The sequence below is a fragment of the Solanum verrucosum genome, unplaced genomic scaffold (genome assembly GCF_900185275.1).
Source record: "Solanum verrucosum unplaced genomic scaffold, falcon-dt-bn FXZP01000197.1, whole genome shotgun sequence".
NCBI classification, from domain to species: Eukaryota; Viridiplantae; Streptophyta; class Magnoliopsida; order Solanales; family Solanaceae; genus Solanum; species Solanum verrucosum.
Window position 1 is genome coordinate 1,594,941 of NW_026020363.1, and position 72,089 is coordinate 1,667,029.

General features: G+C 37.6%; 2 protein-coding genes and 1 pseudogene across 2 annotated transcripts; all 3 read right to left on the reverse strand.

Annotated features, from left to right (window-relative positions):
- Positions 1 to 43,183: 43,183 nt before the first annotated feature.
- Positions 43,184 to 44,575, reverse strand: LOC125837805 (UDP-glycosyltransferase 75C1-like; annotated as a pseudogene).
- Positions 44,576 to 53,781: 9,206 nt separating this feature from the next.
- On the reverse strand, positions 53,782 to 56,943 carry LOC125837806 (NADH-ubiquinone oxidoreductase chain 1-like). Its single transcript, XM_049516876.1, is given in 2 exon segments — positions 53,782 to 54,059; positions 54,062 to 56,943. Coding segments are annotated over 2 exon segments (369 nt in total). The 5' UTR covers positions 54,153 to 56,943.
- Positions 56,944 to 66,833: 9,890 nt separating this feature from the next.
- LOC125837807 (zinc finger protein 8-like) lies at positions 66,834 to 67,274 on the reverse strand. Its single transcript, XM_049516878.1, has one exon. It carries the CDS (start codon positions 67,272 to 67,274, stop codon positions 66,834 to 66,836), a length of 441 nt encoding a protein of 146 aa, XP_049372835.1.
- Between the last annotated feature and the right edge of the window lie 4,815 nt (positions 67,275 to 72,089).

A 72,089-nucleotide genomic window follows, 5' to 3' on the forward strand; every position in this document is an offset into this window, starting at 1 on the left:
CAGGTGTCATCTTTCGACACACAAATTGGAATTCGGTGTCATATTCCGACACATACATTGGATCGGTTGTCACGTTCCGACACACTAACAGTTTGAGTATGGGTTCCATGAGAGGACTATTGTGTTGTCATATCTAATTGTTATTGAGAATGTGGAATTGTACATTGCTCCTGAAATGATAACTGTATATATATATATATATTATGTATATGCTTGTTTACTATGTTGTGACTGATTAGATATATTGTGCTTACTGGAATAGACATGTGATCCTACCAGTTCATTGTGGTTGTGTGCTGATGCTACACTTGCTCGTTCTTGGTTTAGTACATGGCATCTTCAGGTGCCAATTGATAGACCTCAGCTAGGAGATCAGTGATCGAGATCGGATTTCAAGGGTGAGCTAGTTCTTTTAGGTTGCCATAGAGTTCTTCATTTGGCTTAGTTTATTCTTTTTGTACTTTGACATGTTTTAGTAGTTTGCTTATGTTTTTTTGGGGTTGTACTCCTTTTACTTAGACTTGTTGAACTATAGATGTTTTGGTAGAATGACTTTCAGGCTCTAGGGGTTGTTTTCCGCAATATTGCATTAGTTGTTTGTCATGACTTTCAGAGTTGATGGGAACTCCGTATTAATTACGTAGTTATTTAAACATGCTTCCCTAGGATTAAATGTTTAGTTTTGGTTAAGTTGATCAGTTGGGTTATATTTATGGTTCTCCCACCGGAGGGTTAGTGTGGGTGCCACTCACGATAGTCTGGGTCGTGAGAAAGTTGGTATCGAAGCCCTAGGTTCGTTGATCTCATTATACCAAAACAAGTTTAGTAGGGTCTTGCAGAATGGTAGGGAAACGTCTGTACTTTTCACTGAGAGGCTATAGGACTTTAAGAAATCTTTTTGTCTTCTTCTTCTTTCGTGTTATGACTTGATTTCAATTGGTGTCAGGTGATCCCAAATTGTATCTTTCCTCCTTCATTCTTCATGGGTACTGAATCTGAAGATTCTTATGATTTTTTTTGTTGATTGTCATGAGCTGCTTCATAAGATGGATAAGGTAGAGTGATTTGGTGTTGAGTTTATGGTATATCAGTTCAAGGGAGACATCAAAATGTGGTGGTGGTCTCATGTTGAGTGCCGACTAGTAAATGCACTACTCATGACTTGAGAAATATTTTAAAGCTTTCTTTATGGAGAAATATATACCCTGAACTTCGAAAAATAGGAGGAGAGATCCCTAAATAGATTTGTTGCACCATATAAGGCCAAATTTGATGTTTTATTCCAAATATGGTACTCCACCTTGCTTCAGTCTAAAAGAGCAAATTTGTTGCTTTGTGAAGGGATTAAGGCCAGATTTGCAGATTCAACCTTATAGGTGACAACATTCAAGAAGCTTTGTAAGGGATGACTATTTAATGAAAACCATAACTTTGGAAAATGCATGAAGTGTTGTTTTCATAGCTTGTCTAGGTCGCTTAGTAAATGATGGAATTATGTTGCGACGATTGAGGATAAAATCTCTACTATGATTTCCTAAATTGAGTGTATATAAAACAGGGTCATGATACGACTGCTCCAATAGCAGTGATTCTTACTTGGTTAAGTTATTAAGTGTGTTACAGTGATGGAGAACCTGGACATATGAGGAGAGATTGCCTATAGCCGCGCATGTTGGACCACGTGTAGCAGCAAACTAGAGTAGTGGTACCTACGAGCAATGATAATAATGGTAGAGGACATCCACAAGGTGGGCTAGGAGAGAATCAATGAGGTCGTGGAGGTAGGGGAATTGGTAATGCAGGTATGGGGGTAGTGCAACGAGGAAAGGAGAATGTCCGTTAAGATGACAAGGCTCAGTTTTATGCCTTCCAAGCAAGACCAAGGTGGAGACATTTGATGCAGTGATCACATGTACTATTCTTGTTTGTGACCGGATGGCTAATATGTTTTTTGATCCGGGTTCTACTCTTTCATATGTGTCAGTTCAGTTTGCCTTGAGATTTGATGCGGTTTGTGATGTACTTGATGCCCCCATCTATGTTTCTACCCCAGTTGGAGAGTCAGTCATAGTCACCCATGTATAACGTGCTTGTCCTATTATGTTTATTGGTTTTCAAACTTGGGCTGATTTGGTTATTGTGGATATGACTGACTTTGATATAATCTTAGGGATGACATCGTTGTCCTCCTATTATGTTGTGCTTAATTATGATGCTAAGTCAGTAACTCTTGAGATCTCGGGTAGGGAAAGGTAGAGTGGAAAGGGGTGCACAAGCCTAAGCTAGCTAAGGTCATATATTTCGTGCGGGCTAGGAAAATTGTGGGGCAGGGGTGTTTAGCATATTTGGCTCATATTTGGTATTTTGAGGTGGAGTCTTCCTCTATTGAGTCTATTCATGTAATGTCTGAATTCAAGGAAGAATCTACTACTGATATTCCCGGTATGCTTCCGGATAGAGATATAAATTTCTGCATTGACTTGGAACCTGGCACTCGCCCTATCTCCATTCCTCCTTATCGCATGGCTCTAGCACAATTGAGAGAGCTTAAAGCTCAAATCCACAGGTTTCTTGATAAAAGTTTCATCTGTCCTAGTGCTTCCCTGTGGGGGTGCTCCTGTCTTGTTTGTGAAGAAGAAGGAAGGATGGTAGTATGAAGACTGGTGATTTTATCTTAAGCCATAAATGAGTGGATTGATATTAGAATGACAAGCTTATGGGTAAAGAAAGTCCCATTAAGTAGACTTGGTTGAAGGGAATTGAAGTTTTTAGTAAGAACGTGCTTATAAAATTAGGTTAGTCCTTTGAATTTGATGGGTATACCTGAGTTTGAGGTGCCATGTCAATGAAAAGGATGACTTCGTAGTGATAGCCAAGGGTAACTGAGCATAATTGTAATAAGAGTTCGTGATGGGTTGTGATGGGATGAAACTATATATTAAGATTGTTGGTTAAGCAAATTTTGTATAGTAATTACGGCTTGCGAGTATCTAAGGTTGTGGTTTTCTAATATTTGGTAAGTAATGTGGTTGTATGCACAATTTTAAGATATGGTGGGACGCCAATCGAATAGAATTTAAAAGACCTAGAGTCATAATGAAGAAAGAAATAGTGGGATGTATTAAAGCCTTTAGTGAGAGGCGAGAGAAAGAATAATTGATTTGATTGCAAAGGCTAAGGAGCTACCTTTCGAAGGGATTGAAAAATGCGAGGAAAGCTTTCAATAGCTCAAGACTCTTTTAACCACAATACCTATTTTGGCACTATCGGTGGAAGGAAAAGGTTTCATTGTTTTTTGTGATGCTTCCCATCCGGGTTTGGGTGCTCTATTGATGCAGAATAAGAATGTCATAACTAATGCATCGCGGCAGTTGAAGGTGCTTGAGCAAAATTATCCGATACATGATTTGGAGTTGGATGCAGAAGTGTTTGCTCTTAAGATCTGGCGGCATTACCTTTATGGGGTTTTTATTTGTTTTTTAGTTTGGAAATGAGTATGATTGAATTTTTAGCGAAAGATATTGTAAGATCGATGGAGATGCGATCAACGATAAGGGAAGATCCATGAATTCATAAAAATCTTCAAAGTACAAGCTAATGTTGATAGATAAAGGGATTGTGTTATACAATTGAATTTACAATTCAAATTTTTTATTGTAAGTCTACATTTTTGGTGATATATTTTGCCATGATATAAATTTGCAAGGTGAGAAATGGTCAATTGTATTAGGTATTGAGCATGTGAAAGGACTTTTACCTGGTTTGAGTCGTAAAGTTTATTACTTTTGATTGTTAAATTACATAAGAAAGGTTTTAATTTAAAAGTGTTGGTTTAGAGTAAGGTAAATGGTAGGAATGTTTATGATGGCTGTTAGTATTGAGAATGCGGGCTTCAGTGGAGTCATGTGAAGAGTATGTGGAGTCAACTAAATGAAAATGGCTAGTATCAACTCTTCGGAGGAAAACCTTTAGTGTTATTCGATAAATTCTTATGTGACCATCTATTTCATTTTGTACATGGTTGTGAGTATGATGCATCAGGTATGCTCACGCGTGTTTTTACTTTTGTGGGTGGATCCCTAGTGGTGGAGCAGGTGTATCAATCCTGCATTGTTCTCTTGGTTGAGTGGGATGATTGAGAAGACTTGGTTAATTCAGATGACATATTTGGGTTTGTCGTTGAAGTTGTTAAAGTATTCCCGTGGTTTTACATGTACCACCTTGCTTATAAGAATTTATAGAAGAGCTACGATGCATAATTATGGTTGTCTGACAATCTTAATATTCATCTATTCGTCGAGGTCATGTATCGATTATGTATGGTTTAATGTGGGGATCATTGTGTCTAATTATACTGTTATTAAGGGTAATCTACCATCACAATTACTTATCTAGCATTTCGATAGTGCTGTTAGAGGGTTTGTATGCTTGGACATATCCCTCGATGAGTATCTGATGTCTAAAGATCAAAATTATATAACTTAAGCTCATGGAAATTTATGTTGTGAGATGGAGATGTTGATAAGAACTATGATTTTCTGGGTATTATGAATTTTGTTGGTTGGTTCAGGTTCACTTATAATTGTAGCTAGTATTGATTTAGGATTTTTATCATGGTTATGTGAGAAAGGATTCATCCTGATGATTGTGTGAAAGTCCTTGATAACATGTTGCAGACGTGTGTACAATCAACTTTGGTAGTTATCAGGAATATCTTTTCTTGTTAGTTAAGTTTACATACAACAATATTTGTCACTCGAGAATTAAGATGACATAATTTGAGGCATTATATGAGAGGATGTGTAGGTATTAAATTTGTTGGTTTGAGGCTGAAGGTGTGAAACATTTGGGTGTTGAGTTGGTGAAAGATGCTTAGAATAAGGTGAGAAACATCTATGCTAAGATTCTAGCAGTCCAGAGTCGATGAAAAAAATGTGCAGACCCTAGGGTAAAGGACATGCCAGAAAAGTATCCCCAGTTATTCGACGATTCAGGTTCTACTCTACCTTTACTTTGGCCAGTTTTACCTAGTTTTATCACTCATGGACGAGTGATGGGTAAATTAGTATCTATTGTAATGACATGTTCCTGTCTTTATGAAAAAGACAATGGGGAAAGAAATTCGGCCAGAAAACTTTTTAGTAGTGACTTCAGAATTCCTAGCATAGTCTAGATTTGGACAAAATCTGAGTCAGAGGAGGTCTAGGGAAATCTGGTAATGAATGTTATATCTAATAATGAATTTGATTACATGAGTGGATAGCCCAGATGTTAGGGAGCCCGTACAGCTTTACGGAATCGAATTAAGGCGAGTAGAACTCCCGAAACTAATCTTAGCGTGAACAAGTAGTTTTTGAATGTCAATGGTTGAGGGTGTGTTGTAAAATGGGTGTTTGGAACACAAATTCCGACGTTCTGTCTCCATTCAAGCTGCAAGGGAAGGATTAATCCCGCCAGGGCAGGGCCGCTGTGATGGGATGAGGTCCACCGTAGCAGCCCAGTCGCGAATTAAGTCTGGATTAAAACCCTAAAACATTATTTTTCTACGAGTTTCATTCTTCAGAGATAAGAGATGGCCCATGATTATTTCTTGAAGGTTTTCCACCTCTTCTAGCACTAAAGATAAGGTTTTTAGTCCCCTAATCCATTTTTCGATCCGTAGAACGTAGATTCTTGAGTAATTATATTTGAGGGAAGGTTTTGAGCTGTAATTAATGGTTGAAATTGCCCTAAGTTAGGTGATGGGATCATGGGTTTGGCCTAGGGTTGATAATGTTGATTGTAATCCGGGTAATTAGCACTCGTTTATTGATCCTTGCATTAAATTGTTGTTTCTAGACCACGAACAAGAAGAAAAAATCCAAAAAGGCAAGATTCAAGTGCCTTAGGGGGATTCAAGCTTGGTTTTGAGGTAGGTGATGGTTTGATTTCATGTTTGTGTGATGTATATTAGTAATTTCTTCATTGTAATGCATGTATGTATGTGAATGAAGAACTATTAATCAAACCTAATGTAAATGGGTATGAATGAACCATTGTATTACATGAATCAACAATTGATTGTATGATTATAAGAATGTACATTATGAGTGTGATTGTGATTGTGATTCTGGTTATGTTGATTGGATCGGGTGTCACGTTCCGACACACTAATTGGGATCGGGTGTCTCGTTTCGACACATATATTGGATCGGGTGTCATGTTCCGACACACTAATGTGGATCGGGTGTCCCGTTTCGGCACACTAACAGTTTGGGTATGGGTTCTATGAGAAGACCACTATGTTGTCATATCTAATTGTTATGGAGAATGTGGAATTGTACATTGCTCTTGAAATGATAACTATATATATATTATGTATATGCGTGTTTACTATGTTGTGACTGATTATCTATATTGTGCTTACTAGAATTACTGTGTGATCCTACCAGTACACTATTTTTGTGTACTGATACTGCACTTACTCGTTCTTGGTTGACTACAGGGCATATTTAGGCAGCTATTGATAGACTTCTGCTAGGAGATCAGTGATCGAGACATGATTTCAAGGGTAAGCCAGTTCTTTCAGGTTGACATGGAGTCCTTCATTTTGCTTAGTCCATTCTTTTCGGACTTAGACATGTTTTAGTAGTTTGCTTATGTTTGGCTTGGGTTGTGTCCATTTTCCTTAGACTTGTTGAACTTTAGATGTTTTGGTACAATGACTTTCAGGTTCTACGGGTTGTTTTCTACAATAGTTCATTAGTAGTTTGTTAAAACTTTTGAAATTTATGGGAACTCCGTATTTATTATTTAGTTATTTAAACCTGCTTCCGTAGCTTTAAATGTTTAGTTTTGGTTAAGTTGCTCAATTGGGTTATAGTTATGGTTCTCCCACCAGAGGGTTAGTGTGGGTGTCAGTCATGATGGTGTGGGTCGTGACATATAATTTTACCTCTTCACGCTCATTACAAATTTTTAATCCTTGAAACTCATTCTTAAACATATGCATACTTATGAAATGCAATGTAGTGTAGTTAAAAGGTACTTTCTTAATGGTTTTTGACAAATTATTAGGCACAATACTAATGTTCTTCATGCCTCCAACTACCGCATCTCTCCACATAAAATCTTACAACTTAACCTTATAACTTTTTGTCCTGGACTATTATTTTCTTTTCTTCTTTACTATTCTATTTTACATACATACACTCTCTCATGTTCTTCCACTCTCTAATTGTTTGAGTTTGCTATTTCAAATTGCAAGTTAGCTATACCATTAACATTTCTTGATTATTGAAGCCTGAATTATTTTTGAGTTGATGGTCACGATTTATTCATATTGGGTTTTGTTTCAGGTATGAGGTGAAAAAGAATAAAACTCTACAATGTATTAATGCTAGTGTTATGACCCGAGTCTACACCTTGGAGGTTGCCGACACTTGAGAACTATTTATTCTCCCCAAGAAAACCCGCATCCTGGCTTAGTAAAGTGGAAGACTAACTCAGGCATACAATGCTTGAAACTGAATAAAATCCATTGAACTCAATTACAAAATCTTTGACTCAAAAGATTAACTCTGAATAAAATAATATATTCAACTTGCCAGAAATAGGCAACTCAATTGTTTAAAACATTTAACAAAATAAATGAAACAGACTTCTCAATCTCTACTGTCTATCTATGAAGCCTCTAAATGAAAAGAATGGAAGTCGGGACAAGACCCACTACATCCTGAGGAAACTGAAAAGTAAATGAAATACTCTGGAAGCAAGGAGGCTCACCATAGCTAAGTAGAACTGCAAGTAGTATCAATGAAACGTCTATTGTTGATCCTGAATACATGTATCTGCATCATGAAATGAAGCAGGCCAAATGGCTCAGTACGTGGAATGTACGAGCATGTAAGGGGAATTCTAAAACATAAAAAAAAGCTTGAAATTGATAAAAAGGAAACATACTTAGCTCTTCTCAACTCGCTCAACTAAACTCAACTCAATGAAACATAGTTCAACTCGATAACAAGATAGGAATCAACTCAACAACAAGATACTCAACTCAAGATACATCAACAATAAATTATGCAATATATGGAAAACTTTTAAAACAGTAGATAGCAACTCAATGTATTGAAGAATACAATAACAACTCAATTTGTATATAAAAATATAATATAACTCAGTGAGAGATTCTCTAAGCGACAACCATCACTATGAGCTATGTGATGATACAACGTCTCGCCCACGCTGCCAGACCTGTCCTATACTTTGCCGGTGTATAGAACCTCTCAACTAAGTGGATCCACTAGTCTATGCTAAATAACATTAAAGAATCATCTAAAAAGTACGACCCTTTCTACACACGTTGGCTACATGGTTTATGGGGGCTGTGAGTTGTGTGAACTCTCCCCCATATTGGTGCTCAATACTACTCCCAAAATATAACTAGCTCATATGTTTAAAAATATAACTCTTTCTGTGTTTTGAGATTACTACTCAAAATTCTTTCTCCCAAGTTGAACTTATTTCTTACTTCTTATTTTTTCTTCTTACATCAATGGTTTAAAGACACAAGAAAAATTATTTTTAAAATTTCTATTGAACTCAATTTTTCAAGAGGAATGTAACTACTTATGTCAAGATTTCGGGGTAGTATTGCTTCCAAATTTTTTAGAGAAAGAATTCATTGAGTGAATTATTTTTCCGGTTAACTATGGTAATTTTTCAGATTCTTTATTTTTTTTGTTACCGTTCATTTTTTCCTCCCGTAGATGGAACAATTTTTGAAACATCTATTTTCTTTTGCAACTTTTTTTGGGCATTGTTGGTTTTCTAGCTATTTTTGTGAAGTTTTGGATATGGCAATTTTTTACAAATTTTAATGATGATATCGGGTCATTCCTTTTTTTTTCAAGATTTTTTTTTAAAAAAATATATAATTTGTGCCATTATTTTATTTATGTTTCAAGTTCTTAAGTAAATAAATTGAAAATAATATGTTGCCAAACTCTATTGCATAATTTTTATTTACTTTGAACATGTAAACATCTTTTATTTATGCGAAATAGTTATCCCAAAGGATGATTGTTTTGGTCAGATTATTGATAGTCATGAATAAGTGATACATTTAGTAATGCATGCTAATAATGTGTCGGTCCAAAGAAAGGCATATTGTTAGGCCGCTTTAGTAATCAATGTTTATGATTATATATAAGAATACCCCTTACAAGTTATTATTTATGTTCAAAGACTAAATGATAGTGTTGTGCAAGGTATCTTAAGATGGACCCACTTTTATGTATATTTCTGTGAGTTTGATAAATGTATTTTAAATTATTTGTTATTGTTATTCAGTTTATTTAATTTACTTCTTTTCACATATACATGATTTATTTTGATTGATTAATTGTGAGCATTACTGTTTTATCTTATAGCATCTTCTATATCTGACAATATTAATGGAAAACACAGACCGATTCGCTGCTAACAAGAAGGTTTAAACAAGTACTATTCTTAATAAGATTGTTTTAATGTGATATAAGGGTAAATGAAATATAAGGGAGTACATTTATGGAGATGTCTAATATTATGACAAAACTCAGGGCCTTTAAGCTTGAGTTGTCTGATGACATTTTTATGCACCTAGTTTTGATCTCTCTTCCATCACAATTTAGTCAATATAAAGTTTATATAATACTCAAAAGGATGAATGGACTTTAAATAAACTTATAGATCAATATGTTCAAGAGGAGAATACACTCAAACAAGAGAGGATTGAAAGTGCTCATTCGGCATCTACCTCTGGAACTAATGTCGTTTCACATAAGCGAAAAAATAGCAAGAATAAACAAACTGCAGACAAAGGAACATTACAGCCTAAGGATCAAAAGCCCTATTTCTTCTGTAAGAAACTTGGTTACATGAAGAAAGAGTGTTCCATGTATGTTGCTTGGCGTGAAACAAAGGATTGCCTAAGGAGTCGAGTGCTAATTGATGTTGAAAGATATATCTATGTGGGCAGCTATGGAGGCTATTGGTGTCTTTGGAATTTTATTAGATACTGATTTTTATTTGCAATTCGAGAAAATTTTTGTAGTGTCGTTGAGTGAGAACCTAGGCAAAGAAAATTGATCAATCCAATTTTCACCAAACTTATTTTCATCTCTTTGAAAGAAAGGCTCGGTATAGATTTAACGTACTGTGGCCAAACCCTGGTGTCAAATTTTGTACACTCATCACAAAATTATTGTATATAGTGGACATTAAAAGCATGTGACACACAATAAAAAAAATGTTGTAATTATTTAGCAACAATAATATAATTGTCTTTGTATTATATATATAGTGTCAATAAGAAATATGATTATTTATCAAAAACACTAAATATAAATACCTCTAACGACTTTAACCACTCTGAATCTAATGACATTAACTCAATTGTCGATAAATATTCTTTCTGTAAAATAATTCTATTGCCATCAAATGTCTCTTTTGTTATAGTGTGATTAAGGTGTTAATCCTTAATAATGGTTTGTATCTGATTTACGAATCCTTGTTGTCATCCCCTACAATATCCTTTGTATTAGATTGTTTTCACATCAAGTTTTGACTAATGATTTTAGTCCACTAAGTAATATAAGCCTTTTTCAGTTGAGAAAGATATGGAACTGTGTTGTCAGCTCCATGCAAAAGAAAATCTACTTGCATTAGTAGCTTTCTAATATGAATGTTACTACTAAAGTGAAAAACTAATAATTCAATGGTTGATTGACCAAATAAATAAATTAATGAAAAGACAACACCAGAAAATCTAATAAGCTATAAGCAACAATGATAAAAAGTTTATTTTTTCATGAAAATATGCACAAAAAAGGAGAGGTCAAACAAGATTTTCATAAAGATGAGGGGGGTAAATCTCTCCCTTAAATATGCAATGATTTTTCCATTATTCGATAATAAAAAGAAGAGTTTACTAGTATAAAGTATAAAGCTGCAAGTAGAATGAAAGGAACGATGTGTTTATTGATTGTACCTAAGTATATATAGATTATGTACAACTTCTACAGCAAAGAGATAAACTAAGAAAAAGGTAAGACTTATCTATAACCTATATACAAGGAGGAAGTTACAACAGAGTCCTAAAGAGAAGACACTACTAAATCTGATCCGTTATTACGCCCCCACAAGTTGGTGGTGTCAACAACACCCAACTTGGAAAATTGTTGAACAAAAGAAGCTTTGGGAAGAGGTTTTGTGAGTATGTCAGCCACTTGATCAGCTGAGTGAAGGTGGTGAACTTCAATATCCTTGTTCTGAACTTGTTCACGAACAAAGTGAAAATCAATGGCGACATGTTTCATCCTACTATGAAAGACCGGATTGGAACAAATGTAAGTGGTGTTGATGTTGTCACAGAAAACCTGTGGAACTCCCTTAAGTGAAAGCTGAAGTTCATGAAGAAGATTTGTGATCCAGTTGGTTTCTGCAACAGCAACAGCCACAGCTCTATACTCAGCTTCTGTAGAGGACCGAGATACGGAACGTTGTTTCTTGGAGGCCCAGGAAATTGGTGTGTTGCCTAGGAGAGTGATATAGCCTGAGGTAGAAGTGCGATCATTTGGATCACCAGCCCAATCTGAATCTGAATAAACAACTAAACGAGAATATGGAGCTTTGGCAATCTGTATGCCATATTGGCAGGTATGACGAAGATAACAGAGTAATCGCTTGACTGCTTTCCAGTGAGAGTGGCGTGGATTGTGCATAAATTGAGAGAGTTTGCTAACTGTGAAGGCAATATCAGGACGTGTAAAGGATAAGTAGTGCAACTTTCCAATTACCCGCCTATAAAGAGTACCACCAGCTGGAGGATCATTCACTGAAGCTGTCAAAATGGTAGTTGAGGTCATAGGTGTAGGAGCTCCTTTACTGTCTAGTATGCCAACATCCTCTAAAATATCCATAATATACTTGTGCTGGGACAAAAAAAGACCAGCAGCAGAAGAGATAACCTCAACACCCAAAAAATAATGGAGCTGTCCAAGGTCTTTCAAGAAGAAACGAGTGGAAAGACCATCGATTATATGATGAACCCCACGAATCTGATTTCCAGTGATGATTATATCATCCACATAGATAAGAACATAAACAGTGAATCCAAAATTATGCAAAATAAATAAAGAAGAATCAGATTGGGACTTGACAAACCCAACAATTAGCAAATAACTTTTGAGCTCATTGTACCAAGCTCGGGGGCCTTGTTTCAAGCCATAGATTTCTTTATTCAACCTACAGACATGTGTGGAGAGACTTTGATCTTCAAATCCGGGTGGCTGCCTCATATAAACTTCTTCCTCAAGGCTTTCTTGTAAGAATGCATTATTGACATCAATCTGATGGATTGGCCAGTTGTATTGCGTTGCAATGGTAAGCACCAACTGAATAGTAACTGGTTTGACTACCGGGCTGAATGTGGAATGGAAGTCTAAGCCTGGATGCTGGGTAAATCCCTTTGCAACAAGACGAGCTTTATACCTGTCAATGGAACCATCATATTTATGTTTTATACGAAACAACCACTTGCACTCAACCACATTCATCGAAGGAGTAACTGGAACCAAATCCCATGTCCGATTCCTAACAAGTGCATTAAATTCACCATGCATCGCTTCTCTCCAGTGAGGGTGAGGACATGCTTATTTCTATGTATGAGGAATAAAGGACGAGAAGAGTTGAACATTCACACTAAACTGCTTGGGTTTGAGGCTATATGTTTTGGAGCGTGTGACCATGGGATGACTTAAAGTTGTCACCACGGGTGAAGGATCAGATGGAGCCAAAGCAAGTGTAGGTTGGGAAGAGTTATTGGCAGATGACTGAGAAGGTAGGTTGGTGGGAGGTATAGGGGAAAGGAGTGGTAACACTGAGGTACTTAGTTGTTGGTGATTTTTGTGTTGGTAGGTGATTAATGGTCTGGATGACGGCGGGGGCTGAGTATAATCCGGTGGTGGTGTGATGGTGTGTGGCAATGGAGGAGAGGATAAAGTCGGAGAATTTCCTGATGCAATGGAGACACCTTCTGATCTGGCAGTCATTGTGTTGGGCAGTGGAGAGTACACGGGCAGAGAATCTGGGATGGTATGACAAGAATCGAAACTTGATGGTTTATTAGTCATAGGTAGAACATTAGAACAACTCTCCCAAGAATCAGTGCTCTGTTGATTTTTAGATTCGAAAAAATATTATGAAAATGATAGGTGTCTTCCAAAAATTGAACATCCCTAGATAAGTACAATATATTTTTGACGGGATCAAAACATTGGTGACAGTAATGTTTATTAGAAAATCCTAAATATACACAAGGAGTCGATTTTGGCTCTAACTTATTTTTGGCATATGGTTTAAGCCATGGGTAACATAAACAACCAAAAACCCTAAGTGATTCACACTTTGGACCCTCATGAAATAAAATTTCATAAGGGCATTTATTTTGTAAATTTGGAGTGGTTAGACGATTTATAAGGTAGATTGCTTGGTGACAGGCAAAACTCCAAAAAGATGAGGGCAAGGATGCTTAATGCAGTAAGGTTTTGGCAGTCTCAACTACATGCCTGTGTCTACGTTCAACCGATGCCACTCTTTAAGGCGTGTATGGTGGTGGCACTAAGTGTTCAATACCTTGAATTTTGAGATATGAGGATAAACCTTGGAACTCACCACCACCATCAGTATAGAGAGACATAATTTTGGTTTGAAACCGACGCTCAAGTAAGGGATGTAAAGCTTGAAAGACATCAAGGACTTCCTTTTTTGATTTTATAGTGAACAACCACATGTATTTCGAGTACTGGTAAACAAATAAGGCATAATATTTTATGTTATCAATTGACAAAACAGGAGATGGCCCCCATAAATCAGTATAAATTATTTGCAATGGCCGTTGACTTTGTAATAAATTTTTAGAAAAAGGTAACATGTGCATTTTATTAGAATAACACGAATTACAAATGGAAGCGGTTCTAGAATGTGAAACTGGAAGAGAAAACTGATGTAAAATCATGTTTAAAGTGCGATGATTAGGATGGCCTAAACGCCGATGCCACAGGTGTAGAGGAACGACAACATTGCATTGAGGGGTATGATGTGCACTGCCCGATGGCCACTCATATAGCCCATCTCGATTCTTCCCGCGAAACAGAGGCGCACCCGTACTCAGATCCTTCACACAATAAGAAAAAGGAAAGAATTCAATGGACGTATGGCCATCGCGGCAAAATTTTGAAACAGAAAGAAGATTATTTTTTATGGAATGAAAACATAAAGTATTGAGAAGCTTAAATTGTTGATTCGATGCACTTAAGTTAGTGTTACCGGTATGAGAAATTGGAATGGTTTTACCGTCCCCCATTGCTATCTCCTCTGGACCATGGTAGGTGTGCACATCAGTGAAGTTTTGCGCATTAGAGGCCATATGATGAGTGGCACTAGTATCAACAATCCAAGGAGCCTGTTGAGTTGTAGATCGAGCAGCATAGTTTACCCGGGCTTGTATGTGATGTGTGATTGTGATCTGCAAACCTTAGAAAAATGACCAGGACGGTCACACAACTGGCACTTTAGAGTGTGGTCATAACGCTGCTGTTGATTATTGTTGCCAGCACGCGATGGTTGGGCACGCCTTGACTGGTTGGTGTTGGGGGAATTTGCATTTGAACGCCTATTAGAGGTGTTTCCTTGGCGAGGATGCATGTGTGTTTGCTGTGCAATAGCAGCAGTAATGGGTGTTGAGAGTGGCTTCTTTGCTTCTTCATGCTTGATGATAAGCTCATGGTCAAGTACCTTCTCATAAAGTTCAGGATAAGAAATAGCAGAATCTCTTGCACGGATAGCAGCTGATATTTCACGAAATTCAGGATTAAGTCTAGTGAGGATTTTGACAATCAGTTCCTCATTGGACACATGAGCGCCAGCAGTGGCAAGTCCATCATAGAGAGAGCGAACCTAGTGCAGATAATCAGCGACAGGAAGGGTTTCTTTTGCGAGGCGAGCCAGGCGATCGCGCAAACTAAATATCCTTGTTTGCGATATGTTGGCATACGCAGTGTGCAAAGCATCCCAAGCAGCCTGGGAAGTGGATGCAACGACAACTGTAGCAGCAAGATTTGGGTCAACTGAGGCCAAGATGGCGTGTTGAATTAGTTGATCTTGGCGATACCATGAAACAAATGCAGGATTTTCGATGTCCTGATTATTTTGAGCCACTGTACGAGCAGGGGCTGGGCGAGAACCATCGAGATGGCCAAAAAGGTTGTGACCACGCATAAGCATGGACACTTGTGCTTTCCAAAGGGAAAAATTGTGGCTGCCAGTTAATTTGAATGGTAATTGGGTGACAGGATTAAACTGAACAATTGTTGTATTGGCATCGGAGTTGGTTACAGTGATGTTTGGGGCCATTTTTATGGGAAGGGTTGGAGGATTTCTCGACAGAAATTTACTCGTGAGAGTTAATTGGCTCTTGATACCATATAAAGTATAAAGCTGCCAGTAGAATGAAAGGAACGATGTATTTTATTGATTGTAACTAAGTATATATAGATTCTGTAAAACTTCTACAGCAAAGAGATAAACTAAGAAAAAGGTAAGACTTATCTATAACCTATATACAAGGAGGAAGTTACAACATAGTCCTAAAGAGAAGACACTACTAAATCTGATTCGTTTTTAACTAGCACTTTGCAAAATGCATAAGGTGGAACTCTTTCAGCATTAGTTGAACGTTAAAATCATCGGAGCTTCTGCCGCCTTCATTCTTGTTGTATTCTTGGTTCATTTTGTGAAAGAGGATAAACTAGACTTTCAATATAGATTTCCACCGTAAGAAAATTACCAAATTTAGGAGACTTTAGAATTCTGATCTAATTATCCTCTGGAATGTATATCATGAAAGTTGATTAAAACATAAGAAAAAATTTACCACCCTTTTGACAAACAAAAAGATTGAGAAAGAAAATAATCCATTGGTTCTGGAGTATGATTGATGCTAAACATTTTTGCCCAAGTTTCTTTATTCCCATATCTTTCATAGACCACAAATCTACTTGAGCAATCAAATTATGATAAAGCATAGAAAGATTACATGACAATGCTCCCAGCACAAGAGTATCATCCCTCTCTCAATAGCAAGGTCGTTCCACCTTTATCCATTTCTCATCACCCAAATCAAAAGAGGTTATGCTCCACCCCCTTTAGTAACCAAGACCAGAAGTAGTAGCCCATCGAAGCTTTCCATTCACAAACTTACCTGAACTAATTAATCGTGTCCCATTCTGAGGATAACCAATTCTTCGCCAAGAATCACTTCTTAAACTATATATATTGACCTCCTGAAAATCACGCTGATGGCCAATATTAATTAAAATACACACTACTTTATAATCATCTTGAATCTCATCTTATCCAAAACCATATAAGAAAAAAAAACATTGCTCACTTTAGGTTTAAAACTAGGTAATTTCCTATGCTTTCTTATTGTTGGGTTCCATTGAAATAATTCTTTTGTAATATTTGCAAGATAAATCAATCCATTTACAGAACGCCTAGATAAAGAATATCTACTGGAGTTTTTCATGGGATAATCCATATCAGATTCATCAATAATAGACTCATAAAGTAAAGACTTAAGAGAACAATTCTTAAGATTATTTTTTGGATGAGCAATACTTAACATAAGCCTATGATTGGTGTAGTATTTTGTCAAGGCCCCGAGCCTACACCCTGGGTGGGACTAGCACTCGAGAACCATTGCTTGCCCCAAGAGAACCATTAGCCTAACTAGACACTCAATGGAAGACTTTAAGCATAAAGAAGAGAATTCAAATGAAAGATAACTAAATTGTCTTAACTAAACTCAGAATGTTTTAGAAATAAACATTTAACTTAGCCAAAGTGGCAACTCAAGTCGTAACATAAGCCAATAAATAGATAATGACAAATAAACTAGCAAACCGTCTATTATGCCTCTAACAACTGAGATGGACTTTGGGACAAGGCCCACGACATCCTAATGAACAAACTAATCAAAACAATAAAAAGGGAATCCTCCAGAAATCAAGGAGGCTCACCAACTGACTCTGACTGCTCAACTGAATCAACGAGGAGCTGGATCCTGACCCTGGTTACCTATATCTGCATCATAAAATCATTCAAGCCAAATGGCGTCAATGCATTGAATGTACGAGCATGCGAGGGTAGTTCTAAATAATACATAAGGTTGAAGTAGAATCTGAAAGAAACACGTACCTCAACTTTATTCAAAGTCATGGATACTCAACTCAAATGTAGAATTAAACAACATAAAAGGTGCATTTTATATGAAGCATTTCAAACAGTAAGAAACAACTCAATACAAATATATACAATAAAGTATTATAAATTTGTAGGAGTTTCTCAAACCGACAACCATCACTATGAGCTATGTGATGATACATCGTCTCGCCCACGCTGTCAGAACTGTCCTAGAACTTGTCGGGATATAGAACTCCTCAACTAAATGGATCCACTAGTCTATGCTAAAAAACACTAATGAATCATCTACAAAGTATGACCCTTTTCTACCCACGTTGGCTACATGGTTTATGGAGACTCTGAGTTGTTATGAACTCGTCCTCACATCGCTGCTCAATACTATGTTTAAAAATAAAAACTATTTCTGTGGTTTGAGATAATTACTCAGAAACTATCTCAAAAGTTATCTTGGAAATCAGTGTTTCCTCTCTTTTTTAAAATGTGAAAACATTTACTCATTTCGGAATACTTAGTCCCCATATACTTTTTTCAAAAAAAGAACTTCATTTGTTACTCTTACTCAACTCAAACTCAAGTCTTAAATCTTTTTTAAAACATTTGCAAAAGACTTCTTGAAAAGACTATATGAACTTTCTAGACTTGACTGTTAACTTTCCTTGAATTTGAATGTATGGTTTCAAGGTTAGGATTCATGTTTATGGATGATTTCTATATGGTCAGAAGTAATTTAGAGTACTTAGAAACAATAGAAAATGTTAGTACACTTTAAAAGGACTTAGACAGGATAAAGGACGAAAAACACGAGGGGGCAGATGACCTGGGCGCGTTCCTGGAGCGCCGCGCCAGCCACTAAGTTACTGGGGCTCATTTCTGGTGCACTGCGGGTGCATTACCCCAGCCTTCCTGGCACAACGAGGGTGCGTCGCGCCAGCATTTCCCTATGAAAAACTAACAAACTTTTCCTCTCGTTTTCTGACCTTAATTCGATTAATTTTGATTCTTTTCTCAATATCTCTTTAGATTCAAGTACCCAAAATATATACACAAGAATCTAACTTAAAGTAACTCTAATAATCGACATTAAACTCTCAAGAACTCCTCAATCTCAACCCAAATTCTAGAACAAAAGCAATTCAAGAACACCCATCAAGAACATTCAAACATCCAATTTTTTTAGGACGAATTCACGCTGAAATAAACATGTTTGGCATGTAGATGAACGAACCAAACGTTATGAAAGTGTCACGTACCTCGTAGGATAAGATCCTTTACAAAATCCGCAATAAATTCCTTACTAAGTCAACGAATCTTGATTTTCCTCTTCTCTTCTCTCTTGAGTTCTTCTCTCTAAAGCCCTAGTGTGAATTTTCAATTGTGCAAACTGAATCAAGTCAGTTATGACCCCAATTTTCAATTTTTAAGAGTTTTCTCTTAAAAATCCGGTTTTGACTTTCCTTATCTAGAGAGCCCGACTTTCAATGGGCATATCTTCCTCATACTTATTCGAAATTGAGAAAACTCTACGTGTTTGGGTAGATAATCTAAATATATTTCTTACGGTATCTTGTATCATACCTAACTCATCCCGATCTAGGATTTATGGTCATTCGAAGTTTACCCAAAACTCATACTTAACATAACTTAAACAAATCTTCAGATTTTTCATTCTTTCCAAAAATGATATTTTCTAATTTTAGCTCCCTCACTTAGCGAGGTGTTATATCTTTTTTATTAGCTGATAAAATCATATGAGACTTGATAAATTTAGAACTACATATTAAAGCAACCAAGTTTTCGAAACAGACCTGAACTGCTAGAGAGATTTCACTGGTAGCCTTAAGAGGATTTCAATAATGAGATCAAAGAAAACCAACATTTGTTATTCATTAGATTCTAAATTTTCTTGCTTGCTGTCACTATTCTCTCCATTTATCTCTATACTGAGTAACATTTTGGATATGGCGATTTTTTATGAAAATGCTGAACCTCATAAAGAAATAAAGCAAAAATAAATAAAATGTTGTAGCCAATAAAGAAAGATTTTAATTATAAAGTATTAATTCACATTTGAAAAATAAGATGAAATTATATGTTATTATCTTTTTCAAAATGGGTGACTAATTTTTATGTACTAAATGTGTAAATCTTTTAATGCTATTAGATTATTATTAAATGTAAATTTATGATGAGACTATGGTGAAGTCAAGATGTAACTTGTACTCAATGATGTTGGACTAAGCTATACTGAGATAAAATGTTCAATGAGGCTAATAATGTTAAAAATTATTTTTTCATTGGTGAAAACATCAATGGGTATATAGAATTATCGGGTACATGTATAAGTGGGAGTAGCCAATATATGGTGAATTAATTGAGGTGTGCTATGTTTGTCTTGCAGCCAACATTATTAAAAAATATATGAAAAGTTGGCACACCAAATATAACGCTAACGAAACTTTATAAACGTTATGAAATGTGAAGCATTAGATTCATTACCAAGGCTGCCATAAAATTATAGTTAGTAGTTTTATTTTCTTTTTCCATTTTATCTTTCATATATCCAGTGTTGGAGACATTCTTTGAAAATAAGAAGACACGTCTTCTTTTAAATTTATCATGCTTGGTATTTTTAATTATATTTAAGTCATCATGTTAAGAATTTTTGTGAACATAAACCACCAGTGCAAGAACAAATAGAGCATGAAGATCCCTATTCCCTATACAAGCCTAACACAATTTGATTCATTCCCACATTGAGTTCAACTTTAGTAATCACATGGTACTCACCATACATAAATTGTATTGTCACCATTGTTCCATGAGCTCTCCATACGACATTACCATTTCCCACTGAAATAATTGCCATTTTTATCATTTCATCCCAATCCAACCCACCCGCACAATCCCCTATAGACCTCCTTATACGATTATTATAGTGGTATTGATTAAAAATGGTGATAGTTGGTCGGATGGGGTCTCAAGATTCTTGATAATAAAGATTTAGAATGAACAGAAAGTGTGAATTTTTACAGAGATTTTCAGTCACCACATTACTTTCATGAATTAGGGGTTTTGTTTTTTTTGGTTCAAAATCAAGAATTATTTTTGATTAGGATATATAGATGGGTCATACATGTATTTAAAATAGGAATGAGTAATTTTTAAGAAATCGGTTAAATTTTGGTTGATTTGAAGATTTCTGTTCAAAATGGGATACAAATGATAAGTTTATTAACAACTAGGATAACTTCATTTTAATAGTAAGGGTAAAGTCATCTAATGAATTAAGGTTGAGAGGTAATTTTGACTTTTTTTCCTTTATAAAGAATATAGTACGAATCACTAATAAAAACACACGTTTAGGGTGTAAAATGCAAAGAAGTCATTAATTCACTGTATACTTCCGTGGACACATGTACACAATGTGGTATGTGAATCTAGGAAGAGCTGTGAGCTTATTTTCACTTCAATTCAAGTGACACGTGTACCCTCATTCAATTGATATTATAATTAAATCAGGGAAATGATGTCTCCTCACTCTCACTTCACTTCAAGTAAAAACCATTCTTGGAGCATGCATTTTCAAATCTTGAACTTTCATGGACTGGCACTGGCGACTAAGATCTTAACTTTACTGAACAATTTCTCAACTATCTAGGATAAATAGCTGGAGGGTATTACCCTGAAATAATCCACCTTGTTTATCGCAAAATTTCTGATAGTTGACATTATGAAAGCAAAGAGCACAATTTTTTAATTTCGTGGAACATATGTTTAAAGTCCCTATTTTTCTTTCACTAAAATAAATTTAGTTATTATATGGATTATTAATATAATCTCCTCTGTTTCTATAAATGTGTAATTTAATTGCACATTTTTGTCATTTATATATCAGGGCCCAAGGTGATAAACAAATGTTTGGGGTTCATTGGAGATGTTATTTTGAAATTATTCGATGGTTATCTGAGTTATTTGGTAATGCTTTTGATCCATTTCGTGGGCTGAAATTCAAAGAATAGATGAATGGATCATCTAGTAGTTTGCGTTGTAAAAAGTTATTTGAAAACTGGCAATCGGATGAACGATGGAAAGTTTCCCGGTGGTGCACAAGCATGTAAGCTTGACAAGCTTCTGAAATTATAAGATGTAAAAGGAATAGGATGAAAATAATCTGCTCAGAAGGTATACGAGCTGCCCGTGCTACAAGGGATCAACATAGATTATATAGCATAAAGTCTGATGATCTGCTTGAAGATTTTCCTCGATCAAGACTCAGAAGATCAATGTCAAAATACTAGCTTACAAGTCATCTCCGGTTTACAGGTCATTGCACGGAAATACTAATCAAGAGGGAAAGGCTTGCGATTGTTTCTGATTTTTTTGTTATTTTGGACAACGTATGCCGAGAGGTAAAATAAATCTCCAATGAAGGAATAACCATTGCCATTTCATAATCAATCCTTTCATCACGACCTGATCAACGTTAGAAGCTTTTCCCATCTATCGCAGAGAGGGGTATTGATGATTTTAGTTCAGTTGATCACCCTCCTTATATACATGTTTCTCATCCGGTACATGGTACCTTGCTCTTGTTGTTTGCTACTCATCAAGGTACATGGTACTTTAACATACTCTAACATATTATCATGTTATATTTTGTGTAGGGACAACTATTGCCTTAATTTCGAGCTCGTTGGGGTTGGCTAATGAATCCTTATCATCCATGTCGCTCCATTTAAGTCTCGTTTGAGTTTGATAAATACTCAGGGATCTTAATGAGCGAAGAAAATGCGATACAATATACTTTCACTTTTACAAGAAAGTAAAAGATAGAATGGAGGGAGTACTTTATTAGGGGATTTTTTAGGAGGACAAAAGGTATTGCCTCTGGTCTATTTCACTTATCATGTCTTTCTTTGGGCGTCCCTTTATGAAAATATTAACAACTTAAAAGTAAAATTTGTCTTAAGTATCCTTATTTATCTTCAATTTCAATTTACAACTACTCACTTTTTTAACACATCAATTATAGGGTGAAGGGGAAAATATACCCTCGTTATAAAAGTGGTACACGTCTACGTGTCGTCTAACAAATGATGCATATTTACAATCTTCATCAACAAACTTATATTTACTGAATTAAATAAAAAGCTAAAACTTATTTTTTAATTCCAAAAAGGTCACGTAGCTTTATAAAGTTGCTTCACCCATTTTTTTACCCCTCTAAAACGTGACCTAAATTACAAATGATAAAGAAAAATCATTTGTTTAAACAAATGTACCAAATAATAACTAGAGAAATATGCTCGAATGTTTTCCATTGGTTGTGATTGGATGATTAAGAATCCCCCCCCCCCAACCAAAGAGTGTAACATCTAGCAAAATGAAAGAAACTAGAAAGAGCTGGAATTAGAAAGAGTGATTTTTGGAAATAATAAAAATCTGAAAAATTGGTTAAGTTAGGTTAAGTTTGAGTTTTTGGTAAACTTAAAACAACCATAACTCCTAGCTCAGGATGAGTTTCGTGTGTTTCCAGATATTATAGGAAAGATCCTGGAAAAATATTTTCAACGCCGCCGAGTTTGCACGATTCTGAGTTCGTATGAGTGAGTTATACCAATTGGAAGTTAGGTTATTCAAATAAGGAAAGTCCAATCCGGATTTTTGAAGGGTCGTATGGTGTTTTCACCACCCAATTAAGTTAGTTTTTAGAAACTAAACTGAGGTTTAAACTGAACCAATTCAGTTTAGACAATTAGAAATTTACGTTAGGATTTTTTGGAAAAAAAAACTAAAGGACAAAAGAGGAGAAAGAGAAAAGTTCGTCGTTCTTGAAGGTTTAGCTTGTGGATTTCGACAAGGGTTGATCCATAAAGAGGTATGTGAGTCTTTCATAGCGTTAAGTTCTTTCACCCATGCGCTAATCATGTTTTTTTCAGTGAATTTTGTTCTAGAAAGTTGAAAGTTGATGAATCTTGAATGGTGTTCTAGAAATTGGCCTTCGTTCTTGATTTAGTTTAAGATTGAGGAGTTCCTTGAGGTTAAAATGTAATTTCCTTGAGATGTTTGAGTTAGATTCTTGTGTATACATACTGAGTATCTGAATCTACACGGAATTTGAAAAAAAGAACTGAGTTTAAGCGAATTGGGGTTAGAAAATTAAGAAGGAACAAGTCGGGAAGAAACAGGGTACCAAGTTTGTGACGCAGACCTGTTCATCAGATGTGTAACTTTCCCTTCATGTCGCGGAGAGGTCACAGACCTCTCTACCTCAAAATTTATTTTCCCGACCAAAATTTAAATACACCTCCGCGTCGCACACCGGTTTCCAGGCAGTGATTTCTTGATCATTTCTCAAGTTTAGCAACCTAAAATCATTCCTAAACATCATGAGATCTTTCCTATCACAAATCACAATCCTTGAATCCATAATTTAATTCAAGGAAAGTTAAGAATCAATCTTAGAAGTTAAGAATCAAGCCAAAAGATGTTAAGAGTCAAGTCAAGAGAAGTTAAGAGAAGTTCATAAAGTTTTCCAAAAGTCTTTTACAAATGTTTTAACGTTGTTTTAAGACTTGAGTTTTGAGTTGAGTAAAGAGTAAAGTTTGAAGTGCATTTCTTCAGAAGAGTATATCGTGACTATATATTCCCAAAGAGTAAATGTTTTCATATTTAAACAAGAAAGGAAACTGAGATTTCCAAAAGAACCTTTGAGCTAGTTTTCATTAAAGAGTAAGAGTAAAGTTCATTCTTCAAAGATTATTCGGGAACTAAGTATTTCCAAGAGTTAAAAAGTTTTCACATTTGAGAAAGAAAGGAAACTGAGATTTCCAAGAGAGCTTGTAAGCTATGTTTTTGAGTAATTATCTCAAACCAAAGAAAGAGTTTTGTTTGTACAAACATATGAGCTAAAGTATATTTTGGGTGTAGTATTGAGCACCGATATGGGGACGAGCTTGAGATCATATAACTCATATCTCTATAAACCATGTAGTCATCATGGGTAGTAAAGGATCATACTTTTTAGATGACTCCTTAAAATGCTTTTAGATTAGACTAGTGGATCCACTTAGTTAAGCATTCTATATGATGGCAAAGTATAGAACAATTATGGCAGTGTGGGCAAGACGTTGTATCACCACTTAGGCTAATAGTGGTGGTTGTCGATTAGAGAAACTCCCACATAAATAATATTACTTTATTATATGAGTAATGTTGAGTTTGTTATTACATTTTATTTAACAAACTAAGTTGCTTTCTACTGTTTTAAAGACATTCTATATATTACATGTGTTTTATTGCTTTATATTGAGTTGAGTCATCCATAAGTTTAGTAAAGCCAAGGTAAGTGTTTCATTCAGATTCTTTTCAAGCTTAAGTTATGTTTAGCATTGCAACTCGCATACTCGTACATTCAACGTACTGATCTCAATTGGCCCGCATCTTATTATGAAGCATATGCAAGTAATCAGGATTAGCATCCAGTGCCTCATTGATCCAGTTGAGCACTCAGAGTCAGTTGGTGGGCCTCCTAGCATTTCAGATGATCCTTTTTATTTCTTTCAGTATTTTAGTTCATTAGGATGTCGTGGGTCTTGTTCCGATGTCCATCTTAGTTGTCTAAAGGTTTCATAGACATAGTTACTGATGTTAGTTCATGAGTCTTTACTTTTCCTTTTCAGTTAAGTTGAGACTTACGTTGCCGCTTTGGCAGTGAATATAATGTTATTATAATACATTCTAAGTTATATTTTGAGCAGTTCTGTTTACTTGTTTATTAAGTATTTATCTCGAGTAAAGTCTTATGCTGAGTAAGTAAGCAAGACCAATGGTTCACTTGGAGCCAATAATGGTTCTCGAGTGCCGACCACGTCTAAGGTGTAGGCTCAAGCGTGACAAACGTAGTATTAGAGTGTATCTCTGTAAAGTCTCTTTCTAACTTGTGATTATGTGTAACCGATTGTGAGTTGGACTATTTTGAGAGTGCTGTCATGGGGTGTTTCTTTCCCCGTGAGCTAAGAGAAGCATAGAGATGGTTGCTGACATGAGGAGCAGGATGAGTTTGTTCGTAGTTAGGTTGAGTTGTCTGTCAAATAAGGAAAGTAAGGAAGCCATGCTAATAGGTGACGTAGGCATAGCAAGGTTGATGATCTATGTGCAACAAGTTGAGAAGGACCAGCTGAAGGATAGAGAAGAGTTTGAGAATAAGAGGGCTAAGACATTAGTGAATGAATCCGAGCAGCAAAAGGGTAATGCGAACCAGTCTTTTTCCAACATAAGAAGAAAGGACCTTGTTCATCATTTGCTAGTGCACCTGCACCAAGGAACAAATTTTAGTAGAACAGTTTGAATTCTCAGAACTTCAGAGCTAGATCTGCACATTCGCAAGGCTGTAAGGCACAAGAGGGGTACTAAGACTCCTGCATGTGCTACGTGTGGTAGGAGCAACTTAGGGATGTGTCGTGATCACTCCACTAGTTGCTTTCAAGTGTGGCCAGAACGGTCATTTTATGAGAAAGTGTCCTAAGAGCAGACATAGTAATGGTAATGGGGGCAATAGAGCCCAATCATAATCGGCTGCTCCACCAGATAGAGTTGCATCTAGATGAGCTACTCCAAGGGCAGGCAGATAAGGAAAATATCTTTATGCTATCGCTAGTCGCCGAGAGTAAGAGAATTTGCCAGATGTTGTCACAGGTATGATCCAAGTCTTCAATTTTGATGTTTTTTTCTGAGCAACTTCTTGAGCATTCAGTGTTTCTACACCTGATGGTGAGTCTATTATAGCAGATAGAGTCTATTGTGATTTTCCCATTTCCGTCAATCAGAAAAGCACCATCGCTGATTTAATTGAGTTACACATGCTAAATTTTGATGTCATTCTTGGTATGGATTGGGTTCATGCCTGTTATGCCTCAGTTGATTGTATAACTCGAGTTGTCAAGTTCTAGTTTCTAGTGAGTTAGTCTTAGAGTGGAAAAGGAGTTCAGCAGTGCCTAAGGGTCGTTTTATTTCATACCTTAAGGCAAGGAAGTTAGTTTCTAAGGGGTGTGTCTATCACTTAGTCCGAGTTAGTGACTTTAGTGTTGAGATACCTTTTATTCTGTCAGTTTCAATTGTAAGAGAGTTTCGAGAAGTCTTTCTTGATGATATATCGGGAGTCCCTCCTGAGAGAGATAGACTTCGGTATAGATGTTCTTCCTGATAGTCGTCCTATCGCTATTCCACCATATAGCATGGCACCATCAGAGTTGCAAAAGTTAAATGAGCCATTGAAAGATCTTTTAGAGAAAGGTTTCACTCGACCAAGTATCTTACTTGGGGCGCTCCAGTCCTATTTGTGAGAAAGAAAGATTATTCCCTTAGGATGTGTATAGATTATCGTCAGTTGAACAAGGTTACCGTCAAGAATAAGTATCCTCTTCCGAGGATTGATGATCTTTTCGATAAGCTTCAGGGTGATACTTGTTTCTCTAAGATAGACCTCTGATCAGACTACCATCAATTGAAATTAAGGGAATGTGACATTCCAAAGACAACATCAGGACCCGGTATGGTCATTATGAGTTTTTGGTCATGTCTTTTGGTTTGACCAATACGCCTGCAACATTCATGGGCTTATGAATAGAGTTTTCAAACCCTATTTAGATATGTTTGTTATCCTCTTCATTGATGACATAGTAATCCATTCGAGGAATGAGGAAGATCTGGCTAGCCATTTCAGAATAGTTCTATAGGCTTTAAAAGATACCGAGTTGTATGCCAAGTTCTCTAAGTGTGAGTTTTGGCTTGAGTTTGTGGCATTCTTAGGCCACATTATGCCTGGAGAGGGAATTAAAGGTTATACTCAGAAAATAGAGGCAGTGCAAAATTGGCCTAGACCCACATCTGCAACTGATAATAGGACTTTCTTGGGGTTGGTCGGATATTATAGAAGGTTCGTAGAGCGGTTCTCATCTATTTCATCGACTTTGACCAAGTTGACTCAGAAAATAGTGATGTTTTAATGGTCTGAATCTTGTGAGAAAAGCTTTCATGAATTGAATAAGTGGTTGACTACTGCCCAGTGTTGACATTACCAGAAGGTACTCAAGTCTTTGTTGTCTATTGTGATGCATCTAGAGTTTGTTTGGGTTGTGTGTTAATGAAAAATGGCAAGGTTATAGTTTATACCTCCAGACAGTTAAAAGTTCATAAGAAGAATTACCCAACTGATGATCAAGAAGTGGCTGTCGTAGTATTTGCTTTAAAATATGTCGCCATTTTCTTTATGGCGTCCATGTGGATGTGTTCACCGATCACAAGAGTTTTCAATATATGTGTAGTCAGAAAGAGCTTAATCTCAGACAGAGAAGGGGGTTAGAGTTACTCAACCATTATGACATGAGTATTCTTTATCCCCCAGGTAAGGATAATGTTGTTGTTGATGGCTTGAGAAGGTTTTCTATGGGTAGTACTGCCCATTTTTAGAAAGCTAAGAAAAAGTTAGCAAAAGAGGTGCATAGACTTACAAGGCTAGGAGTTCGACTAATGGATTCCACAGAAGGAGGAGTAGTGGTGGTGAATGGGGCTGAATCATCTTTAGTATCACAAGTAAAAGATAAGCAAGACCAAGATCCTTTATTGCTTGAATTAAAGACAAGTGTTCATAAGAAAAAAGTGATGGTTTTTGAACAAGGGGGAGATAGTGTTTTCATGTATCAAGGTGGATTGTGTGATTGATTTCAAGGGTAATTGGGATGATCACCTACCTCTCATTGAGTTGCTTACAACAATAGTTGCCACTCTAGCATCCAAATGGCTCCTTGTGAAGCTCTTTATGGGGGAAGATGCAGATCTTCTATTAGATGGTTTGAAGTTGGTGAAGTTGGGTTGATAAGACTTGATTTTGTTTATCAAGCTATGGAGAAGGTGAAAGTGATTCAAGGAAGGTTGAAAACTTCAACACGTCGTCAGAAATCCTACATTGATGTTAGGAGAAGGGAGTTAGAGTTTGAAGTAGCTGATTGAGTTTACTTGAAAGTTTCACCCATGAAGGGTGTTATTAAATTTTGTAAGGAGGGGAAGCTTAGTCCCCAGTATATTGGTCCTTAATATCTAAGAGGATTGGCAATGTAGCTTATTAGTTAGAATTACAACAAGAATTAGGAGCGGTCCATCATGTACTTCATATCTCCATGTTGAAGAAGTGCATGGACGATCTTTCATTTATTATACCAACTGAAGATATTGGGATCAAAGATAGCTTTTCTTATGAGGAGATCCTGTTCAGATTCTAAATCGCCACGTTCACAAGTTGAGAACAAAAGAGGTAGCATCAGTCAAAGTTCTTTGGAGGAATTGGTTTATTTAGGAAACTACTTGGGAAGCCGAGGAAGATATGAAGAAGAGATATCCACATCTCTTCGAATCTGGAGAAGTTCAAAATTAAGGTACTAATCCGTTTCTTGGCTTTTATTTATAAGTTTAGCATGTTATAATTGCATTGTTTGTTGGGTGTTTGAGCTGAATGTTAAATGTTACACCTTTAGCCTACTAAGAGTAATCTCATTCCAGAACGAAGGTTTCCAAGGGGGATATATTGTAACATCTCGCCAATTGAAAAAACTAGAAAGAGCTGGAATTAGAAAGAGTGATTTTTGGAAATAATAAAAATCTGGAAAATTGGTTAAGTTAAGTTTGAGTTTTTGGTCAACTTCAAATGACCATAACTCCTAGCTCGGGATGAATTAGGAGTGTTTCCATCTATCGTAGGAAAGATCCTAGAAGAATCTTTCCAACGCTGCCGAGTTTGCACGATTTTGAGTTCGTATGAATGAGTTATTCCCATTGGAGTTGGGCTGTACAAATAAGGAAAGTTCAATCCGGACTTTTGAAGGGCATTATGGTTTCTTCACCACCCAATTATGTTGATTCATTTTTAGCAGTTAAATTGGGGTCTAAACTAAATTGGTCAATTTTGACAATTGGAAATTTACGCTAGGGTTATTGGAAAAAAAACGCTAGAGGAGAAAAGAAGAGAAAGAGCAAAGTTTGTTGTTCATGAAGGTTTAGCTTTTGGATTTCGACAAGGGTTGATCCCTAAAGAGGTATGTGAGTCTTTCATAGTGTTTGGTCCGTTAACCCATGCGTCAATCATGTTTATTTCAGCGAATTTTGTTCTAGAAAGTTGATGAATCTTGAATGGTGTTCTTGAAATTGACCTTCCTTCTTGTGTTCAGTAGAGATTGAGGAGTTCCTTGAGGTAAATATGTTGTTTCCTTGAGTTGTTTGAATTAGATTCTTGTGTATACATATTGGGTATCTGAATCTATAGGGAATTTGAGGAAATGATCCGAGTTTAGGTGAATTGGGTTAGAAAACGAAGAAGGAACAAGTCGGGCAGAAACAGGGTACCAGGTCCGCGTCACCTGTTACTCAGAAGTGTAACTTTCCCTTCGCCTCACGGAGAGGTCCCAGACCTCTCTGCCTCAAAAAAAAAAAAAATGCGACCAAAATTTAAATACACCTCCGCGTCGCGGACTATTTTCCAGGCAGTGGTTTCTTGATTATTTCTCATATTTAGCTATCTAAAATTATACCTAAACATCATGAGATCTTTCCTACCCCAGATCACAATCCATGAATCCATAATTCAATTCAAGGAAAGTTAAGAGTCAAGCTTAGAAGTTAAGAATCAAGTCAAAAGAAGTTAAGCGTCAAGTAAAAAAAATTCATAAAGTTTTCCAAAAGACTTTTACAAATATTTTAACTTTGTTTTAAGACTTGAGTAAAGAGTAAAGAGTAAAGAGTAAAGTTTGAAGTGCATTTCTTCAAAAGTGTATATCGGGACTATGTATTCCTAAAGAGTAAATATTTTCACATTTAAATAAGAAAGGAAACCGAGATTTCCAAAAGAGTCTTTGAGCTAGTTTTCAATAAAGAGTAAGAGTAAAGTTCATTCTTCAAAGATTATTCGGGAACTAAGTATTCCCAAGAGTTAAAATGTTTTCACATTTGAGCAAGAAAGGAAACTGAGATTTCCAAGAGAGATTTTAAGCTAAGGTTTTGAGTAATTATCTCAAACCAAAGAAAGAGTTTTGTTTTTACAAACATATGAGCTAAAGTATATTTTTGGAGTAGTATTGAGCATCGATATGGGAATGCGTTTGAGTTCAGATAAATCACGTCTCCATAAACCATGTAGCCATCATGGGTAGTAAATGATCATACTTTTTAGATGACTCCTTAAGATGCTTTTAGCATAGACTAGGGAATCCACTTTGTTAAGCGTTCTATATAACATCAAAGTATAGGATAGTTCTGGCAGCGTGGGTAAGACGTTGTATCATTACTTAGGCTCATAGTTGTGGTTGTCTATTAGAGAAACTCCCACAGAAACTATATTACTTTATTATATGAGTAAAGTTGAATTTGTTATTGCATTTTATTTCACGAACTAAGTTGTTTTCTACTATTCCAAAGGCTTTCTATATATTGCATGTGTTTTATTACTTTATATTGAGTTAAGTCATCCTGGAGTTGAGTAATGCCAAAGTAAGTATTTCTTTGAGATTCTTTTCAAGCTTAAGTTATGTTTAGCATTTCAACTTGCATACTCGTACATTGAATGTACTGATTCCAGTTGGCCTGCATCTTATTATGATGCAGATGCAGGTAATCAGGATCAACATCCAGTGCCTCATTGATCCAGTTAGACACTCAGAGTCAGTTGGTGAACCTTCTGGCTTTTCGGAGGATCTTTTTTATTGCTTTCAGTATTTTAGTTCATTAGGATGTCATGGGTCTTGTCTCAACGTCCATCTAAGTTGTTTATAGGCTTCATAGACAGAGTTAGTGATGTTAGTTCATTACAATTTACATTTCTTTTTCAGTTAAGTTGAGACTTGAGTTGCCACTTTGGCAGTGAATTTTATTATAATACATTCTAAGCTATATTTTGAGCAGTTCAGTTTACTTGTCTTAAAAGTATTTATCTTTAGTAATGTATTCCGCTGAGTAAGTAAGCCGGGCCAAGGGTATTCTTGGGGCAAGCAATTGTTCCCGAGTGCTGGCCACGTCCAGGGTGTAGGCTCGGGGTATGACAAAGAGCTCGGGTTCGAAGTCAGTAAAAATGGTAAAGATTCTATAGGACCATCATTCCCAGAAAGAGACTTCAATATGAGTACCGAATACCAAATAAAATATCACCAAAAGATTAAAAATCTAGAAAATAATTTTCCCTCATTAATTTTGCCCTAAGAATAAGTACAAAAGAAATTGAAAAAAAAAACGTAAAAGTAAACTAATAACTTTGAATTAGAGGGTAAAATTTAAGTATCTATATTTATAAAATATATAGTAGTGGCTCCAAAAAAAGGGTAAAATTCAGTAATCGTGATTTGAGTAGATGAGAAGATCAAATTTCTTAGCTATGTCTATCAAGTCTTATATACATGAGCATAAATTATAAGTACTATTTTCTTATATTGATTGAAGGGTAGTCATACATTAATGGTATGTGTTGTCTTCCTATGACTAAGAAGTCGTAGGTTCAAGCCATTGGAACAACCTCTATAACGAACTACACATTGTCCGACACTTCATTCCATATTGTGCACAACGAGATTTTACTGCATCGAACTGTCTTCAATGTTTAATTGGTATACACTGAGACCTAAAGTGGCAAGCATAATCAATGAAGTAAATTTCTATGCTGGATTTAGTTTAATGTTGAAATATCTTTTATTGCTTTTGGTAGCCTGGGACCTTTTTGTTCAGGTAAAATAAATAGAGAACCAAAAAGAAACGGGAAAAAGAAAACTTGAAGCATTCGAATTGAAGTGTGTGTTTCTAAAATTTGAAGAAAAAGGAAAGTGTCCCAAGTCTGAATTATATGAATTGAAGCCCATTAAAGTGCAAATTCTTGTAATAGATATTTCAATTTTTTGTCATAGATTTATCAGAGTTAACTTTAATTTCCATATAATTGTGATAGATTTTCTTTGACCTTTCAAGATATTAATAGTTGTAGGAAAACTAGGCGCAATACTCACGTTCTTCCTTATCTCTGTTATTCTTTTCTTAAAAATATATAAGGAAAAAGAGTAATTACACATATATGCAACTTACGAGGCATGGTGGACTGCTTGCTAGTACAGGAGAAGGTTATGTTAGTAATTTTTGTTAAAGTCGTACAACATCAGCATATATTTTATTAGTTTGACTAAATCTTGCAGTAGCTATTTTCTAGCTGTTAGTTGTCACTTTGTTAGTTAATTAGTTCCTGATATTTTCCTAGTTGTAGTTAGTGCAGATTTGTTTTCCTAGAGTTTAGGGCAAGTAGTTTAGTGGGATTATGATTCCACAAATTTCTGTAAGCCTATATTCGGCCACTAAACGTATTAAATAAAACAACCTGCAACTCATTCTCTGCAAAAAAGTTTTCACTGTTTTCTTTTCGCTTTCTTCTTCTCTGTTATTTGTCTTTTGATTATTGAGCTTCTTGTTGTATTTTGTTCATCATTTGGTATCAGAGCCAGCATGATGAATGACCCTCAAGTAGTTGGCGGAATCAAAAAGCTCAATAATCAGAATTATAATACATGGGAACATGTAGAATGCCCTATATGCAACATCTCTGGGAAGTTGTCAATGGAAGCAAAGTTGCACAATCGGAGGCAGAGGATGCAAATGGAACGTTACGTAAGTGGAAGATAAAAGCAGGCAAAGCAATGTTTGCGCTGAAAACAACAGTCGATGAGGATGTGTTGGAGCATGTTCGTGATTCTAAATCACCAAAAGGAGAATGGGGCATACTTGCTGCACTTTTCTCAAAGAAGAATGATGCAAGGCTGCAACTCTTGGAGAACGAGTTGTTATCGTCTAATCAACGTGATTTAATGATTACCCAATACTTCCATAGAGTCAAAAAGATATGCCGTGAAATTTCAAATTTGGAACCTACAGCTCCAATTGGAGAAACTAGGGTAAAACGAATTTTTATTTATGGTCTGAGACCTGAATTCAGAGGATTTGTTACTGCTGTACAGGGATGGCCAACACAACCATCACTTGTTGAATTTGAAAATCTGCTAGTTGGTCAAGAAGATATGCCAAAGCAAATGGTAGGACTCTCGGTGAAGAATGAGGAAGAAGCCCTCTACACCAACAAAAGTAGGAACATCAAGCATCAATCTGCTTGTGGGTCTAACAAGAAAAGTTTTCAGAGAGATGAAAATTCTCGTTCAAAGGGAGTTTCGAAGAATCAAAAGAACGATAAAAGATTCGAAGGGATGTGTTACAATTATGGGAAGAAGGGTCATATGGAAAAGGATTGTTGGTTCAAGAAACAGCCCGTGGAAAGTAACGTTGCTACCTCAAATCGAAACGAGAATAATGAAGATGTTTGGGATACTTAAGCCTTTTTTGCTATTGAAGACGGGGATTTAGCACTTACAACGACAATATCTAAATCAATTGATCATGATAATGACTAGATGGTTGATTCGGGTTGTGCAAATCATATGACAGGTGATAAGCAAAAGTTGCAGAACCCGTCAGTTACAAGGGTAGTCGGGTTGTGGTGACAACCAACGATTTAAGATTACCGATAGCTCATATTGGTAAGATGGCAGTTTCTCTTCAGCATGGGACCAACCAAATGTCACTTCAAAATGTCTATCATGTTCCCGGTATGAAGAAAAACTTGCTTTCGGTGTCACAATTAACAACATATGGAAACTACGTTCTATTTGGTCTTGATAATGTGAGGATATATCAAGATCTCAAGAACCTAGAAAATCCAATTATGAAAGGGAGGAGATTAGAATCAGTGTATGCTATGTCGGCAGAGTCTGCATACGTAAAGTGGACAAAAAATAATGAGACTACAGATTTGTGGCACATGAGATTGGCTCACGTGAGTTATTCCAAGCTAACTGTGATGATGAAGCAGTCAATGATCAAGGGTTTTCCCTAGCTTGAAGTAAAAGCAAACGTTGTTTGTGCAGGATGCCAGTATGGTAAAACTCACCAGTTGCCGTTTGAAGAATCCAAATTTAAAGTCGATGAACCACTACAATTAGTTCATTCGTATGTGTTTGGACCGGTAAAGCGATCATCAATTGGTGGAATGAAGTACATGTTGACCTTTATTGATGATTTCTCTCGGTATGTTTGGGTTTTCTTTATGAAAGAAAAATCAGATTATTTTTCTAAGTTTAAAGAGTTTAGGGAAAGTGTTGAGGGAGAAGTCGGCAAGAAAATCTATTGTTTAAGAACAGATAACAGAGGGGAATACAACTCAGTTGAGTTTTCTCAATACCTAAGGGAATGTGGAATTCACCATCAATATACTTGTGCCTACACGCCGCAGCAAAATGGCATTGCAGAGAGGAAGAATAGACATTTAGCAGAAATATGTCGCACTATGTTACATGCCAAGAATGTCCCAGGAAGATTTTGGGCAGAAGCAATGAGGACTGCATCATATGTCATCAACAAACTTCCTCAACAAAGGTTAGGTTTTCTTTCGCCTTTTGAGAAGTTGTGGAATATGAAAGCTAATGTCAGTTATTTGCTAGTATTTGGATGTGTATGATATGTTTTTATACCTGATTAATTACGTAGTAAATTGGACAAGAAAGCTGTTAAATGCATTTTTATAGGCAATGATAATCAAAGAAAACGGTGGAAATGTAGTGAACCTACAAGTGGAAGGTGTTATACATCACGACATGTTGTATTTGATGAAACCTCTTCATGGTGGTGTGCGGAAAAGGATATATTAGCGGACCAAACTGATCTGAGTAATAAGTTGGAAATTACTTATATTCGATTAAGTGAAGATGCCAATGTTGAACAAGGTGCAACTCATAATTTTGGGCAATCAATTGTTCACCAGCCAACATGTGAAGGAAGTGAAACAAATGAAGGAGAAGTACTAGATAGTAAAACAAATGAAGGAGAAGTACCAGTTGTTCCACAATCCTAGACGAGAAGGTCAGAACGGATTCGGAGACAAAACCCCAAATATGCCAATGCAGCAATAATAGAGGATGAATCTGGAAAAGAACCTAAAAGCTTTGAAGAAGCATCTCAAAACTTAGCATGGAATAGAGCAATGGAGGAGGAGATGGCCGCACTAGAACAAAATCAAACCTGGGAACTTGTGCCGAAGCCAAAAGATGTGAAACCTATATCATGCAGATGGGTTTATAAAATAAAACGTCGCACAACTGGGTTGGTGGAGAGGCATAAAGCTCGTTTGGTAGCTCGAGGATTTACTCAAGAATATGGTTTGGATTATAATGAAACTTTCAGTCCAGTGCCGAAGTTTACAACTGTGTGAGTCTTACTTGCACTTGCTGCTAGCAAAGATTGGAATTTTGTGGCAGATGGATGTTAAAAATGTTTTTTTACATGGGGAGGTGGATCGGGATATTTACATGGCTCAACCAATGGTTTTGCAAAGTCAAGAGCACCCTGGATATGTTTGTAAGCTGCGGAAGGCGCTCTATGGATTAATGCAATCGCCAAGGACCTGGTACGGTAAAATTGCTGAATTTTTAACTCAAAGTGGTTATTTAATTACTTCTGCAGATTCAAGTTTGTTTGTCAAAGTCGATAGAGGGAAGCTAGCTATAGTGCTAGTATATGTTGATGATTTGATTGTAATTGGGGAAAATGAAGAAGAAATCATCCAAATGAAGGAAAATTTATCTGTCCGATTTCATATGAAAGAACTTGGACAGCTTAATCATTCTCTTGGTTTGGAGGTTGATCGTACTCGAGGAGGAATTTTTCTTCATCAGCGAAAGTATTCCATAGACTTGTTGAAGAAATTTGGAATGTTGGAGTGCAAGCCAATTGCAACTCCAATTGAACCAAATGTCAAAATGTGTTCACACGAAGGAAAAGAAGAATCATGCACAATCCGATATTTCTTTTGGAGTTGGTGTGATGAGTCGCTACATGCACAATCCAAAGAAGCACCATATGGAGGCTGCTCGACGAATGCTAAGACATGTGAAAAGTACAATTGTTTATCGTCTTCTGTATAAAAGAAGTGAAGAACGCAAGTTGGTTGGTTACTGTGACTCTGACTATGCAAGAGATCATGATACTCGTCGTTCAACTACTTGAATTTGTGTTTAAGCTTGGAGCTGGAGCAGTTTCTTGGTGCAGCAAAAGGCAGCCAACGATGTCGTTGTCAACAACAGAAGCTGGGTATCGGGCAGCAGCAGTTGCTGCTCAAGAAAGTACATGGCTTATGCTGCTGATGAAAGATTTAAAGCAATTGGTTGGCTATGCAGTTTCCTTGTTCTGTGACAATCAATCTGCAATCAGTTTAGCTGAAAATCCCGTCTTTCAAGCAAGGACTAAGCATGTGGAAATACATTACCACTTCATCAGAGAAAAAGTGTTACAAGGAGAGATCAACTCGAAGCATATTAAAACCAGAACAACAAATTGCAGACTTGTTCACAAAAGGCTTATGTGCCAATAAGTTCGAAAGTTTTTGTCAGGAGCTAGGTATTGTTAAGACTAGAGCTGATGTCGAGAAGAGGTGTTAAAGTCGTACAACATCAACATATTTTCTTTAGTTTGACTAAGTCTTGTCGTAGCTATTTTCTAGCTGTTAGTTGTCACTTTGTTAGTTAATTAGTTCCTGATATTTTCCTAGTTGTAGTTAGTGCAATTTGTTTTCCTAGAGTTTAGGGCAAGTAGTTTAGTGGGATTATGATTCCACAAATTTCTGTAAGCCTATATTAGGCCACTAAACTTATTAAATAAAACAACCTGTAACTCCTTCTCTGCAAAATAGTTTTCACTGTTTTCTCTTCTCTTTCTTCTTCTCTGTTATTTGTCTTTTGATTATTGATCTTCTTGTTGCATTTTGTTCATCAATTTCTACTTTGTAGACTCAAATATTAATATACTAGTCATGGGAACGTGCGTTGCACCTTTATCACCTAATTGACATTAGAAAAGTTAATTTATATATTATCATAGCGGAGCATACATAAATTCATTGCTAAGTTCAAACCTAAGTCTTTTTGTATGTAAGTTTCACATAAGAATATATCTCTTCACATAATATAACATGAAAATCTTGTGTCAGATGTTGGAGGTTTGATATTTTGAATGTTTCATGAAAAATAAACCTTTCATTAAATCAAAGGAATTAATATATTTTAATTACTACACGTAAGTTTTAATAATCCAAAAAGAAATTGGCAATAAAAAATATGCATATAAAGAAAAATAGTACAAAATGTCTAGGTCGTGTGACATTAAATTTATACAAAAAATTACAAGTTCAAATGGAAAAGAAAGAAAAGTAAATAAAGACATGTCATCCATAATTAAAGACATCACATTAAAACATATAGACAAAAATATTGTCATTTTTATTGAAATACATTTTGTTAGAAGTCGACTTGGTATAGACAAAATGTTTCATATGTATAAAAAACTGAAATCATAAAAAAAAAAGCAGAAAAGAAAGCATGAATATGTTAAAAAGACAGATACACTATTTCTTGAACTATATATTAAATGATTTGTATATAAAAAATTAAATATGAATTCTAATACAGTAAAATTCAATGTAACATTTAGTCATCTTTTTTACTTTACATTATTTTTTATTTTATTTATACGTTTGCACTAAATTTTGTACCTCTCTGTAATAGTTAAGTACATGAATTTTCTAAACATTTGAGATTACATATAAAAAGGAAAACATACAAACATGTTGTTTTAAAAGGACAAATGCTTATCAAACAATAAAGAAGACATAAGTATTAATGTTTATCAAAGACTTGCTTTTACAGGTCTAGTTGTGAAATTATTCTATGGGATTTAACATGCTTACCCTCAAAACAATTAATTATAAATATAAATTGGGATTAGCTTTATTATATTTATATCCTAAATATAGAAGAAAGGAAGAATACAAAAATATAGAAATCAATTACGAAGTTATATTTAACATCTCAAAAATATAGAGATATGAAAAATAAAAATTCACTTACAACTTCATATTTGAGAATATTCATCTTGTAACTATGATAATTTACATATTTCTCAACAAAAAGAAGATGAATATGCATGAAGTTTTAAAGAATACTTATAAATAAATCAGTAAGAATTCTTATAATTACTTGGTAATGAAAATTTTACAATTGATGTCGACTAACCTAATGTAGAATGCAAGATGATCACAAACTTGAATGAAAGAAGGAAATATAAATAATGTTGTGTGAGTGTCTTTGATAGACTCTTCACTACTCCCACTTATCTTACAAATAAAAATTCAAGGTTATTAGACTCTTCATTACACACATTTAATTAGTACATGAATATATAATTGCATGAAGAACTTGTTTGATGCATGAATTTAAATATAACTATTACTTAAAATTTAATTAATTAAATATATATTAATATTCAATTTATTTTAGGAGAAAAATAAGGACAAAATGGTAATCCAACTTTGACGTTAGGAGCTTCCCACTAAAAATAATACTAGTCCTTATCCATTAAGTTGAACCAATCCATATAATTCTTCGCATTAATCTCAATCATATTAGATTGAGAACTATTTTTATAAAAAAAATTAAAGGAATCGAAGGCCCAATTTTTACCATAGTCCCATGCTTTAAAATTCTCAAATTAAGCATCAAAATGTTCACAAGAACTTTTGGACTTTCTTCAATATTCAACATTTCAATTTATATTTTAATAGACTTAAGTGGTCAATTGGTAATCTCAATGACATCAAACACAAAAGAAGGAAAATCAATTTGACTAAGTGATGACAATCCTGGTAAATTTATTATTTTATCCTTAGCATCACAGTTTTTAAAATATTCAACAGAATCTGTGAATCTATAATAGTAAACATTAAAAACTGTGGTTGGTTGGATCCAAAATAATGTAGATTGGATATTAATTTTTTTTGTGCCACTAAACCAATATGATCCATAATAATAGTGATGACATATTAAAAAGGGTGTAACACCCCATAACTAGAAATAACTGGAAAGAAGTTAAAAATTGGTAATAGTCATTTTTGGAAAGAATATAAAAATCTGGAAAATTTGTTAAGTATGTTAAGTTGGGTTTTTGGTGAACTTCAAACAACCATAAATCCTAGCTCAAGATAATTTAGGTGTGTTTCCAGATATGGTAGGAATGATCTTAGAATAATCTTTCTAACGCCGTTGAGTTTGCGCGATTTCAAGTTTGTATGAGTGCGATATGCCCAGATTTTAAAAGGGCTTTATGGTCTTTTGCATACCCGTGACTTAATTTCATTTTTGGTAATTAATTGGGGTCTAAACTTATAGGATTCAGTTTACACTTTTACGATATTGAGTTAGGGTTTTAGAAAAGAAGAAGAGAAAGGAGGAGAAGGAGCAAAAATCGTCAAGTTCTTCAAGAATCTCTTGTGAATTTCATCAAGGGTTGATCCCTACGAGGTATGTGAGTTCACATACCGTTGGGTTCGTTCACCCACGCGCCAAACATGTTTATTTCAGTATAATTTTCGTCCTAAAAGATTGAGACTTTGATGTTCTTGAGTTGTGTTCTTGAATTGCTTTCATTCTTGAATTTGGGATGAGATTGAGGAGTTCTTTAGAGTATAAGGTCGGTTGTTTTGAGTTAGATTCTTGTGTACATACACTGGGTATCTGAATCTAAAGAAAATTTGAGAAAAAGAACTGAGTTTAGGCGAATTGGGGTCAGAAAACGAAGAAGGAAAAAGTCAGCAGAATCTGGGTACCAGTTCTACATCATGAACTTGTTACTCAGGATGGGAAGATTCTCCTCGTAGAGCGGAGCGGTAACGGACGGTTCTGCCTCAAAATTTATTTTGCGATCAAATAATTAAATGCATCTTCGCGTCGCGGACTTGCTCCTAGACAATGATTTCTTGATTTTTTTTCTCATGTATAACTATCTAAAAACACTCCCAAACATCATGAGATCTTTTCTATCACAAATCACAATCCTTGAATCCATAATTCAATTCAAGGAGTTAAGAGTCAAGTGAAGAGAAGTTAAGAGTCAAGTTAAGAGAAGTTCATAGAGTCTTCCAAAAGTCTTTTACAAATGTTTTACCTTTGTTTAAGACATGAGTTTTGAGTTGAGTAAAGAGTAACTGTTTTCACATTTGAGCAAGAAAGGGAACATCGATTCCAAAAGAGCTTTTAACGTAAGTTTTGAGTAATTATGTCAAACGAAAGAAAGAAGTTATGTTTTTAAGCATATGAACTAGTATACTTTTGGAGTAGTATTGAGCACAGATATGGGGGAGAGTTCAGATAACTCACAGCCCCCATAAACCATGTAGCCATCATGGGTAGAAAGGATCATACTTTTTAGATGACTCTTTAAGTGTTTTTTAGCATAGACTAGTGGATCCACTTAGTTATGATGTTCTATGTGACGGCAAAGAATAGGACAATTCTGGCAGCGTGGAAAAGACCATGTATCCCCACTTAGGCTCATAGTGGTGGTTGTCGGTTAGAGAAACTACCATAGCAGTATATTGTATTCTTATATACACAGAGCTAATTGTATTTTTAAATACATTCAGAGTTTACATTGTATCATTGCATACATTCAGAGTTACTATTGTATTTTCTAAATACACAGAGTTTTAATCCATGTTTTAAAAGCTTTTCTTTATATTGTATTTATTTTATTGCTTTATATTGAAATGCGTTTAGTTGAGTTAAGTTGAGTTGAGTTGAGCCCAAATATGTTCTTTTAGTTCCTTTCAAGCTTATGTCCTATTTTAGAATTCCCCTCGAATAGTTGTACATTCAATGTACTGATGCCAGTTAGCCTGCATCTTATTATGATGCAGATTCAGGTAATCAGGATCAGCATCCAGTGCATCGTTGATCCAGTTGAGCTTCAGAGTTGTTGGTGAGCCTCCATGCTTTCGGAGGATCCCCTTTATCATTACTTTATCATTTTAGTTCATTAGTATTTTGGGGGTCTTGTCTCGACATCCATCTCAATTATAGAGGCTTCATAGATATACAATCAATTAGTCATTTGTCTTTACCTTGTTATTGGCTTATGTTCAGATTTGAGCTGCCACTTTGGCTAAGTTAAAGGTTTGTTTTCTAAAGCATTATGATTTTAGTTTGAGACATTTGGTTATCTTGCATTTGAGTTCTTTTTATAATGCTTAAAGTCTTCCGCTGAGTAAGTAAGACAGACCAATGGTTCACTTTGGGCCAGCAAATGTTCTAGAGTGTCAGTCCCGCTCAGGGTATAGGCTCGGGGCGTGAGAAAGGGGTACCTTTATTTACATTGATTGGATTTACTTGAGTATTAATTCTGACTCACGTGACTTTATAAAATAATTGAACAAATGGAACTCATGAATTGAACATAATTAGAATCTTCATCTTAGTCATCAGAGAAAGGAAGAAAGCTTAATCCTTCAACATTAAAGAGTGTCTTTTATTCTATTGAAACGTGATAAACTTATGGTTAAAGTGACTTAAATACCTAAACTGATTGATAGTTTGAAAAATTGAAAACATGGATTAATTTGTCCTTTGCCTGGGAATAGTGCTATAAGAACATGCCATTCTTCATTTTTCAATTTTTTCATGTTTTGGGTGGTGAAAAGAGAGGTATCTATGAAAGAGATTGAGGATTTTGGGAAGGAGAACTAACTGTGTAAAGGAAAAAAACATTTTTGAACTAGCTTGATTACAACTAATTAAGGTCACGCATACTATAAAAAATCTAATGAAATTATCATATTCTCTAAACATCTACCTTAAATATTTATATTTTGATTTTATATAAATTTTATTAAATAAAAATATATCAAAATTTTACTCAAATTTTCTTGATGTTCTAAAAAGTATTTTGAATTCTTTGTTATACCAAGAATCAAATTTATTATTTAGCAAAAAGTAACACGGGAAATGTGTGAGTACTTTAGAGTAATAATTAACAAAAAAAAATCATAATGATAGCAAGTAGTATGTTTTATTATTAGAGATAATGTATGCTAACAACTTAGAGTTACAAAAGCATGACATAAGTATATATTCGATTATAAATTTTGCTTTTTAAGAAAATAAGGGATAATGCATAAGTACCCCTCATGAACTATGACCGAAATCTCAACTACATGCCTTGATTTAATTAGGATTCCGTTAGCTCTCGTACTCAATTTTTCATATTCCTACACATTTTGTGCTGATGTGACACCTTCAACTAAATAAGTTTGTTATGTTTGTACACACGTGCCTGTAACCTATGTAAATATTTATTTTAAAAATTTGTTTTTAAAGCTTTTTATTTTATTTTTAAAAAAATAAGTCTTTGATATCTTTTTATTTTCTTTATCTTGTATTTAAATTAAGTTAATACATGTATGTTTTGGATTTTTTATACCTTTTAAATTTTTTTTTTACCTTCATTAATTGTTTTTTCTCTTTTATTTTTCTATTGATTGTATTTAATCTTTTTATTTACTTTGTCTTTTCTTTTGATTTAATTTGAGGTTTAAATACAAAAGTCTTATATATAAAATAAGTTAATTTCGAATAGATATTAAAATGAGTAAATAAAATCAAATAAAACATTTAAAAAACCCATTAAATTTAAGGACACTTTTTATTTATATTTAAAAAAACAAAAAATATTTTCTAAAAATAATAAAAAGTGAAAGGATAAGAAATTAATGAAAGGAAATAATTAAAGTTTTAAGTGTGGAAGAAATTAAAATGATCATTTCAGAAACTAAGAAAATTATTTCATTATGAATAATTTCAAACAAATTCACTATTTTTTCTGAAAGGGAGAACAAGCTCTGAAGAAACTAATTAATCAGTAGCTATTTCATTAAAATCATCTATTCAGGAGTGATTTAGTACTTATTATGACTAAGTAAAAAGTCATTGGCAAAAGCCTTGAGATTCACACTTGATGTACCATTTTCCTTCGTAGCTTCCTTAGCTAAATCAATCCATTTTTCTTCTCAATTCTTCCCCTTCTTCGCCGCTTCCCATCTCAACCGTGATACATTTATTGAACTCATCTCTTTCCACGACACCATCTTCACAGACATTAACTCTAACACCATTCTTCCAAATATCTTGAATGAGTTTTGCATTACAAACTTGATCGTTCCAGAGTGGGCATGCCACGATAGGTACCTCATATGCTATGCTCTCAAAAGTTAAATTTCATCCTAAGTGAGTGAGAAAACAACCAACAGAAGGGTGTTTAAGAACTTCCACTTGCGAGCACCAATTCACTATCTTCCCCTGCTTTTCAAGTTTGTCTTTGCAACTCAACTTGTCCTCCATCGTTTCTCCATCTTGTCCTTCCCTATTCGCCCAAAAAAATGCCTCCCACATTTCAGCAATCCGTGACCAATCTCTTCCATCAATTGACTTGATATTTTGGAGTAGCTTCCAAATGCTATGTAGATAATCGATCCCTTATACTTTGAGTTAAACCAATCCATATAATTCTTCGAACTAATCTTAATCATATCAACTTAAAAAGTATCATAATCAAGAAATATTAAAGGAATGAAAGGCCCAATTCCCACCATAGTCACATGCTTTAAAATTCTGAAAGAATCAAACTCCAAAATTTCGAATGTGTTCACCAAAACTCTCGGGTTTTCTTCAATATTCAACATTTCAATTTGTCTTTTAATAGACTTAACTGTCCAATTGGTACTTTGCACGTCATCAAACACAAAAGACAGAAAATCAATTGGACTAAGTGGTGGCAATCCTGGTAACTCTATTATTTTATCCTTAGTATTATAGTTTTTGAATAATCAGAATAATTTGTGAATTTATATTAGTAAACATCAAAAACGGTGGCAGGTTGGATAAAAAATAAAGTAGATGTGACATTAATTTTTTTGTCCACTAAATCAACCCATTCTATGATAATTGAATAGATGACATGTGAAAAATAGGTACCATTTTTTGCATTTGATTGTATCAAATTGAAAATGAATTTTAACCCGCGAGACTTTACAGAAGAATAGAACAAATGAAAGTCATTGACTTAACTTAACTGGAATTTTCTATAATAGCCATCAGAGAAAGGAGAAAAGCTTAATCCTTCAACGTTTGGAAGTTTTTTATTTTACTGAAAGCTGATAGGGTCGTGGTTAAAGTGACTTCAATGCCTAGATTGATTAATTGTGGGAAAATTGAGGACATGGATTAATTTGCCCTTGGCCTGGGAATAGTGCTATAAGAACATGAGGCGTTTCATTGTTCAAATTTTTCATGTTTTGGGTGGTGAGAAGAGAAATATTCATGAAGTAGAATGAGTGTTTTGGGCAGGAGAACTTTGTTTTTTGACCTGGCTTGGTTTCAACTGATTAAGGTGACACATATTTATACTAGTAAATAGATGGTTCTAGATACAAAAGAAATCTAGAAAATTCATTATATTCTTTAAATATTCACCTTAACTATTAAGTTTTGAAATTATATAAATATTTATTTAATAAAAAAGTATCAAAAGATATCTTACTCAAACTTATAGAAGCTCCAAGAAGTATCTGATTTATTGTTATTCTAAAAATAAACTTTATTATTTAACAAAAACTAAAACAGAAAATACATGAATACTTTTGAGTAAGTAACAAAAAAATATAATTATAACAAGTAGTATGTTTTATTATCAAATATATTGTGTGCTGACGATTTAGAGATACAAAAGCATGATATTTTTATTTTTCCAAGAATCATCATTATTATTCAGTGAAAAAAATGCAAGAAATGTATGTGTACTTTAATCGAAGAAAATAATAATAATGATAGCACGCATTATGTTTTATTATAATATATAATATTTGCTAACAAATTAGAGATACAATGCATAACATATTTGTTGTTTCATACATTATCATGATTATTCAGTAAAAAAACACATGAAATGCATGAGTAGTTTAGTCTAAGAAATGAAAAAAATATATGATAGTAGTATGTTTTATTATCAAATATATCGTGTGCTAACAAATTAGAGATACAAAAGCATGAAATTTTTTATTGTTCCGAGAATCATAATTATCATTCAGTAAAATATGACGCAAGAAATGCAGGAATGTGTATCGATCGGAATCATCGTTATTTAGGAAAAGCAAAACATCAGGAAAATACTGGGGCCACTATCCTGCCAGAGCGGACCACATGCCATTAGGGCGGCAATGGTCTAGCGGGATGGGGCGTGCCAGAGCGGGAATGATGGGATAGAACTTAAATAACGCAAAATCTCATTTTCTCTTTTTTCCAAAAACAGGCGAGGACCACCCAGAAACCCTCCAAAGACTGTGCTAAACTTGGGAAGGAAGGAGAAAGAGATTTCTAGCATAAGGATGTCGATAGATTGCAGATTTTGGTAAAAAATCACCGCCTCATCATTCGGAATCCCGTATTGGAGCTATAATCTCTCTACAACTGCTTGGCGTTGATGAGTCCAAGATTTGGACTCATTTAGGGCTTTACTTACAATGATTTAGAGTCCTCAAATGTATATTTTGTGCTAATATTCAACATTTCAATTTGTCTTTTAATAGACTTAACTGCCCAATTGGTACTTTTCAGGCATCAAACACAAAAAATGGAAAATCAATTGGATTAAGTGGTGGCATTCCTGGTAACTCTATTACTTCATCCTTAGCATTATAGTTTTTGAAATAATCAGAATAATTTGTGAATCTATAATATTAAACACCAAAAACTGCGGCAGGTTGGATAAAAAATAATGTAGATGGGACATTAATTTTTTTGTCCACTAAATCAACCCATTTCATGATATTTGAATAGATGACATGTGAAAAGGGGGTACCATTTTTGGCATTTGATTGTATCAAATTGAAAATGAATGTTGATCCGCGAGACTTTACAGAAGAATAGAACAAATGAAAGTCATCAACTTAACTTAACTACATAACATATTTGTTGTTTCGTGAATTATCATTATTACTCAGTAAAAAAACACAAGAAATGCATAAGTACTTTAGTCTATGAAACGAAAAATATATAAGATAGTAGTATGCTTTATTATAAAATATATCGTGTGCTAACAAATTAAAGATACAAAAGCATGACACTTTTTGTTGTTACGCGCATTGTATTTATCATTCATTAAAAAAAGAAGCAAGAAATGCAGGAATGTGTAACGACCCAAACCGTCGTTATTTAGGAAAAGCAAAATGTCAGGAAAATACTGGGGCCACTGTCCCGCCAGAGCGGACCAGATGCCGCTAGAGCGGCAACACTATATTGGGATGTGGCGCACCAGAGCGGGAATGATGGGATAGAACTTAAATAACGGGAAGTCTTATTTTCTCCTTTTTCCAAAAACACCAAAAAGAGGCGGGGACCACCCCAAAAACCCTCCAAAGACCGTTCTAAACTTGGGAAGGAAGGAGAAAGAGATTTCTAGCATAAGAATGTTGATAGATTGCAGATTTTGGTCAAAAATCACCGCCTCATCGTTCAGAAGCCCGAATTGGAGCTATAATCTTTCTACAAGTCCTTGGCATTGATGAGTCTGAGATTTGGACTCATTTAGGGCTTTATTTACATTGATATAGTGTCATCAAATGCTTATTTTGTGCCAACAACTTATGTAAAACCCTCCATTTCCAGGTACATTGATTGAGGAACAAAGCAAGGCCATTAATTTGCAATAAGGAACAAAGCGAGCTGAAAGAATGAAGCAAAGTAAGCCTAGTGACCGCTAAGTCTACTTCGCAAGTCGTTGAACGGCTTCTTGACCGCCTAAAGTTCCAATGTGCGAAGCCTTGAAGGAAAGAACTAAGTTGGCGAGAGAAACGATCAGTCGGCGGATCGTCGAGTGGTTCCGCGATGCAGTGTTGGATTGCCCAAAGTTATAGACCTTGAGGATGCCGAAGGCCAAGGCAGAATGGCGATGGAAGTGACCAAAGGGTGGATCGGCGAGCCCGACTTACTTCGCCGAGTGGATCTTCGCAACATATTTTTGGAGACTATAAATACATTTTTGAACATTTAGTTTAGTATGAATTACTCTTTTGTAACATACTTTTTTAAAGTTTTGAATTGTGAGACAAGTTTTCTCTAGTTTTTCCTTAGCTTTGAAGAATTGAAGTTTTTTTACTTTTGAAAAATTGGAAATGGGACTTTGAGATTCTTTGAATTGGGCCATTGTACAGACGAAATCAATCTTACCCAGTTGATGAAAACTCAATTTGATAACGATTTTTTTTCTTTTTATGATGTCTAGCTAAAACCCCAATTCTTGGGTTGTGATTATGTGATTATGGGCTGATTTAGTTTATTGGTATTGCTAAATGTTAGTTTAAATTATATTTAGAAGTGAGTTCAATCATTAATTGTGGTTTAATTTAAGAATTGTAGTTGAAAATGCAGTTCTACCGTTGTGTGTTTGGCTTGCTCGAGAGAGGTTTTTAAAATGGGATTATTGATTGATGGTATGTAGGTATTGGATTCTAATGGGTTCAGCTTCAAGAGATTGAACCCTTTTCCACACATTCAACTCGAGAGAGTGAATGGACTAAAGTGTAGGCAGTTCTTATTTTGCATGCTTGTTGATGTTCGAGAGAAATCGACTTGATTCGGGGTAAACTGTTTGAGAGAAAGTTTACGTCCTCTATAGTCTAGCTTACTCACTAATATTTAGCTATTTTCTAATAGTTGTAATTACCCATTTGTCTATATTAGCCTATAATCGAATCACATCCCAAGAACCCGTCTCATTCTTCTTACTTCGTATTGATTTCTGCTGTTTGTAGTCGACAATTTCAAACAAAAACTCCCCATTTAACACTCGGATCACCCCCTAATTTGAATGATGTTTCTCTGGCTGATTTAAAAATCATCATTTTAAATTGGAGACTTGTGCGAAGACCTGTTAAATTTGATATGACCAAACAAACTGATTTTCAGCATGTCAGATCAACATTTTTTAGTACACAACCAAACAAGGTGAGTGTCCACTCACCATATTTAGATAGCATAGTATCACCTATTGACATTTCCTAATGTCATATGTTATTATATAATGTTATGCAACTATTGATAGTTTATTCGTGTCATCTCTTGCTCATTTTTTTAGATATGACCTTCTTCTCCAGTGGATCGTAAGGATGTAAGTTAACCATGCTCTCCTTCCAATTTTAGTATGGATTAACGTGGTGATATTGTATGCTAGATAGTAGATGAAAAAATATTGATGAAATTTCCAGATTTGCGTGTTATGTATCTCATTTATGCTTATATTATAATAAAATGAACTAGACAAAATAGCCAACAACAAAAGGCATAAAAGAAAGTTTAAGAAATGCCCAGATGAGGTTTTACATTTTGACCTGTAAAGTCAGATTTACGTTATGAAATGACAGACATCATTTTTGTCATCAATGCTCAACCCTGCAATATTTGGAGTTATATTATAATTTTTTTCCTCAAATATTTATAGTGAAGATGCACCAGTAGACTGCATTTAGTCGTGTTTTAGCTTAGTAGTGGGAGAGACGTCTTTGAAGGAAAGGAAGTTGCAGTTAGTTGTATTATGATCTTTTTTGTTATGTTCATATTGTTGGCATAAAAATTATTGAGTTCTTTCGTTGTACATCTACTTTGTGCTCTCAGAATACACTTGGTGCTTCCCATGGAATGATATTATATCCTCCCGTAAAGGAATTTTTTTTGCAATAGGTAATGTTTGTGAGTGATCATTTTCTCCCAGATTTATTGTTCATATTTGCCGAAAGAATCTCGGAATACATGAAGTACAGGATTTTATAATTTTTGTAACAACAGTTGATTGGAAAACGGATTTTGTTGTAGTTACTTACTGTGACATGTTATTCACGTATGTAGAAGAAAAGGTTGCCTTAGTCACTTTCTTGGCAACCAATATCAACTTTGCTAAACCAAACCAAGATGAGTAAAGTTTAACCAATTTATCACCCCGATCAGACTTCGCTCTTACGTGTTTTTGTAATACAATGGATATGACCTTGGGAATACCACACCTGGTCAGGGATACTGGAACAGAAAGTAAATCACCTTTATGATAATTACTAGCATAGTACCGCTGTAAGGATACTGCACATTGCTTGAAATATAAGGCAGTGTACAAGAATCCAGATTTTTGTTTTAAGTATCTGACTTGCTTAACAAAGGAATATCCCGCAAGGGCACTCTATTTGGACATGGACGCAGTGGCGACTAGAGGAACTCGAAAGAGAAGTCCCTTAAATCGTCGGGCATATTCAAACATGCCCCTCAAGGAAAACTTAAGAGATCTTTCGATCGCACAAAATAATTCTCATAAAGTAATAATAATATGTTTTGTGTGTTTCGATGATCCCACTAGGGCTTTCCACTCTCCCTGTCGGACAAGTGCGGGGGAGCCTAGGTTCCAACCAAGGGTTCTATTCCTTTAAAGATTATCTTTTCCATTAGCCGAAGCTTCTGGGAAGGATAACCTATATCGGGATAGAACTAGAGATTATAACAAGATATTAGTTCTTGACCAATAGTGAAGTAGCCTTTAGCAGCTACAACACAATTGACCTTCGAACACAAACCTTGTTAGTGCTTCATTCGACATCCTTAGAATTAACCAAACAACCAAATTACCCTTATTATTCAGATAAAATCAATCTGTGTTCTCAGAAAATCCTATTGGGAAAGTTGGAAGACTTTCCAACCGGGACTGATAATCCCGGATGATGCCAAAAAAAAAAAACAATTTCACTTTCAAATAAAATAGTACGAGTTGTAAAAGCGTAAGAGCTATATAGAACCACATTTGGCCAGCCTTACATCTTTCGATCCTCTACTTAGTTGTCTCAATTATATCAATCCTGAACTACTTCCAGCAAAGTATTCTTGCCCTTACCCTTTCGGTCGAGCACAACCTCCCGAGTGCTAGGATCAAGCAACTTCATACCACTTCGTCCCTTTCAATCTTCAACCTGATCTCTACATTCATAGCTTGAAAAAGAAAAAGAGGGTCACCTCTGTTAATGGCTATTCTTAAGCTCCCTTTCTTTGGGAGTAGGATCTCTTTCCTAGGAGGTCATAGAAATATAGCGAAGTCAGATAGTTCTTTCTTGCTTTCCTTCTATCTTTCTTTCTATTTCAAAGTGGTTCAGATCATTGCTTACTTACTTGACTTGCCCCCTTTTTTTTAAGCAAGGGAAGTCATGCAAGCAAGAGAAGTGGAATCTATTAGGATAAAAAATAGTGCAGCTCGATCAGTATAAGAATAATGCCAGGAGATTGGCAGGAAAGGTGACTTTATTTTCCTTTTCGACTTCTTCCTTTAGACTTTATTTTCCTTTTCGACTTCTTCCTTTAGAACATCATGTAAAGTTGAAGGGTAGGCCTTTGGCAGCAGAAAGGTGAGAATCGAAATTAGGAGAATGAAGAGAGGAAGAACCCTCTTTTTAAGTCCTACGTACTGCTCTTCTCTCAATCACTCTTTGATATATGGAAGTGGAAAGCGAATTGCTGGCTTTGGACGAAAAGAGAGGTTCTGTCTTTCTTCATCCAAGTATGAAAAAGATGGGACACTCGCAGACTGGAAGGAAGATAATTATTAGAACTCTCATCCGCCCCTCTCCTTACAGTAAAGTGGCTGAACATCCCTCTCTTTACCCTCTGTAACTGAACTTTCTTACCTATGCGATGAAGAGCTTACTTAGTATTGAAATCTAGTTGGCAGAAAGTACCGAAAGTCGGTTGCCCGCCCTGTCAACCCGGTGTCTCAACCAACTTTTTTCTTGTCTCCATATCTCTCTTTTATCTTTTGAAACTTCGATTCGTGACTGCTACTCATACGTTCCAAAGAGGCTTCCTTCCCTCCTTGACCTAGCTAAAGGTAAAGGTAGGGATTAGGCAACGAAGAAGAGACGGAAGAGCTTCCTCCCCCATTGATGGCTCACGAATATGTGTCCCACGTTTAGGAGAAGAACTGATATAGGTGCTTTAGCTCTGTCTCTATCCGAGGAAAGAATGTACCGATCCCCTCCTGGCATTATTGGGTTCACTTCCAAACAATACTTCTCCTCTAGCCCACCGAAAGGAAAGGGTAATGGTTATAGAACTCTAACCACATTCACTATCAGGGTGCCAACCCTCACTATTAATCAGTTTTCCCACGTTTGATAGACTTTCTTTCAAAAACCTTGACTAATAGAATAGTGAAATTACAATAGGCTGAGAAAAGGGCTAAGAGAGAAGCTTAGGATATTACTTATGTAAAGGGGCGTAACAGTTCTTTTTTCAAGCTCAAAATAGGTCGTTTATTGCTATATCTCCTTCCTGATCCCCCCCGGGAATCACATCACTTTTGACATAGCACCCCAAGAGAACCTTTTAAAGAACTATTAGTACCATTTACTTAAGAATTACTTTCTTAGTAGTTGATGCATGATTCTTTCTTCTATATAGGAATATAGGTCAAAAGTGATCTTCAACTTGACTTTATCTTCAACAATAAGTTCTAATTATTTAGATAAATAAAAGAAAATGAAAAGAAAGATATAAATCAATGGAGCCGTAATAGTCTGTTTTAACTCCTCCGCAATGAAGGAACGAGTCGCTTCCCCCTTTCCTTCACCACCAGCTGGAGCACAGTCTTCGCCGATCCCAAGGTTATCAATAATACAAGCCCAATAACGCGGCTACGAGCTCTTTCCTTACTCTGACCCCAAGTGGGCAGGGTGACAAGACTTTAAAGCAGGGTTGACATGGCCTTTGAGTACAAGCCTGGGCGGACCAATGTGCCGACGCATTAAGTCGAAGGGCCGAGTTGGCATCCAACATGTTCGAATTAGAATAGATAGCATCCATGAGGGGCTATCCTCGAACGTATAAGATATAAAAAGGACCCCGTAGCCCAGTCCTTGTTGAAAAACGTGAGCAACTTCAGTTAGAAGATCCGCTCGAGTGGAATAGTTGTTGGTACTCTTTTCATATCCTCCTCCTGTTGTGACTGGCCTCTTCCTTTCTACTTAGAAAGTGGAACAGAACTAGCAGCAGATAGGCATTCAGTTAGCTTAAAAGGACTCGTAGTTAGAAATCTCTTACTCAACAACTATCTTTAGAATGTCCTATCTCTCTCTTGAACACTTTAAAATGAGCTAGAAGGCTTCTCTTAAAGCAGAAAAATAGGAGTTATAGTAGTTTCAGCTATTGATTCAATGAGTGCCCTCACTTCCTTTCCTTACTATGATATGCCCCAAAAAAAGAAAAAAAAGTGCAACATATCAAAGAGCGATGACACTAATTATCAGTGACCTCCTACATAACATATGCGAGCCTTACGTGGACGATTTGGTAGTCTTTTCAAAAGAAAGAACCGACCACATCAAAATTTATGAAGGTCTTCGAAAGGTTAAGAAAACATCAACTGAAGATGAACACAAAAAATGTGCATTGGGATCGGGCGGAGGCCTTAAATCAGTAGGGCAATAGTATAGCTATTATTACCGACCCCTATTCCATTACTTAAGCCTACTCTTTCTTCAAGAGATGAAACGAGCAGCCGAAAATGGTTGTCCCTATTGTATTTTAGATGGAGTCATCTACAGGGCTAAGAATCTTACCTTTACTTAGAGAGGGGATAGCGGTACCACGCTCTTCCGTGCTGATAGGTTGACTCACCTATGCATCCCGACTAAGGTCTCACGCACTTATCATCCACCCAAATGGTGTATCAGAAGGTATATCCATGCGCCCTTCTCGAACCTTTGGTATGTAGTAACATAGATAATCCCAGCGAATCATTCCGCATTTTTCCTTATAAGGATTTTCTATTTTAAATTACAAAGTAGGCAGATAATAGACTGCTAAAGAGAAGAAAGAAAAAAATATTGTTTTTAACCGCCCTCTTTTGGTATGCTATAAGATCACTACCAGCGGACCATGCTTCTTGGACAACGAAGCCCAAACACCTCTATGCTCTTGAATCTGAGGGATGGACAGGAGTAACGACGCCTCATAATAGATCGAGAGTGTTCTTTTTTATGTTCTATACTTGCTCCAATCACCTATCGGATCCCAGTGCGGGCCGGCCCTCCCACCAGGAAAAGTGATCCCTAAGACTCCGGATCCGGGCAGGCATCATGCCTTATTGATTACTTTTTTTTCCCTTAAGGAAAAAATGAAACAAAATCTTTTGGGCTGTTAATGACGCCCTAGCCCTATTAGTGACTATAATGCCCACTACCCTGTGTAAGAGTAGGCATATGTTGTAGGTTGACAAGAAGGACCTGGCGATCACAACATTATATAATAATAGAAAATAGAAAGAAATTTCCTATATTATTGACAACCCTCATTGAGTCGGGATTCTTAGATCATATCGATGAGGTGACCGACCAGGGCAGGCCAGATAATGGGGTATGGCCTAGCCCTGTGCCCACACCTGTGTAGATAGATGTTCACTGCGGCACAACCAGCCTGCCTATTGATAATTGCCATAAACACCTAGCGAAGATATGGAAAACAAATAAAGTAGTCCTATGTTCGGATCTGACAATACCATACCATAATCAAAAGGTACAACGGCCCGAGCGACCAGACTTAACATAAATGTAGCCACTGGAGCCATTCTAAAAAGGGAGAAATTAGCACTACTTGGTGAAATAGGTTCTTTTAGAATCAATTTCAAACCATCTGCTAGAGGTTGTAACAATCCAAACGATCCCACTACATCAGGACCCTTTCGACGTTGCACAAAACCATTACTTTACGTTCAGCTAGCACTAAAAAGGCTACTCCTAGTAGAAGTGGTAGAATTATTCCAAGTATTTCAGCTGGAACAGCTATGTACATTTTTTTTTCTATTCACTCATGATCTGGCCTGGTCGACCCAATCATGATATTGAAGGAGGGGACCTTTTCTCGAAAAAAAAAAATTCTTGCAACTACAAAACCACAACACAAGCACTCCTTTTCCATTCATTCTATCTGAGAAAAAGAATTTAGCATAGACCACGACCCCCCCACTTTTCATTTCTTTATCTATATGAAACCAAATGGGCGAGTCTTTATTATTGATTGGGGCCCTGAACTCAATGAGAGTGGGGATTCGCTCCTCTTCGGGCAACTCGTCCACGTCTGCAAGATACCTGACGGCGTCTACGAATTTCTCGAGCGTGAGCTCGCCCTGCGCTCCTGCCTGACGGACAACAAGTTCTTTTGCCTGCCCACAGATTTCTTGCAAGAGCCTGCCACACTGGGCGGCCTTCTCTTCAGTCTCCCGATGCAATTGGGCTATTTCCGCAGGAGAAAGGCCTACTGGAATCTCGTTGAGGTCTGGAAGCGCAGGTGCAGGATCCGCGCAAAAGGCTATTGAAGGGGCGGCGAATGCTGGAAAAGCTAAAGCAAACCAGAAAGGATTTTTATTAAAAATCGTACTTGTGTTTTTAGAAAAAGAAAATCATAAGGAAACATTATGATTATGAAAAGAAAAATCTTACTAAAGAGAGAAGTCTATTAGACAATAAAGTACATATACTATATACACTATATACGATATTCTTAGAAAAAACCTCAGGATTAAATAAAAGAAAGATATATACTAAAAACAAACTATAATGATATTCAACACTTTATGGGTGTTGACCCAAGTAGGCCTAGGCCAAGACAAGACACCTTCCCACCTTCCTTCACTCTGCAATAGCCCGACGACCCCTCTCTTCACAAGTAGGCTTGGCGCTTAGTCGATTTGAAAGGCTGGAAAGATGCAAGAAGACTGAGGAGGCGCTGGAGTGAAGTGATTCCGGGGCTGGGATCACGAACGGGAATCTAAATAGAAAAGAAGGCTAAGGTCGAGATAGTCTTGGCTAAGCAATTCATCTACCTTCTTTGTGAGGTATTATTATTCTAATTCACATTATTCTTTTAGGTAATAATCGCCTTATTTCTGTCTTATTTCTTTCTTGTAGTACTGTCGGTCTAAGGAGAGGAATGGAAGTAGTCGTCTTGCTTCTTTTCTTTGGATCCGCTTATGTCTCTACTTCGCTTGATTCTCATGCCAGTGGACTCCATGCTCTGTTTTTGGCCTTATTAGCTTGATTTCATAAGTGAGCATTTTAAATTGAATAGATAGTGAGAAAAGCGCCTTTCGTGATTCAAGTAGTAAGCTCGGATTCATGATTGAGAAAGAAATCTTCCAAGCGCGGCTTTAGCTGAATCTATTATAGGGTAGGCTCTTTGGATAGATTGCCTTAAGGCGATGAAGGCCCACATATTTTGAATCTCGGCTCCCCTCAAGGAAAAAGCGGGATACTTAGCTGAAAGGGTGAACAAGGCCGAGCGCCTTCAAAGGTTGCTCCAGTCGCCTGAAGCCTTGTGGATTGATTGTGGGGGATTTAGGCGTGTCACGCCAACCATCTTCCAGTTCCTGGATAATCGTTCCCGGATAATGCTTGCCGCAGGGGCTAACCCTATCTTCGCGCATACTTCCTTGGTTGTCTGGGAGTTGAATCAGAAGCATCGAATGAAAGGTTCTTTCCAAGACCATCTGCTATTGAATCAGCTGCTGTTGCCGGGCGAGATTCTATCTTTTCCTTGTAGTCCACGGGATTTTACTCTGGGGAAGCTCATTCCTTGGATGGATCATAACTTATACAAAGGATAGTCTCTGTAAGAAGGACCAAAGCGCACTGAAAGAACCTACCGATTCTTGCCAGTCATAACAACCAGAACGGGTTAGCCTTCGTTTGCCCCATTGGCGAAGTCATAAGTTGTGGTGAATCCGTGTCGCTACTATAAAGTGCTTTCCATAGTTCAATAGAGAAAAGAGAGAAGAGCAGGCCGATTTCCTTTACTTTATTATTAAACTTAAACAAAGAATCCTTTGACTTTTAATGCCGAAACCTTGAAAGCAAGGAAGGGCCTCTTTCCATCCATAGAATCTCTTCCTTATGCTAGCACTTTCAGCTATCTTTCTTAACCTGCTTCTATCAAAGCAGCTTGTAAACTCCGACCATCGTCTCAGTGAAGTAGCCCATAGGTATGGGATACGAACGATTAAGAGTTCTTGCTTAAAAAAAAAAGGTACGTACTAACTGAGAGTGGAATCTATCCTGACTTTCAAGTAGCGCTTGATTGAGGGATGAACCCCGAATCCGTACTTTCCGGTACTATGCCTACTCCCCTTTCCTCTTTCAAGTGGGTTGAACTCTTTCTAAGGCAAAGGGCCAAGTGTGTGCCACGAGTGCTCTGTCTTCGAAAAGGCAGAATGCTGTTATAGAATCCGCTATTTTTGGAATAGAATAAGCTTTGTGTCCTAACCAGATGCCGTGGGGCGATAAGGGGTGCTTTATCTAAACTAGGCAGGAGAACTTGGCTAACTTTCCTACTCTGATAGCATCTCTGAACGGCAGGTACCCACAACCGCCGTAACGAAGGAATGAATCTATTAAGTGGGAAAGAGCCCTCGTAAGGCCTCTCTCATCCCTTGCTTATGCTGAATCGAGATTTTATTGGTCTTCTTTGACCCGCGGGTGCGAATCGGTAGCTGTGAAACTAGCTCTGGCTTGATGACTGCTTTACTTTTCGCCTTTTCCTAGGGCATAGAAGAAGTTGATCCTGGTCGAGGTAAATGTATTTAGGAATTCATACCTCTCACTTCGTTCGAGTTGAATTACATCCGCCCTCTCATGGCCAAGGCTCCGCAACACATTGGAGAGCTTTTAGATCTCGCCCTACCCAAAACACCCATTCCCCTAGAGTTCCAAAGTGATTCTCATTCTCACTGCAGCCTTCTTAAGCCGAAAGAAAGTCGGGCAAGAATCTCATGGTAGTACGAATGGGGGAGCAGAATAGTATATGGTAGTGGTTCTTTGGATCGATCACAGGGTCTCGGCCCCGTCTTTTGGCTACCACTGCCGTTGACCTCTCTTTTTCCATCCCACCGTGAGAAGGTAGAGAGAAAACCAACCTAGCAAACAACTATTACTATATTCCTATTAGTAAAGCATGCACTTCTTGCAAGGCTTGTTGAGCTATTTCATGTGAGAGACATCACAAAAGTAGTCCATTGAACGATCGCTGACCGAGATAGTATACAATTTTTGAACCCTGATGGGTTTCGCAGTCGATCATTTGATAGCCCTGTTCCTAAGTATACATAGAATGGGGCATCGATGAGCCATGGATGTAAAGGGGTTCTTGAACCCTGCTTCTAAGAAATTAGAAGAGCACGGAATTGGTCCTCCCTCAAATAGATGGATCTGGGATTGATTGTGGAACCGAGCATAGAGAACCAGAGGCGGGCAGAAAGATAGGCTAGGCGAAGTAGTCGCTATGGAGCAGGTTCTTCGACTAGATCAATGCATGTATGAACCCTTAAAAAATCTTGAAGGTCTAGATTTTGGGTAGGGAAGGTGGTCACAGGAAGAAATGCCCTACCAATAGATTAGTCTACTAACGTCAACAATCTCTTTCTTCATATACGAGACCGTTTGATTTTATATCCTAAACTATATATATGAAAGAAAAAAGAAAGATAGATATTCCCATGGTAAGTATAGGGCAGTTGTACTAAGGAAGAGAGCTAGGGATTTGAAAAAGGTGATAGGACATGATTCCAAACCTGCCTTATTCTCAAATAGGGCCCAAGCTATAGACATTATTATATGAATGAGACTTCATCCTTATTACAATACAAGCAACACCTCAAATTCCTAAAATGCTCTTCTAGTCCCGAGCTTGGTAAATAAGGCAATGGTAAATTCTTGTTTTCCGGTCTTGTTATGATAGGGGGGAGTCACTCTTGTGTTCTCTCTCTTGGTTAGGTCAGTCTCGCTCTCTCTTATCGGTAAGTATATCTGTTATAGTATTGTTGTTGTGCCGTTTCAGTAGTGTTTGTGAGTTTTTCATTTTTAAGGGGGGAATGAAAAAAGGTAAATAAAGACCTTAGCCAAAAACAAGGGATTACCGAGGCCCGAACGAGAGTAGAGGTTTAGGTTAGGTATTCTCAAAAAGAAAAGAAAGGAAAACAGGCAGGGAGGTACGAGCGAGTAAGACTAGGTTATAGCAAGACAATAGAGGTTAGATAGCTCTTACCGGAGGAAGAGGGTTCAGGTTACCCGTCCCCTTGACCTAGACAGGAACTAATCCTTCTCTCTCTCGAATCTATGCCCGGTTTTCGTCGAATCTTTTTTATCACCTTAAAAAACAAACCGGAATTCCATCTTAACATGATAAATAGTGATGCCCACCTGTAGAGCGTAGTCCTCCCTACAGCCTTGAAGTAGACTATTTCTCGAGTCTGATCTTATCCCCAAAGCCTTTTTGCAAAAGTTATAGGTAGCGAGATAGATGACTAAAGGCTGATGCTTTTTGCCTCTTACTAGTAAAGGGAAAAGCCCTATATATCTTATTAGTCAAGCCTAAAGGCCCTTTACTAATATAATAGAAGGTAAGACCAGCTTTCGCGTAGCAGCTGCGCCCTTGCTTCTTGCCCATAGAGAGTTAGGATATTTTGTGAGCTCCGTCGGCTAGTGGTACCCTCCGCTTTTTGGCTGTAATCCCGTCCTTTACCAACACATTCAATGGATTCCACCATGAATCGGGAGTGGGCGAAGACATGCAACTTCTATTTTAGGGGTACACAGTCATGTGCTGAGCAAAGAGGTATATACCACACTCATTCACAAGTGCAAGGTATGACATCCACCTGAACCGGGAGAGGATTTCTCTAAAAAAAAGATAGGCGTGTTAGGAAACAATGTGAAGTCACCCCTATTTCGCTGTCCAGGGAGTTGTTGACTAATGACCTAAAAAATGCGTGATATTTGGGAAGCATGTGCAACCCTTCGCGGACGAGATTGCAATGACAGGAGATTGACCGGTCGGGGTCGAGTGATCTCAGGGGTTTAGGGGTGCTTCTCCTGCTGTGACTAACCCACTCTTCTATTTGAAAGGTAAAGGCCCACCAGAGAGAGGCTAGTGCTTTTATGAATGAATGCAGTAAACCCATCAATCTTTTCGTTATATATCGGGGACAGGGAACCAGCCCAGCTAACTCGATTTCCCAAAGAAAATAGCGGGCGCTCTTCCAATATTGAGCTCCTAGACCTACCTTTTTTTTTCAAAAGTATATAGAAATGGTAGGAACTTGGAGTGAGTGAACTACCCGAGGAGAAAGGGGAAACCTCTTTATAGAAGGGAAGGGAAAGGGTTATCCGCCCATAATGATTGTAGAGTCTCTTGGGGTTGGAGGTCTAATAGTAGTCACATCAAGTCCTTTCCCTCTTACTCAGAATAGAAAGTGAGAGGAATACTACTAATTATATATGAAAGAAGGCTTTTAAGAATATAAAAAATATTATATTCACGATAGAGAGCCCCCCACCTCCCTTTTCAGATACGAGTGAGTGAGCACTTTTTCTGCTATGAATGAATCACCTCTCCATTTATTTTCAAGCTTGCCCTTCAAACCGGCATATCGTTCTCCTCTATAAAAAGGTTCTTCTGTAATCACTATCAATAAGACATCCATTCCCCTTTCAAATGAAAAGAGAACTAGACTTTTTTCTTCATCATTGAAATCAGCAATTCAATCGCAGTGCGGTGCTCTAAAAAAGGTCAATCCTCTAAGGCTAAAACGAATAGTTCAGGAATTCGACCTGGATCCGCCCGTTCCGATCCTTGCCTACTAAAAGTCGCTCCCCTAGATATGTATGTTAGGAGAACCCCATTGATCCTTCCGTGTGAAAGAAAAGGTGCGGAGCGAAGGCGAACACGAATACTAAAAAGTTGTTCATGGGAACCCCAAAAAAAGGGGATAGAGAGCGCGGAACGGGCTTTCCAAGCATAGAATAATCCCTACCTATACATTCCATGGCAACACACAGAAGGCAATTTTCTTGTTGTTCTTAACCCCAGGCACATTTCTGTTCCCAATAATCTCCATGAAAAGACTACCAAGATTGCCGAACTAACAGAGGGAAATTCAAGGCATGAAAAAACTTTTCTATGATCTGCATATTTAAAAGTACGTATCATCCGCTGTGTTATCTGTTGTCTCTGCGGCCGCCAAAAGCCTACCCTCTCTCGTATATTAAGTGGGTTGGCAGGGAAAGAGATCCGGACGAACCTTCCAACAAGCAGAATAGAAGTTTACCACAAGGCCATCTCTATGGGAGGCTGTTACCCATAAGGCCATCTCGGGCATGGGAAAGAAAGGCAGTGGATAACCTACTTAACTGGAGAGCTTAAACGACATTAAAGATGAGTCCACCAGTCGACAAACAACTTCTATGTACATGTTCTTTCATTATGGATCGGTGACTTGTCACGATTGATTGCTCATACACAATTATGTTAGGTAGGCTTGGGGAGGTGATATGAATCACTATCGATACGATATGGGGCTTATTTGCTGACCGTAACGAACTTGACTCTGCCCCAAAAAGGGTGGGAAGACCTTTGACCTAGGTTGGGGATGGATTGGGGTCACTTTTCTTTAGGACCTTAGTCCATAATAAGGCTCGAAGACCTCCGGCTAGATTTGAAATGGATCAGGTAGGGCATTTGTTTACGACGTGCGTGGAATTAGTTGTTTTCTCTATTTTCTTCAATGGTAGGAAATAGGCATCAGCGGGAGTATATGGGAGGAAACCAATCTGCAGTAATTCAAATTGCTCCTTCGTATCAATAAGTAAAATCTTGACTCACACATACCACGGTGTATTGTTGTCAACTCACATAGTCACACCTAGCATCAACAAGACAACTACTCCCTGCATGCCACTAAACGACGCTATTTAACGCTTGGGTTCGCCCAATACAAGAACTACAGCCCAATCTAGCTTAAGGCTCAAGTCATGGACTATACCCCCATGAGAGCCCTCTATTTGACTAACATTCTTCCTTTTGATATCCCCCATACCTTCATATCAAAGTTGGGAATGATTGACTTTCGGATTCAAATAATAGCGCATAATGGTAGTAATGCTTCCCATTTCTTCTATTATGATCTTATCTACATGAAATTCTTACCTATAAGTGCGGAGAAGGTACCCAAGGGATAAAATGAATGGGCACTGAAAGGTCTTCAAATAAATCTTTGCCAGTACTTGAAAGACTCGAAAGACCTACTTGATGAGTTTCCTTATGAGTGAATTCGTAGGTGCCCATAAGTCTAGTGTAGCGAATGGATTATCCTAAGAGATACTTTAGCCATTGAACCTGAAACGACTTTTATGAGTTGTCTCAGTAGTGACCGACTTTATTTTATTAGTTGTATGATTAGTGGCTTAGCTGTTAGCTGTCTAAAAGGTACGGTAAATAAAATCCCTCTTTTTTAAAACAATAAACCATTAATCTGCCTTAGGTACTCTTTTAAGTCCGTGTAAGGCAGAGGGAATGAAGGACCTACAAGAGGATGAAAAGTCGTAGTGCGCTCGCGCTAGCGAGTTAGCGCAACTACTTAGTGTCTTGTTTTCTTCGCTGGTTTTTTTTTACATAAAGTCCGTAGGAAAGCGGTTGCTAAGGCTTGTAGCTTGCTTCTGTCCTTAGTCAATATTAGATTGAAGTTGTTCTGACTGCCGTATATTTTTTGAACCGAATACCTTCCTCTGTAATCTTAGGTCTCTCTCTTTTTGAGAGAAGATTTTCTACCCTGCCTGCCTATGAAGAACCTCAAGTCTATTGGGAAAGGATGTGGTGGTAACTCCCCTATTTCTAGAACCGGGCATCCAGCCGTGTAGGAAAACTCATCCTAGCCATTATATCGACCCTATCCCCAACTCTAGCTGAGAAGCACTCTCCACCCACTTCCATTTTTCTGTGTGCCCAAAAGCACGCCGGCCCAGTTTTTGAGACCCTTTCTGATTCCCTCACCAATCTCATGAGAAGCAAGCCCAGCAGGCCCTGCCTTAACCTGTCCTTAGACAGCCAGCCCTCACCAAGCTGTTGGCATTGCTAAACGCTCTGCCACGAAGCAAGCTTTCCCGAATACGGTGGAAGTGGCTAAAGAAGTCGGAAGGAAGAAGGTAGTTGGACAACTGTATACACGAGGGTACATTAGTATTCTAGGAATCGGAACATTGAGAGAAAGGGTAAGGGGTAGGAATAAACTTTTTTAGGTCTTGCTCTACTAAAGTAGTCGGCCGAACCTTCGGTTCCCATAACCAAGTTTTTCTTTCTCACCCCTTATGTATTTTTTTTACTTCATCCACACTGTTTTAGTTTTTCTGAAGTGTGGGGCAAACGGCGCCCTCTACTTCTACTTCTAACGAAAGGCGAACAACCGACATTGCAAGAAATAGAAAGTCCCTGCCTGTTTGAGCCAGAAAGCGTACCGGCTATTTGAGTCGCGAAAGGGATGCTTTCTTAATATTATTTATATAATAATAATAATAAATCTATAAACAAAAATAAAAAACAAAATTTTTTTTTTCCGAAAATTCTTCATTCCTGGAAGAGGAAGAAGTAGACAGGACAAAGGCCTTCTCTTTCCGTCCGCTCTTCCCGAAGTGAGCGATTGCATGTAGAGATACGTAGGGGCTTATAGTTTAAATGGTGATATTGTAGGCTCGAGCCCTACGAAGCCTACCACCCCCCTCTCTTCACTGATACAAGGCAGTTTAAGTACCCACCAACCTGCACATCTCAATCTAGCGACGGGAACCACACTGCTGCCACTGACCTTCGGGCACGCCTCCTATGCTTATCACTCACCTACGCTCTTGCAGCATGCCCCCTTCGGGCAATATCGTGTAATACGCGAACCAGCTGAGCCATAGTTCTTCGTTCGCTATATTCTTGCGATAGCGAAGGCGTGGTTCATCCTCTAAGAGAGATTAGATGGGAAGGTTCGGATCAAAGATCTTCGCGAGACAGCCTCGGGGCGCCATATCATGTCGGGAATAAGGGGGACATAGTGAACGTAACCACTCCCTTTGTTGGGGGCTATGACTCCCCTATCCTTTCAACTTTTTGATTCCCAGGTCTTTTTTATTATCACTGTTGGAATATTTTTGTTGACTAATTGGTGAGGACGGTTCACAATTTCTTTGCTGAAGGAGCTGTTAAGCCCTAAGTTTGAATTCCAATTTCATTGCCCTTATTCCGAAATATAAAGTCCTTCTTTCAACGATTCCAACCTACCTTTATTTATGGGATATGTGAAGGAGAGATTTGTAAATCTAAAAAAATTCTCTCTAGATCAAAAAATTTGTTTGATTCTCCCTATAAAAATTGTTAAGGAAAAGGGGCGCAGGACTAAGTAGAGAAGATCTCCTTGGAGCACGAGATGGCATTAAGTGATAGGGGATTTTAACCTAAAGACAACATAGGAGGGAGGGGGGTCAAAAGAATGCCAGGATATGGCAAAAGCATCTTTTTGGATCGAATGGGATTTTGTGAGAAATGGCGGAATTTGATACATGGATGTTTATGTAATGAAGACTTTGGAGTGCTTGTGGATGGTGTGCCACATGGGTACTTTCCAGCTTCTCGAGGGCTGTGACAAGGGTTCCAAACCTAGCTTGTTGATTTTTGTGAAGAAGTGCTAATGGTATCATTGAAAATGATAACATCTTACCATGCTTCGAGATCGTGCCCACACTCTCCTACTTTCTCTTTGATAAGATGTTCTAATATTATATAATAGCCATAAACGGAATCTTAAGAAGAAGAAAATCTTTTTGGAAAGAAGCAAGAAGCTGGTTGTAATGTTGTAATGGCCAAAAGGTAAATTTGATAAGAGCCATGCTTCCTCTCGAATAGAGCTCCTCACAGAAATTCCAGATCATTGAAGATGAATCAAAAATTCCTATCAAGTATGTCCCTCAAGAGAATAAAGAGAGAACCTTGCCTCTAGTAGAGAAAATGAAAAAGAGAATTCATATTAGAAAAGAAAATTGTTGTCCTGCGGAGGTCGACTAAGGCTTATTAAACATGTTCTAGTCTTCCTATGCACATGTGAAAGTTTTTTCCTGAATTAGCCGGCCCAAACTTCGGCTACTAATAATGGGATAAGACCTTACACTATATAGGATATGTTACCCTCTCTCCAAGAGTGCAGTGAAGGACTCTCGCCTCACCCGCCCGTTTGACTTATGGCATCATCGCTTGCTTTTCAATCAAAGTGATTTCATAACCATAAAGAAAGACCTCTCTTTCGGGATCAGTCCCGTCCCTAGATGTAGTAGTCAATCCGCGGGACATTCAAAGAAGCTATGCACCTTCACGGAATGTTAATGAAAGAAAGCCCTTTCATCCTAATCTCATCTACTGAAAAGGGGGCCGGGCGTAGCACGTTCTTTTTTGGGACACATAGGCTATTACAGACGCATCAAAAAAGACTTTTCGAAGCCGGAATCCCAGAATGGAATCATTGCAGAAGAAAGGTATAAGGCTTGGGAACCGGAACAGGATTAAGCCTTTAAGCATGCAGATGAGTGTTTGCTGTAGCCCCAATCCTTCGGTTTCCGGATTGGAACAAGGAGTTCCATGTTCATACTGACGCATCACTCTATGCCATTGGATGTATGTTGGTGCAAGAAGGGCCGCTTGATCACTCCATCTACTTTTAAAGTATACGACTTTCCGCTTGGGAATTATACAACCACCGAACCTTCTTTATCATGATTCACCCATACCTCAGACCTAAGATGAGTACCAGAGCTGCTCATAACAACGTACCAAAAAGAAGAATGGAGAAGTTCATATTCTCCAGATTCTACTATAAACCAGGTAGTGAGGATGAAAAAAAGCATAAGCTACCTCGTATGTGTCCCGTCTTTCCCGCTGCCATCTTGGTGGATACGCCCCATTCACTTAAAGGCGGCCAAACCAACCCACTGAGCCAACCTTTTAGATTGAATAAAGTTACTAAGCTAGTCACCTCACCTCTCTTTCTTACCCGCCCTTATTAGTAGTAGGCAACCTTTCTTTCTCGCCTTTCTTCCAGCTTTTTCCAGATAAAGGTTAATAGAGTTGCGCTTTCTTAGTACATTGCCTTTCATTACCAATCTGTCGTTTTACACACAAGTTACCTGATGTTCCTACTACTAATAAGGGCGGAAGATGTTAACCTTTCGCTATTAGCAAGCACTCCCCTAGTTTTGACCTAATGAGCTTTCTTTACGTTGAGTTAATTAACCCGGCGGGTTCGCCTAGATGCCTAGTAAAGAACGAGCTGGTGGGAAAGAGCTGGAGATCATGAAAAGCATTTCCACACAAGGAGGCAGGCGACCGGGAAGCTTTGCTTCTAGAATGCCGACTACATGGGAACAGATGTTATATAGGTTGATTCTAATTCTTGCTGCCCGCTCGATTCCGAGGAATAAAGGGAGGGCTTGACCACAATTTCCCAAGTAAGAGATAGAATCTCACTAATTGGAAGGAAAGGGAGGGCTTCAATCCATCGTGCTCTACATTCAGCCACACCACAGTGACCCCGAAGAGATCTTCTTCTAGTTGCGGGACGAAATCCGACAGCCAATTGTTGGCTCTGAATAACCAGCCCAGCAATAAGCTCAATTGTTCCATAACTTGCTCCTCCGGATGGGAAGTATAGATAGAAAGGCAGAAAAGGAGGCGTCGGCTCTGAAATGATGGAAGATTGAATCATTCCTTCATTCTATTCCGGCTATTCCTTTCCGGCGGGTGATTTATTCATGAGCTAGAGAGATAAGAGCTTCGATTCGCAGGCAGGATATAGAAATCGGGCACTATCTATATATAGTAGCTTCTAACTCCGCAACTAAACTAAAGGCTCTGGAACATAGTATACGCCTAGAACTGGTGATGCAGATAATGCGGTATCTGTTGGAATTGGAGCGAATCCAGATGCAATTTACCAAGTCAAAGCAAGGGGTTGAAAAAGCACCACAAGGGACGGGAACGACGTCCTGACTAAACAAGAGTTTCTTCAATTTGGTCGAAAGTCGTAAAGAAGGCACCGGATAAGCAGCTAACATAAACTACTACCGTACAGCGCATCCCGTGGGCGGCCTTCAAAGGCTATCATTCGTAGGACGAGACGCTAACCTACGCCCGTACATTCCAACCTGCCTCCTTGGGACTTAGCTCTGAAGATGAATTCCCGGTTAGCCGATTACCTTGCCCGGTTAGGAGAACAGTTAGAGGTAGGAAAAGATGCCGACACCGAACAGTTAAAGAATTCTCCTTCGCTTCAAGACTGCCAGCCTATTCGCTTTGCGCCGAAGCAGACGCTGCCCATGGAGAGCCTTTTCCTTTGTGAACATGCCCATAAGACACGACAAAAAAGCCAAAAATTGGGCTTCTAGACGCCTTACAATAAAGAAGCCCCGGCCCCTCGGTGTCTTACACGTCTTCTTCGACCCTGCCGAAGCAGCTTTCTTTCTTCAGGTAGTGAAGTCACTCCGGTTTGTGTATGACTTGACGCTCTAAAGTCTGTATCTTGCCCCTAGTTACTTAATCGTATTCGACTTCTATCGCAGATCTGTTATTTCTTACGCATTTCTTTCCATTAGCTCTCCAAGCTTCCTATCTTTCCATTCCTTCCTAAGCTTCAGTTGGTGTAATAGTCCCACCCCCAGTAAGGGGAATCCTTCCTAAGAAAGAATTTTTTCCGTTTTGTTGAGGCATGATGAGAGAGGGCGGCTCCATGTCGTTGTTGTTCTGAAGAAAATGGAGGCGGACCATATTACTATTATTGTTGTTACGGTCGGAGGAGTCGGTGGTTGTGGTGGTGGTGGAGAACATATTACGGCGAGAAGCGGCTCTTTCACGCTTATGAGCATTCTGGTGTCCTCCAAGAGCTTGAGAAGTGCAAAACTTGCGAGAACAGTAGAGGCAAGAGAACATTCTAGAAGATGGAACCTTTGCTTTTGGTTTAGGGATCATGGGTGGGTGCTGATGATCCACCATATCTGTGGGGGAGGCGGTGGAGGAATTAGAGGACTGGTTCCAGAAATCGTAAACAAGCTGGCTGGGGTCTGCCATTAATTAATTAGTTTTCTCAGGGAGGAGGAAAGGGAATGTATGTATGTAATTGTGATGATGAGAGTGTAGTGTTATATATTTATAGGAGTAGAGTGAGTACTGATCTGATAAAAAAAAAGGTGGGGGAAGGGGAATGGTTGCATATGGTGACAGATTTGGCAGAGCAGAGTGAGTGCCACTGGCTGTTTAATTTGTTTGTATGTATCTGCTCTACCCCCCACCCACTCTCCTCCTTTAGTACGTACGTACTAATATACGGTTGTTAAAGTGTACACCTGTACACCTTCGTTACATTTTTACTATTTTATCATCATTTCATTTCCAGTATCCTTGCATTGCATGCATACTCAATTACCCATCCTATACACTCTTAAGTAAGTACACATGCTGCATGTTATCACTAATTAATGATAGCTCATTTTGGAGTGAAACCTGATCTTAAGATTACTTTACTATACACTTAAAACCTAAAGAATTTTATGTTTATCAGTGTAGTTAATAATGTTGTTCTGTACTAGTACTAGATATATTTATCACCTTTCCAGGTTCCCCATCCACGTTAATTAGAAAACAAAAAAAAAAAAAATGATTATTTAATACCATATTCTATTAAGTCAGTTATAGTAGACTAGGAATCCAGAAAACTTCAAATCAAGAGGTCATACTCCGCCAACTACGCTTGGTTAAAGCTTTATCCCGGTTTGTTTCATTTGCTTTCAAGTCTAGTGGAATCACTATGATAGCTTTCCCCGGGATCACAAAACACTATTCTATTAGGTCACGAACTCGTGCCCCATTCTCTCTGACCGAGGCGCTAGATCTTCTATCTATTCGATTGACCCTAAAGCTAGGAAGACTGCCCTACCTTCGACTGAGAGTGTCTTCGCCTATAAACTCTTCTTGCGTACTTGACTTATAGGCTTGACGCCCATTTCCTCTAGGCTAGTTCATTCCCGGAAAAGAAAACTAGTTGAATTAGCGAGGATCCTTAAGAAAGCGGGTGCCATTCTGTCAGCTTCGTCCCAATGGATATCTCTTCTCTCAAACAGCAACCTAAGGAATCTCTCTTTCCACATGAGGTTTGAGGGATAAGGTCTTCTGGAAACCTTTTGAAGTGGGCAAACCAAGTCAAAGAAAGAAGCAACTCTCCCAGGACCGGAGAAGCTCAATTTCAAAGGTTAGGAGTTTAGTTCTGACTAGTACTGCCGAGGAGCGATTCCTCTGAATGGCAAGTATGAGTTCAACTGCCCTTCCTTCGGAGAATGGAGTCAGGGAGTGAGGAGACAGAAAGAATATTTTCATACCTTAAACCTATAGCTATCAACAGTCCGCACCTTTAGTTTTGTCAACACTGAGAAGCGAAGAGCTCAAGGTCAGGCAAGGCAGTCTAAGAGGCTATGGAATAGTTGCCTCAAAATAAGGGGTTATATATGATTTTACATTTATAGACAACTTTACAGATTTGTTTATGGATCTTTGAGAATTTATTTTCATTTCCCTGAGATCGTGGAGAAGACATGTCCAGTCCAATGAATTTCAATCCCTTATCTCTCGGCTCGGAAGGGCACCAACGGTCGTGTTATCATACAGGATAGCTGAGATAAAAGCTATGTTATTATGCGTGGAGCCTTTTAGAAAAGCCCTTGCTTTCTTATATTGTCTAATTGAAGTGAAGTAATGTACCTATACCCGGGAGTAGCAGAAAGAATAAAATATCTCTTGTACTGGAGAGTTTTCCCCCTAAGGCATCCAAAGGCCCTTAAAACGCGACTTCATATGCTTGTAGGGGTCTCTACTCATTTGCCTTCAATCCTGCCTTTTGAGGAAGAGGCCGCTAAGGAAGGCCTTCCAACCATAATGCCTCCATGGACGGGCGGCGTGCTCCATTCTTAGTATTGCACAGTCAGTCCCGCATGAGTAGAGGCGCGCAGGCAAGCGAATAGAAAAGTAGTCTTTCTCCGCGGCAAGCATATTCAAGTACCGAACAGCCCGAGGAGTAGGCTTCCCGATGCTGAACTCTATTCCTTAGGTTCGGAGGTTCATAGGTTCGTAGGAGGAGCCTTATGTCGTAGGCCCTTCTTTCTAAAAAGTGGAGTTTTGACTGACTCTCTGTGCCTATGTGTGAAAACGAGTATGTGAACAGAACATCTTTCAAACATCGAGATGAAATAAGCCGTGGGGCCGGCAAACGGAACTAAGAGCTGCTCAAGGCACCACCAGCCCTTGGCACAACGATCAGGTCAAGCAAAGCGATATTATTTTCAATTCATTTTTGAAGCCCTGGGTACCAAGCAATCCGTTTAGATCTATTTCAGTTGCCAATGAAATGGAATATGGGGAACTCTCCGTCTAAGTGGTTAATCCGACGAGTCAATTCTCAATGCGATGCTGCTATCCGTTCGACGATCCCAGTAAGTGATGCTATGTGCTCTTATCTGTCTGTTCTAACTGCAGGTAGTGCCCCCTCCATCTTTCTTCTGGGGTTTGCTTCCGAAAGGGTCTTAGACCTCAGCTTGGGAAAAGCATGGTTTAGGTAATTGATCTACGCGAGACCTTCCATTGATCTAGGGAGCCTGGTGTAGTTTCTTTCCCAAAGAACTCTTTTTCAATCCATATGGCCAAAAAAGGCTATCTACCCCCATTCTACCAGCAAACCCTTTCTTTTAGTCGGGCAAGGACTCTCGGTTAGCCGTTTTTTTGTTCTTTGGTCATTTCCGGTAACCTGGTAGATCTACTGAACCTTTTCCAGAAGGGAGTTTCGAAGGGCTGCGAAACTGGTAACCTTAGCCCAGAACTCGATCTACGGCCCCCTCAAGGTTAGGGGCACTCAAAAGCGCCGTTGCCAACGGTGCAATCTATGGTGCCTCCAAGGCATCCAGCCGATCCTTACCCTTCCAAGTGATAAAAAGTACACCACACTTTTTGATCAGCTTTGCTCACGAATTCACATTCGACGAATCCTATATTTATTGGGGAAGGTTTTGATTCTTTGCTCAGCTTGGATCGCGATTGAAAACTCTCCGAAAGGGGGAAGTCACAAACGAATCCTCTGACGGCTGATGAAGAGTTTTCTGAGCCAGGATCACATCCTTTGAGGATGCAAATAGAATTACAGAAAGAAGGGTTCTATTCGATGAAGAGTTCCCTAGCTGGAGGGTTTTGCACCGAGAATGAATGAATGAATGAAATAGTGGAGTCTTAATAAGAGTAAGGATCGAACACCCGATTCCTATAACAAACGATTCTATGAAAAGAGGTTGAAAATCGCATTTTGGGAAATCTTTCTTCCCGGTGAAGCGCCTTGGAATCTCGTTGAGAAGCATGACAATGGGTACGACCTCTTGTGAAATCGGTCGTTCAAGCTCTTTCCTACCCCTTTCTATTTCGACTTCTTTGAAAGGTGAAAGAGTAAGAAGCTAGACCGACTTGCTCTTAAATTAAAAGCAGCAAGAGCAAGTAAGTAGGCTTTTCTCCGCAAGAACAATCTTGACTTTCTTTAGACTTTATAATATAAGGCCCTTTAAACGATCGTAAATGGCCTGAAATGTAACGACCTATGAGAGAAGGGTTTTTAGAAAAGAAAGCGTACCAATCCGGCAAACAAAGCAAAAACAACGGCTCCTACATAAATAGAATAGAATAGAAATGCTGTCACTAGAACGGACCACACAAATAACATCTTTCTAGCCGCCTAAAGGAAGTATTCAAAGATAAGATAAGGCTATGCGCACACAAGCTAACTTCAGGTATGCAGTTAGTTCTCAAGCGATTCCTTCGGATCTTAGGTGCGACCTTAGGGAGCTTGTTTTGGCAGCTACTCTCTTATAGTTATGTGTCCTGGTTTCCGAGTTCTAGTTCAAGGCAGGGCAGGACGGGACTCACGGGGGTTGGGGGGAGCCTTCCCCCAGGGAAAGCCTAATAAGACTCATTCTAATACTTGAGTTCAAGCTCCTACTTCGAAGTAAGCCTATGGGTTGTTTCGAAGCTTAGTAGCTAAAGCGTACTTGCGTGTTAAAGGGGGTACGCGGATTTGGGCTACTAAGTGGAACCAGACCATTCAACTTGCCATTTGCACTCTCCTAGGGTGCGATCGTAGGAAGCTCTATTAGCGAATGCAATTCCCCGCCCGATAAGACTGATCATGCCCTGCTGCTTGGCTTGGAATCAAACTAGCCTATCATGCCCTTTCTTCATTCCTATATGGACCCATATTCCTATGTTCTTCCAATGTTTACTGTATTACTGGGATTCCTATTTACTGAACCATATCAAAGAAGCTACTTTCTTTCTGGCTTTTATACCCAGGTATAAAGGGATAGACAGTCTAAGAGAGTGCCAAGAAAGAACACATACCTATCACTTTTGGAAGGTTTGGAACCCTCGATTCATCCGACTCAAGGAGAAAAAGAGAACAAGATGGGGGGGCTTGCCTCCTCGTTCCCTTTTACCTATGCCATGATGCTCATGGGCAGCTTATCTCTAATTGGATTTCCTTATCTTTCTTCTTCAAATTACGAGTTGAGATTTGGGGAGAGTGGATAGGACAGGGTGGTGGATGACGTAAAGGAAGGGAAGGCCCATCCCGTGCTTTCGAGCGATTCTTCCCGCAAAAGGCAGATCTTTTTCTTTCCGTCCCAAATAGAACAATTGAATAGGGACTTAGATGTGACCAAGGTGCTTGCAAGCTTAGGGTTAGCAGGTTGTTGGCTGGGAGAGCTGGTAAAAGAATGAAACCTTCAAGAGACCATGGTTAACAAGCCAGCTGAGGAAGAACAATCTCCCCCAGCAATACCGATCCTCCCTAGTTCAATCAGA

What these genes read in the sequence shown, in the direction of transcription:
- LOC125837807 (XM_049516878.1), bottom strand. Translation starts at nt 67,274, where the DNA reads ATGGCAGACCCCAGCCAGCTTGTTTACGATTTCTGGAACCAGTCCTCT.